We start from the raw sequence: 72,089 nt of genomic DNA on the forward strand, positions 1-72,089 counted from the left end.
TTCGGCTTGGTGTTTTGCATCTTTGGTGGAAAATATCACATCCTCTTCAGGAAACTATTCTTGTGAAGTGTGAGCTTGATGGGGGTATGGATCCGGTTGATCTTGCTATATGTAATCGCCTCAATTTTCATCTGTAGGATGGGGCTACATCTCATAGGTTTCCTTCTATGTCCAGGTAGCTTCACCATCAGAGGAAGGGTCGGGTTAATCGGGATGGGCACTAGACTCCTCCTCCTTGTGGAGTTCTAAAAATTAACACTGATGGTTCTTCCCGTGGGAATCTTGGTTCGGCTGGTATTGGCGGAGTGGCTCGTTGTAGTTTTGGGGATGTTAAATTTTTCTTCTGAGTTCATAAGGGTGATTATACTAACAATCTCATGGAAGCTCAGGCTATTTTATATGCTGTGGAACAGTGTTGCTTATGGGGATGGAGTAAGATTATCTGTGAGTCTGATTCCCAGGTGGTGGTGAACATGCTTTCTTCACAAGAGCTTGAGGATGTTAGTTGGCAGCTGGCCACTATTGTTAAGTAGATTTTTTTCTTCTCTTCCTCTTTTCAGTTCATTAGGTTCACGTATATTCCTCGTGAATGGAATAGAATTGCTGATTGTTTAGCCAAATGGGCATCTAGTCATGATCCGGGTTGGAATATTAGGGATAGGAGGCAACTGTCCTTTGAGATGGTGCAAGAATTTGATGATCTTGTTGCTCAGGATCGAGCTCCTTGTTGAGCTCCCCTTGTTGTATTTATTTCCGTCTTAATAAATTTTTACCCCTCTTTTTGCAAAAAATTCTTTTGAAGATCTAAGGTCCTTCCTAGACAAGACATTCACTATTGAGGAACCTTGTATATATGCATGTGTTAACATTTAGGGTCTTTACAATCATATTAAGATCACTCTCTTCCTATGGACTCTATTGATCTTAAGGTAATAAGGTATTAAGATCACTCTCTTCCTAAAAGACTATCTTGATTTTAACAATTAATCATTTTCTTAGTATACCATATTTATATATTCACTTTACCTATAAGTAAAAGTCATTCACAAACTAAACACCCAAGCCTTCTTAAAATAAAATATCCATACCTTCCTTAATAAAACATTTATATCTTAATTCTTGCGAGTACCAGTACCAGTACCCCTTTGAATGACATTTGTAATTTTCTTTTTATAATAAGATAAAAAACCATTTATATCTTAAATATAATATCCATTTGCCATTTTCTTGCAAACCTTGTCCCATATAATTTTGGTGTTTTTCCTCTTTAAGTTAATCTTTATTATTTTTTTGTCTGGCAAGTCTTCTTATTTTACCTTATCATGAATGACCATATATACTGGCATATAGAGAGAGAGATCCTAGCGTAATAGATTCATTTGACATTAAAGCAATTTTTATCTTGTATATAGGATAAATAATTTAAAATATCATGCAATGGAAAATTTTAGAAATACCTTATTTTCCTATAGGATTTTTTAGATCTTCTATAAACATTTTAAAAATAAGATATTGAAAAATAATAAAGTTGTTGTATTTTTTTATTTACGTATTTACTAAAAGATTTTTTTTCTAATATTCTCATTAGAAAAAGAGAAATTTTTTTACTACTTTAGAAACATCTTCACTTTCAATTTAAAAAGTAAGAAGTTTCTTTATCTATGAATCTTTCTTTATTTACACAATTAAATGGAAGGAACATCCTTCTTTATAATTGTATGGACTATAAATTATTGCTAAGCATGACATAAATGTCAAATTTTATTAAAACAACCGAATGTTTACATTGATGAATGCTTTCACTATAGAAAGCCTCTCGGCTTAATTAATATTTCAATGCTTATTTATTATTGGCTAACTTGACAATTTCATCATTCATTTCTTTTATTTCCATTCGTGGGAGTCATTATCAATTCCATTTATATAGGAATCAATACTGGATAAGTGCATAATGATATTTGAAGACTTTATTCATATGCTTCATCTTTGTTATATATAGGTTTGTAGTTATTTATTTTCTTATATATTATTATTATAATTTATTTATTTGATTTTATTTCAAGGATAGGTAATAGAGTCTCACACACAAAATTAAAACCAAATTGAATATAGTCATATTATGATTGTGATTTAACAAGGATAAGTCAATTAATTCTTGAAGGAGTGTAACCATAAAGAATAAATTATTATACTTGAATGAGTGCCACCAAAATTAACTCTTTCATCAACATGTTGATGGAGTATTTTAACTTTTTTTTAGTCTTCTACCTAGTATTAATTTGGAAACTTCTTATTCACACTCAAATACTTTTCACCAATGATGAGAAGGTTGTTTTCATGTCCATAGTATATTGTTCACAATGAATGCATTTATTGAATTGCACAGTAAGATACGCTTAAACACTCACAATGCTAATTGAACATCATAAAAACAAGGAAGCATTCATGTCCAATTTTGACAACAAAAAACAAAATGATAGAATTCTCTTGTACATTCATTCAAAAATTATGACCATTCAGATTTATGATTCACAATAGACCTTATTAAAAAGTTATTGTTTTCATATACAAAAGCAGGAGTAATCTATCATACATTCTAACCTCTATTTCGAGTATTTGAATGTCCATTTTCTAGTCACTTGTGGTAGTCATTACCAAGTCATTATTAGGATTGCATGGGTCTTTACTATTTCCATATCCTATAACTATAAACTTAATGAACATCAATTAATATTGAGACATTTATATCTAGGACCTTATGTATTTAGTTAGGTCCCTTGGTAGTCCAGTAATGAGTTAACAATAATCTATTTAGGGGCAATAATATAGAAGGGGGTGCAAGAAAATAATAGGCCCCTAGCCCTATGATTTTTAGGTATGGATCTACTCCCATAAAATTATAGGATTCTAGGTAGGCCCTTCCCTTCCTTTCCCTTAAAATTGTGGGGTGGGGTGGGCTAGGGCTAGGGCTAGGCGTAGAGGTTCATAGATCGGTGAGTGGGGGAGCTATAGAGAAACTATAACCACCACCCCTCTTTTATCTCACTATGCTAGTCGAATTCCTAATTTGGTACATCAACATACCTAACTCCAAATTTGTTTAGGGATCACTCACGCCTACCTAATCAATTGGTTGGGCCCATGGTGCACTCGACCCAACATCTATCTCCCTCAATCCCTACTATCAGTGGTGCATTGGCATCTCATTTACTGATTGATCATCTCTACTAACTACAATAGAATAATGGTTGGGAGAAATCCCTTTAGAATAGTAGGGCTCTCCTACTTGATAATGGAAGGGGATCCCCTTTAGAATACTAGGGCGAATAATGACTATGGCAGGGGTCTTATATTATTGTCGATTCCCCTACCATTCTATAGGCAAATGGTGGTATTCACTTGGGGGTTTGCGAGAAGCTATTGTTTGGTCTATTGGGTGCCTTATAGGGACTTTTTATTGAGATGGCGCCTATTGTTTCTTTAGGGGTTGAGGAGGTAGAGGCTAAAGCTGGGAAAACCTCAATAGCCTTCAATGGGTAAGCAGGCTTGGGCCCCTAGTGTTAGGATTAAACCACTGACAGAAATAACAATTACATGCAAATATAAACAATATCAAAAAATAATAGATCACACAGGAAAGAACACAAGACACCAAGATTTAACATGGTTCACCCAAACCCTGGGCTACATCCACCAAATAGCAAGTCTAATATTTTTACGATCCAATGTTTACAACCTAATTACAATCTATAATCCTTTACAGCTGAATACTACTACAAGAACCAATTTTCACATCACCCTATGAAATAATTCCTAACCCTGAGCCCTTTTATATAAGTATTAAACTACTTTAGGGTTATAATTAATAATTACATGTCAGCCCAAAATCTTGATAAAATAAGGTCCAATTTTTTTTACCAAAGAATTTATGAAGTATGTATAGTACTTTCCTGATCAGTCGCCACAAACTAACAATCTCCCCACTTGGGGACTAATCAGACTCCACACTAGACAACAATCTCCCACTTGGAGACTAATCATGTAGCAATACTACTACCACATGGGGCTCCCACTAGATCAAACCACCCTGGACTATGTTGTTCTTTTATTCATGTTCAGTCTAGAAGACCAATTGAAGCTGAAGAGAAGTTGAACTTCTCCCTTGTTACTACCTTTGTAAACATATCTACTATATTGTCATCTGTATGTATGTTGTCCAACTTTAACTATCCATCCTCCAGAACTAACCGAATGAAATGGTACTGCAACTGAATGTGTTTGGTCTTTGAATGCAGAGTTGAATTCTTCACAAGATGAATGGTAGTCTAACTATCTATAAACAAATAATTATCCTTCTAAGGGTGTCCCAATTCTTCCAAGAAGAACTGAACCCATGTCATCTCCTTGGCTACCTCTATAGTAGCATCATACTCTATCTTTGTAGTGGATAAAGCATTAACCTTCTGTAACCAAGAAACCCAGCTCATGGTTGTCCCACCAATATTAAAGACATAACTTGTAGTACTCTACCTAGGATCAATATCCCTTACCAAATCTAAGTCAACATAGCCCTATAAACTAGTAGTAGAGCCCCCAAAGTGTAAACACTTATTGGATGTTCCTCTCAAATATCTGAGAATCCATTTGACTGCATTCCAATGCTCAATTCTTGGATGACTCATATACCTGCTAACAACTCCCACTGCATGTGCAATATTTGACCTTGTACATACCATAGAATACATCAAGTTTTCTACAGCTGAAGCATAGGGTACCTTGGACATCTTATCCTCCTCTTCTTGTGTCTTGGGACACATCTCCTTAGTCAACTTCAAATGACCAGCTAAAGGTGTGCTAACAGCTTTAGCATTCTCCATAGAGAAATGTTGCAACACCTTCTCAACATAATCAGTTTGAGATAGCATCAATTTTCTATTTTTCCTATCTCTGCAAATATGCATACTAAGGATTTGTTTTTCTACCCCCAAATCCTTCATAGAAAATGCATCTGCTAACTAGTGTTTTAGCCCTTTAATATGATCCATGTTAGACCCAGCTACAAGAATATCATCAACATATAAACATAAAATAATGTAGCTATCATCATCCAACCTCTTAAAGTAAACACAATGATCTGAATGACACCTATTGTATCCATGCTCATGCATAAACCTGTCAAATTTCAGATACCATTTCCGAGGTGCTTGCTTCAAGCCATATAAACTTTTATTCAATTTGCACATTAAGTTCTCCTTACCCTTGACCTCAAATCCCTATGTCTGAGCCATATATATCTCTTCATCCAAATCACTATGAAGGAAGGTTGTTTTAACATCAAGCTACTCTAAATACAAATCTTCAGTAGCCACAATACTTAAATCAGTATGAATAGAAGTCATTTTAACAATAAGAAAAAATATCTCATCAAAATTGATTCCTTTTTTCTGTGCAAATCCTCTTACAACTAACCTAGCTTTAAATCTTTTCTTACCTCCTTCTTCTTATTTCAACCTGTAAACCCACTTATTCTATAAAGCCTTTTTACCTATAGGAAATTTGCATAAATTTCATATCTTATTCTTCAACAAAGAGTCCATTTCATCTTTCATTGCAGACTCCCACTGAATCTTAGTATCCATCTGCACTGCTTTATCATAACATTCAGGTTCACTAGCATAAGTAAGTAAAATAGAATACAAAGACTTGGAGAAAATATTTTTGGAGGTCTAATTTCCCTTGTTGACCATCTAACATTCACTAGTGAGTGTGGTATTTGTTGTTGCGGTTGTTGCACATCATGAGCAATGGCTAGAACATCATCTTTTGGAGTATCATCCAGTAGTACATAATCATCTTCTTTCTTCTCATCATGTTGCAACAAATCTTTGTACAACACTCTCTCATTGAATATGACATCTTTGTATCTTACAATTTTATGATTTTCAAAATCCCAAAATCTATAACCAAATTCATTAATTCCATATCCAACAAATACACATTTCATTGACTTAGCTTCTAGCTTGGTTCTATTTTCAGAATCTATGTGAGAAAATGCTTCCCAACTTAAGGTATTGAGAAAAGAATAACTCACCTTCTTACCAGTCCATGCTTCCTCTGGAATACCACAACCCAAATAAGTAGAGGGACCTATATTAATCAAATATACAACAATATTGATAGCTTCTTCCCACATGTGTGAGGACAACCTAGCATGCAACCTCATGCTCCTTGCATGCTCCATTGCAGTCTTGTTCATGCATTTAGCCACTCCATTTTTTTTTGGAGTCCTTGGAACAGTTTTTTGTCTACAAATACCATTAGTGGAGCAATAATCTTCAAATTCATGACTACAATTCTCACCACCATTATTAGATTTAAGACATTTTAATTTCTTACCAGTCTCATTTTCAACCAAGCATTTCCATTTCTTAAAAGTTTGAAATACATTGAATTTCTATCTAAGGAAATAAACCCATACTTTTCTAGTTGCATCATCAATAAATATAACATAATAATGAGAGCCACCAAGGGAAGATACCTAAGCTATTCTCCATACATCTGTATGCACAAACTCTAATTTCTCTCTTTTATTTTCCTTCTTAGTCTTCACAAAACTCACTCTCTTTTGTTTTCCATACACACAACTTTCACATAAATCCATATTAACACATTTTAGACTTGGTAAAGCTTTCTTTGAATGAAGTACTTTCATACCTTTCTCACTCATGTGCCTAAGTCTGTTGTGCCACAACACTATATTAGAATCTACAATAGCTATTTGTTCTCCCTGCTCAACTACACTAATTGTTCCTAAACATTCATTTTTCTCTGAAACAATTAAAGTAGAAGGAACAATATGACTTGTACAAAGACATAAGGTTCCTACTTTCACACCTTGTGCTACTACAAGAGAACCTTTTGAAACCTTCCAATTTTTATCATTAAAAATAACTACACAACCCTCATCACCAAGTTTCCCTGCTAAAATTAAATTCCTACTTAGCCTTGGAACATGTCTAACCTTATGTAGTAGCCAATGATTCTCATTCTGCAACTTAATCTTAACTTTTTCCTTTCCAACAATCTGAAAGGGTTCATTATCCCCCAAATAAACAAGCCCAAAATCCCCTTAGACATAATCAATAAAATAACCTCTATGAGGTGTAGCATGAAATGAAGCACTAGAATCTAAAACCCATGAATCATCAACACTTTCTAAAGGTAGAAGCAAAGCATCCTCTTCGGATTTTTTACTTACCACATTTGCCTCCTTGTGTCCATCTAGTTTATCTCCTTCATTTTTCTTTCAAGTCCAACAATCTTTCTTTTTATGCCCTAGTTTTCTACAATACCAGTAGTCATTTGATCCTCTCGATTGAGACCTCCTCCCCTTTGACTTTCCTCTTGCTTTCCCACAATTTCAAGAATTACTTCCTCTCTCAGTCATTCTGCCTCTGCTCTATGCATTCAAAGTACTTCCTAATGTAAATCCACCTGAGGTTTTCCTATGAGTTTCCTCACTCAAAACAACACTGACCACATCATCATATTTTAGGGTACTAGATACAAGAACATAATTACTCATAGCCATTACCAAGCCATTCTAGCTTTCAGGCAAAGAACACAAAATCAAGAGAGCCCTAATTTCTTCATCAAAATTGATATCCACAAAAGATAATTGAATCATAATAGTATTAAACTCATTTAAATGATCCTCAACAAATCCACCTTCTTCCATTTTCATATTAAATAAATGCTTCATAAGAAATACCTTGTTTGAAGTGGAGGGCTTTTCATATAGTTTCGCTAGGCTTTGCATCAACTCTTCTTTTGTCTTCACTTTTGTAATATTAAATGCCACCAATGGTGCTAGGCATAATTGAATGCTTCCAAGTGTCTTTCTATCCAAAAGATCTCATTTGTCATTTGACATAGATCCTTGATTCTTTGTTTTTCCTTCCAACAGCTTCCATAAATCCTTCTAATAAAGATAGTCTTCCATTTGCATCTTCTATAACTAAAAGTTTTGCCCATTAAACCTATCAACCCTTAGCTTACCCTCGTCTGCCATCACTCCCACTTGATCGTGAGACTCCCACTCAACCGTGGGACTTTCCTATAGAAGATAACTTAAAAAATAACTAGCTCTGATACCACTTGTTAGGATTAAACCATAGACAGAAATAACAATTACATGAAAATATAAACAATATCAAAAAATAATAGATCACACATAAAAGAACACAATACACCAAGATTTAACGTGGTTCACCCAAACCCTAGGCTACATCCACCAAATTGCAAGTCCAATATTTTTATGATCTAATGATTACAACCTAATTAAAATAAATAATCCCTTATAGCTCAATACCACTGCACACATCACCTTATGAAATAATCCCTAACCCTAAGCCCTTTTATATAAGTATTAAACTACTTTAGGATTATAATTAATAATTACATGTTGGCCCAAAATCTCAATAACATAGGGCCCAATTTTTTTTTTGGGCTAATGCCCTAAACCCCAAAGAATTTATGAAGTATGTATAGTACTTTCTTGATCAGTTTCCACAAACTAACACCCAACACTATAGCTAGTTGTGATAGGGGGTGCCTTGCCATTACCTTCATCTTCTCATTTACCACTCCCTTAGCCCCCCTCTGCCCCCCCTCTCTATAACTGAGGAGATGTCACCCCATAGACTAGTAGGGCCTATAAAAATGGTGGGGTAGGGGGATGGGAATAATCTGATAATAGGGTCATCCCAAAACCAAAGTCTCCACTATGTCAGTTTTGTGAGACCTAAAATCAGGTGGTTTGTTAGTTAGTTGCATGATTGGGGCCGATAGCTCAAAAAATTGGAGTTGTATGAAATAGTAGCCTGAGCCTTAGAATAGTAGGGCAATAGGGGTAAAATGGGGTGGTAGGAAGAACTAGAGTTGTTTGGGCAACTGGTGAAGCTTTGGAAGGAACTATGCAACCCCTATATATTAATTGTCCTTGATCAACTTTCTTTCCAGGGGTAATGACCTTACCTTATAATAGTAGGAATAGGAGTTTAGTAGTTCGTACGTAGGCTGATACCATTAACCCCTACTATTTTAAGGACATCAACAATAGCTAATTTTGTTTTTAAACACTTCCATATCAAGTTTAGTTTCATGCCATTCAAGCCCCCCATTCCTACCATTCCCCTAGAATTTTATGGTGCCCTACCTGAGCTATGGTCCCAAAATTTTATAGGGACCCCTAAAATTTATAGGCCCACTCAATATAGGGTAGGGTGGAGGTAACATGTAGATAATCTAGGTGGGGTTGGGTCCCCATAGAATAGTAGGCACAGTCATGTCCGCAATCCCCTTAATGTTGTAGGGATCTGGTAGGGGTTTGATCTCAACTATCTTAAGTGTGATAACATACATATATAGATCTCAAGAATTAAACAAGTAGACATGATAGTGTATACATTTCCATCATAAGATAGGAAAAATAATCTATATATTAATTTAATTTTTAGAAATTTTTCTTCAATAATAAATATAATTACATTTTATAATAAATAATAATAACTATCACTTAAATATTATTTGTATTTATTACTATTCATCAAATTAATTTAAAACACATCCATTATAATTTATAAACATTCTATTACAAATTAGAAGTGTGATTGCTTTTGAATAAAGAAACAAGAAAACAAGTAACATGCTACTAGGGTAAATAAATATACAACATAGAGAAAAGATGTGACACAGGCAAAGGATGAAGATAAATAGGGCCAAAGGCTCACCCAGTTATCCAAACCACCCTACAAGAGTTAACAAAATGGAAGCAAACACAAAGAACATCAACCAAAAGGAGGAAAAAGAGTGAAATACTTTTATTGATTTATTAAAATATCTTCATACATGCCCAATTGTAAGGCCTTCTGGGTTACAACCAAATACAAATACATTCACCTTCAATGATCCAATAGCAAATTCACCCTTTTAGTTCTACTCTCCCATCCTCTTCCCAAAAAATTGCCTGACTCTAAGCCTAAATACTCTATATATACTTACCAAAATGGCTTACAGATCATTCTATAACATTACATAAGAGGAAGGCTGACCCAACAATGGTCTGGACACATCCCAAGAAAAGATCTTAATATAAATGTAGCGATTGAAATAAATATCGCAAGTCATTCCATAGAAATCACATCCAAATGCTGACACTAAGCATAAATAGGAAAAATTAGCACATGAAGAGTCACTCGACATACACTGGGTAACTTGACACATAAAGAGTCACTTGGCATACACTAGGTAACTCGGCACATCAACAGTCACTCAGCATACACTGGATAACTTAGCACCAACTAAGTGCTACAGTAACTCGGCACATGAAGGAGTGCTATAGTAGCTCAACACCAAGTGTTATAGTAACTCGGCACCAACTAAGTGCTATAGTAACTCCGAACCAACTTACAGAATGAACAAAAATGAGCAGGATAACAAGGCAACCTAGGATGCTCTTGCATCATACAATCAGGGTTGAAAGAAATGATTCTCCTGAATCATTGAGATGTCACAACTTGAGAAGAATCCAACTAAAATTGAGAAATACATGAAGCATCTTCAATAGGTCTGTTCTTCCACTTCACCAAATATTCATAGTAAACTTTTCCTCTTGTGCTCTTGCCAACTCTCTAATCCAATATCTATTCAACTTCTTCAATCTATTTCTTAGGATAATCATCTGATACAACAACTTCATCATCTGACTCATGATACTTATACAAATTAGAAATATTGAATATAGGAGATATATCCATGTCATCAAGTAACTCAACTTCATAAACATTACCACTATCAAACTTCTTCAAGATCTTACAAGGTCCAAATTTCTTCATCTTTAGCTTATTGTATGTTCCAACTGGAAATCTTCCTTTCTTCAGATGAACCATCACCTCATCACCAACTTGAAAATCATGGTATCTTCTAGACTAATCAGCATCCTCCTTATACTTCTAATTACTTTGTTCCAACCTCAACTTCACTTCTTGATGCAACGACTCCATAAAATTAGCAAATTCTTCTCCTGGAATGCTTCTCTTTTCTTCACCAGCAACATCTCTCAAATCTGATATACCTCGAGGATGCATTCCAATAACAATCTCAAAAGGTGTTTTTCCTATACTCCTATTCACATAATTATTATATGCAAATTTAGCTTATTCCAATACCATCTCCCAATTACTTGGCTTATTCCCAACTAAACATCTTAGCAAATTACCCAAGCTTCTATTCACAACCTCTATCTATCCATTTGTCTATGGATGGAATGTAGAACTAAAATTCAACTCAGTACCCATCTTCTTCCACAAAGTCTTTTAAAAATAACCAACAAACTTACTATCTCTATCAGAAATAATACTTCTTGGTAATCCATGCAATCTCACAATCTCTTTAAAGAAAAGTTCAACAATATGCTCTGCATCTAATGTCTTCTTACATGGTATCAAATGAGCCATCTTAGAAAATTTGTCCACTACAACAAATATGGAATCATACCCTTTCACTGTCTTAGGCAATTCAAGAACAAAATCCATACTGATGTCAGTCCAAGGTTTCTTAGGAATAGTAATAGGTGTAGACAAACTAGTATTTTGACTCACCCCTTTTGCAACTTGACAAACTCCACAACTCTTTACAAATTTCTAAACATCCTTATACATTTGTGGCCAATAATACTTCTCTTTCAGAAAATTCAATGTCTTATCAATTCCAAAATGTCCAACTAATCTCCAACTATGCTTTTCATTAATTAGATTCAACCTCATAGAACTTCTAGGAATACACAACTGAATACCTTTGAATAACATACCTTCTTGAATGAAATGCTCATCATACTTACTTATGTGATCTGTCATATTTGGTGCTCTGCACTCTCTCCATTGTTGGAATATTCAAATATGGAAAGAGTACTTATGAGAGGGGGGGTTGAATCATAAGTATCAAACTTTAGTCAATAATATTTTAACTGAAAGTAAGCTGCATACATGTAAACACATCAAATAAACATGTAACAAAACTCATGCATCAATAACTCATAACACCAGAATTTTGGTAACCCAGAAACCCTCCAAGAATAAGAAGGTAAAACTGGGGTGGGGATGATACCCACAAAAATTTACTGCAGCAATATTGTTCAACCACTTTTGATCGTTTGCCCTGTTAAAGGCTTTACACTATATTAATAGTGACCTGGTTAGAGGATTTACAAACACTTAACATGAAGTGTCACCCGATTAAAGGATTTTAATCACCTAATCATAAGGATCTTACAAAATAGCTGTAAAGCTAACCTATCACCATAGGATTTTTATTCTAATACAATTGCTAGAGAGTATTAGATACAATAAACCTGATAGATTACAATCCTTGATTGCTGAGTGCAGGCTCTTTTTTCGCCTTCTCCTAATCTTGATCCTTTGTGATCTGATAACTCTTGCTTCTAAAAATAGATTTTCTTATGCACCCTTGTATGTCCTTCCAAATGTATATTTACAATGAAATTTCATCTTCCTTATAAAGACTTCAAAGACTTAGGGTTTGATTTGGATCTACGATCCATATTGAATCTTCATTTTCTGCTCAATACTTATCTTTTTGCTGATTGGTTGCATGTCCTTAGCATTTTTCTTATTGGCTGCATGCAAATTACATAGGAAAAATAAAAGTTTTGATCTCATCATTAAATCCTTTGAGATTTACCTTCTGTCGGCTGCAAAAACTATTTGCATCATAGTTTGTGCAATTTTAAACTTTTATGCCGATCTACTGAGTTACTCGGCTCCTGAAGTATTCTTGATACTCAGCACATGTTGTTTCCTAGATAGCTCGGCACCTGAACAAAATTGTATCACTTGGCACATGTTGTACTCGGCACTTGTTGCACTCGGCACTTGTTATCACTCGGCACCTGTTGCACTCGGCACTTGTTATCACTCGGCACCTATTGCACTCGGCACTTTATCTTACTCGGCACTTACTTTTGATCTTGGTTAAGTGTATTGACACTCAGTTGTCAAATTTATTCTTTAAGCTAACAATCTCCCCCTTTGACATGAGTGGCAAAAACACTTAATTAAGATCCATGTGACTCAATAATTTATCCTTCATTCAAAATTTGCTCCCAAAATTTGCTATCTCAAAATTTGCTATCTCCCCCTTTTTATTATACTTATCATTTCATTCCTATACTTAACTCTTATTCTTATTACTTATTCTCCCCCTTTTTGACACTTATGTCAAGGGTCTTTACAATGAAATGCCATACTTGGCCAAAAAGTTGTTGTTTACTTCAAGGAGTACCTTCAGAGCTGCATCACAATTTGCTAATGCGACATCTAATGTCTTATGCTAGATGGCAATCTTTGCTGCTAGGTGTACAAGTCCATCAAATGAAGAAAGATTGGGGTCTTTCCTAAGGACTGTTTCTGCATTTATCTACTCCTTGTGAAGTAATTCCAAATGAGGAGTAATTGACGATTGAATTTGTATCAATTTGGCTTTTGTGGTTGCCTCCTCTACTGCTAAGACAACTAACTCTCTTTGTGTGTGAAGCGATTGGACAAAATGCTTCTCACTCTAAGCTAGATCTGTGAGGAGTTGCATGCTGGAAATTTTCAAATTGTTTTCCAAGCTCAGTATTTTCTGGCTAGTGTCCTGTGTGAATGTGGAAAAATCACACAACTTTTTGTACAGGGAAAAATGTTTCCTAGTACAATTTTAACTGTTTTAATTTTCTTTTCCATTTCTTCTTTAGATAGTGCTATATCACTGGATATTTTACTATTTACTTTACCTTGGAACTTCTTTTCTGACCATTCAAGCAATCTGGCATTTGTTTCCTGATCTTCATTAGTCACCTGGTCAACTATATCAGATAGTTGTTCCATGATTGGTCTTGACTCATCTAGAGATTGTAAGCAAAAAGCTTATGTGAATATATCTTTAATTTCATTCAATGTAAGCTTATGCTTGTATTCCTTTCTTGTGCTTCTTGTCTCCTTCTTTTGTCCAATGCACTCTGAATTTCATTAATATTTTCTTCAGTAAGAGTGCTAGATTCATAATATGAGATCTTTATTTCTTCATCAAGATCAGGAACTCCATAGTGAAGTTTCCTAACTGCCTTTGATGAGCTCGAGCCTAGTGTCCTGATTTGCAACTGTAATTCATCTATGCTCGGCTGCTGAAGAGTTTGTGTTGGAGTACCAGATTTTGGTAATGCAACCAATGTTTGTATTGCAGTCTCCTCCTTCTTCTTTGTCTCATCTTTTTCTTCAGCTTGAATATCCCTTTTATGAATGCTAGGTGGGGTTGAGCTTGTTGGTTGTTCATATGTTTCTTTTATTTCCCCTGCTACTGTACTCGGCACTTGGAGTGTATCAGTGACTATACTTTGTGGAGGTGGTGGTGGAAGGAATAGAATACCAGTAGTTTGTATGGTCAAAGGTGGCACTTGTGCTTTTACCTTGACTTTTGGATTCTGTAATTCATCAACACTGACCAATACAGGATTTGAACTTAATTTTGCTACAACTGATGATTGGTCAAGGATTTCCAAATCCTCTATAGTTAATGGATTGATGTTTAGATTTGAAGTATCTATAACATCCTTTATTTTTATGATATCTGCAGGTGTGATGGTGGCATGAGGAGGACTAGGAGGAGATACCTATATTTCTTGCATACTTTGATCTTGTGGCTTAGCTATATCTTTCTCTTCCTATTTTTCCTCATTGTGTGCCTCTTCTTCCTTTTCTTCTTTTCTTTCCTCCACTAGTTTCTTCTCTTTTTCTTTATTTTTTGTCACCTTCTTTTCCTTTGTCTTGGCAATTGCCTCTGCCTTATATTCTTCATTATATACATCTTCAATTTTCTTGTAAACTATTTTCCACAATCTTGTGGATTTGGTAACTACCTCTTCAATTTTATTCTGCAATATGCTAAATGCTCTATACTTGGGAGTGAATCTGTTATTATGCCTTTTTACGGTATTTATTATTTGATCTTTAGTCAAATCAGGCAACAATCTTGCTAATGTTGACTCCCTTATTTCTTTTTCCATTTGTAAACAAAAATGCCATTTGTCCTCTACAATTTTATACAATTCTCTTGGCATAGATTCATCTAATTCTAGAGGTGTGTGCTTATACTCAACCATCATAGCATACACAGATTCCTCTAATTTATTTTTCTCTTCTTTGGTGAGCTTAGAAAAATTCAAGTTCTTTAGACCTTTTAAATCATTATTTCTAATTTTTGAACATAATTTATCAACAACAATCTGGGGTTTGTGTCTTACCACTTGAAATTGACTATTTTCCTCTAACTCTATTTTCTCCTCATCTGTTTCAGGCTGGGGAATAAATTTCCTTTTCTTTGACTCAGCAACAGTCTTCTTTGAGTCTTTCTTCTTTCCTTTTGCCTCTTCTTGGGCTTTTTGTGTTGTAGCCCTTGTGGTAGGTCTCTTTGATGCAGGGGCAGCCACTTTCCTTCCCTTGGATTTAGGAACAGAAGGAGTTGTGATCTTTCTCTTAATTTGTGCTTCCTTGGCTTCTTCTAACTCAGCACTTTCCTCTTTGTCTTCTTCTAATCCTTGGGTATGACCTTGAAGTTTATCTCCTTCTTGTTCAATGTCTTCTCCTTCTTCTTCTGCTGTTCCTTCTTCTTCTTCCGTGCCAAAATTTTTTTTGAGTTGTCTCACTATTTTCTCTTTCTTCTTCACTGCTAAAGCAGTATTCAAATATGTTATTACCTTTGATTTGACAACATCATAGGTTCCAAAAAATTTTGCATTTTTATCAGCTTCTTCTGCAAGTAGAGCTGTTATTGCTACAGAGGCTTGATCAACATCAAGTTCATAACCTAGTGGCCTAAGCCATCTTATACTAGGTATAACTGCTTGTATGTAAGTATAATCTATATCTACAAGAAAACAAATATCTTTTTCATATTTCTCAGTCAATGAGACTGGAATTCTCATTCTTTGTTTCATGGACTTTTTGAAGTCTTCAAAATAACCAGTTATTTGGGCATCAAAATTTTCACCCATCTGTTCAATGTATCCATTAATTTGTTCAACAATTATTTTATCTGGATTCCATCTTACCTTACCCATAGAAGGAAATTCTTTCATCAGATAGAAAAACATACACATCAAAACTGATCCAAATTTGCATTGAGCTCCCTTGCTCTTCCTTATAGCTCCTAAATTTTCATTAATCTGTTGAAACATGAGCTCTGCCAGATCATAAGTGTGATCTCTTTTGATTATCTTGTATGCAACATCAACTACTATACAAGGTACACTGTTTAACCTGATTGATTGATAGAATTTGTGTGAAATGATTCTCACAGCAAAATCTAGTAGGGGATCTGTGATTGTGTCGATAGTCATTCCTCTATTGTTCCATTTGGCACCTATATTTTTCTCTATTATTTCCCTTTTGTCACTTCGCAGGGTCTTTGGCCAATCTAGGGTTGGAATACCAGTAACTCTATAAACAGTTTTCTTGGTGAATTTTACTGGCCTTGACTCTAACCAAAAAGCTCCATCATGTATTCGGCTCAAAACTATCCGTACCCATTCAGTTTTGAAAACAATCGGAAATGTTAGAGTTTTGGTCAATCCTTTTCATTCAACTATTGAAAACTCATTTTTCAGTACTTTGTTTTCACATAGTTTATCATATGCATTATGAATTTCTAAGTCTCCTATGGCACGAATTTTGCAATTGTAACATCTACGAACATCTTGGACCATAACAACTTTATCTAGAATAACTAATAATGCACTTGCAAGATCATTCTTGTATGCTACTTCTGGAATGGGCTTGAATTCAAGTTGTTTAACTTCATTGCTGACCAACTGAACTTCATGACTCTCTATACCCTTAGTGGTTCCTGACCCAGATGCCATTGTTTGTCAAACTAGGTTTTATAATTCAAACAAGTTTATCAGTCCTACGTAGCTCGGCACTTAAGTAAAATATATTAAATCGATGAAATTTGTCTTGAATCGCTATTGAAATCTTCGTGAATGGCTTCTGGTCTGATCTTGATCTTCTCCACTCTTTTTTGACTTTGCTTCTTGTTCGAATGGTGGGAAAATGATTGAAAATCAGATTTATGTACCCTTCAAAATAGAGTAATAAATGCTTAGTACGCTGCCAACTGTCTACTCGGCACTTTGAAAAGTTTCGTCATGACTCGGCTCCCATTATGTTTTACTTTACTCGGCTCCTATTGATATTTTATAGCTCAGCTTCAACTCGGCTTTTAAAGGCAACTTTGACATATCTTCAAAAAGTTCTCAATTTTGACTTGGCATCTTTGTTTATGCTGATTTCATTTTTGCAATTCTTATATGTCTTTGGACTGATTTATGATGTAACTTGGTTTATCAATCCCTTGCACTTGTTCTTTGCTTAATTTGATGAAGTGTGATCACTTGACCTATTAGGTGAAGTGATCTCTATATTTGATGTGCTAGACTCATCTTTCTTCCTCCATGTCTTATTCATTTCACTTCTGATATATCCAACATCTATCTTTGCCTTTCCATTGCTAAACTCAGAACTTAATGCCTTTGACCTTGTTGGGAAATTCCTTCTAATATGACCAGTTTTCAAGCAACTGAAACATATGGTTTGACTTAACCATCTTTTGTAGTTTCCTCTAAAATGTGTTCTTATGCAGTTCTATGGGATATGTCCATATTCTTGACAATAGTGACAGCTGTACCTAGTGTTGTAATCCCAAAATTCATGGTTTGATGTCTTAGGTTTTGATCTGCATTCAAATGCCCTATGTCCATACTTTTTGTAATTATAACAATGTCCATCAAATCTTTGAGTCCTTGTGACATTGGATTTGCAATTTTGTGTCTTATGTCCTTGCATGTTGCACTTGTGACAGAAACTGTTTGATTGATTGAATCTTCTACTCCTGCCAACATTAGCTGTATGTCCCTTCTTATTATAGAAATGACAAGTGGATTTTGAATTCTTACCTTTATCACTTCTTTGTTCAGCACTCTTTGATGATTCTCCAACTTCAGTGCTATTGTATCCTAGTCCTAATGTATCATGGGCAGATTTTGGTGATTTCAGTACCTGTTCAAAATACTTGATTGCTTCACTTGATTTGTTGAGATTCTCTGCTACCTATTTTTCTCTATTCAATTCATTCTACATTTTTTCATTCTACATCTTCAAGGTAGAGATCTCAATATCCTTTACATTGAGTTCATGATGAAGGTTCATCATTTGCGCAAGTGTATCCATCTGCATGTTTGAGATCCTTGTCAGTTCAGTACATTTTTCTTCAAGTCTGTTTGCATGATTCCTTTTGTCATTTTCCATCATGACCTTATCATAAACTACTCTTTTCTTTTGTTCAGTAATTTCACATATCATTATAGCCTGTGATTCATGTTCCATCTTGAGAGTTCTTATCTCATCTGCTTGAATTTTATTTTTCTCCATCAGTTCTACTATTGCTGCATCAAACTGTTTAGTGTCTCCACTGAAAAATATGTTGGTGGTATCAATCTCCTTGTAGTGTATATCATTTTTAGCTATGGCTAGATCCTTCCTCTTTTTTAATGAGTTTCTCAATTTGTTTCTGAATTCTTCCAAGCTATGCAGAGCAAGTTGCATATCTATCACCTGATTTTCAATGATCTTTCCAAGTTTGAAAGCTTCCATCTTTAGATCTTTTCCCTCCAAGTTGTTAGGCTTTTCCTTGTGAGAACCTGGCTAGCTCTGATACCAATTTTTGGAATATTCAAATATGGAAAGAGTACTTATGAGAGGGGGAAGGGGGGGGTGAATCATAAGTATCAAACTTTAGTCAATAATATTTTAACTGAAAGTAAGCTACATGCATGTAAACACATCAAATAAACATGTAACAAAACTCATGCATCAATAACTCATAACACCGAAATTTTGGTAACCCAGAAACCCTCCAAGAATAAGAAGGTCAAACTGGGGTGGGGATGATACCCACAAAAATTTACTACAGCAATATTGTTCAACCACTTTTGATGGTTTGCCCTGTTAAAGGCTTTACACTGTATTAATAGTGACCTGGTTAGAGGATTTACAAACACTTAACATGAAGTGTCACCCGGTTAAAGGATTTTAATCACCTAATCATAAGGATCTTACAAAATAGCTGTAAAGCTAACCTATCACCATAGGATTTTTATTCTAATACAATTGCTAGAGAGTATTAGATACAATAAACCTGATAGATTACAATCCTTGATTGCTGAATGCAGGCTCCTTTTCTGCCTTCTCCTGATCTTGATCCTTTGTGATCTGATAACTCTTACTTCTGAAAATAGATTTTCTTATGCATCCTTGTATGTCCTTCCATATGTATATTTACAATAAAATTTTATCTTCCTTATAAAGACTTCAAAGACTTAGGGTTTGATTTGGATCTACGATCCATATTGAATCTTCATTTTTCGCTCAATACTTATCTTTTTGCTGATTGGTTGTATGTCCTTAGCATTTTTCTTATTGGCTACATGCAAATTACATAGAAAAAATAAAAGTTTCGATCTCATCATTAAATCCTTCGAGATTTACCTTCTGTCAGCTGCAAAAACTATTTGCATCATAGTTTGTGCAATTTCAAACTTTTATGTTGATCGATTAAGTTACTCGGCTCCTAAAGTATTCCTAATACTCGGCACATGTTGTTTCCTGGATAGCTCAGCACCTGAACAAAATTGTATCACTTGACACATGTTGTACTCGGCACTTGTTGCACTCGACACTTGTTATCACTTGGCACCTATTGCACTCGGCACTTGTTATCACTCGGCACCTGTTGCACTCAGCACTTTATTTACTCGGCACTTACTTTTGATCTTGGTTAAGTGTATTGACACTCAGTTGTCAAATTTATTCATTAAGCTAACATCCATGCCTCAAAAAAATCAAGATCAGCATCATACAACTATTTCATTTCATCAAAACCAAGAACTTCAACCTTCATTTCAGTCAACAAAGAACGTCTTCTACTCAATGCATCAACAACTCTATTAGTAACTCCACTCTTATGCTTAATAATAAATGTAAAACTCTACAAGTACTCAACTCACTTGATATGTCTCTGATTTAATTTATGTTGACTTCCCAAGTATTGTAAAGCTTTATGATTAGTATACAACACAACCTCCTTAGGAATCAAATTATGTCTCCACTTCTTCAATTCTTGAACAATAGCATAAAACTCTTGATCATACATAGAATACTTCTTTTTAGCATCATTCAACTTTTCACTAAAGAAAGCAACAGGTTTACCTTCTTGAGTTAATACAGCTCCTATTGCATTACCACTCGCATCACATTCAACTTTAAATACTTTGTTCAAATTAAGCAAAGCCAATACAAGTAATTCAGCAACCTTTTGTTTCAAAGTCTAAAAATCTTATTAGCTCCATGTGTCCACTTGAATTCCTTTTTATCTCCCCTCATTGTTTCAGCCATAGTATTACAAACAACACTGAAATTCTTTATAAACTTTCTGTAGAAACTAGCCAAACCATGAAATGATCTCACCTCAACCACATTCTCAGGTGTAGGCCATTCTAAAATTGCTTTAACCTTCTCAGGATCTAGGGTATGTTCAGGATCATGGTGTGCCAAAAAGTGGCAATGTGAAAAAAATAGAGTTTGAACACGTCTAAAAGCACTTCAAAATCCGCTCTGACTTTTTTCACCTATCCAAGTACCAAACCTAGAAAGTAAGGCCCAAGCCTTATCGGATATCCGATTTGATATCGGATATCGGATCTCATATCCGATATTCGATATGAGATCCGATATCCGATATTGGCAACATAAAAATTGGAGGGAAAAGGCACAAAAATTAGAGAGAAAAATGAATTTGTAAGTGATATAAATAATTTGAGTTATGAAATATGTAAAAATATAATATATAATCTATAAATATATAATATAATAACATAAATATTATATATATAATCTATATATTATATAATAATATAATATTATATAATATTATATATATATATATATATATATATATAACGTAACATAAAGATATAATATATAATAATATATTATGTTATTATTATTATTATTATTATTAAATATAATAACGTAATATGCTATATATATGTTATTAATACATATTATTATTATTATCATATATAAATTATAATCTATAATATATTATTATTATTATCATATGTAAATTATAATCTATAATATATTATTAATATTATTACTTATGTTATTAATATATAATAATATATTATGTTATTATTATTATAATCTATACATATATATATATATATATATAAAATTATTATTTTTACTATATTATTTCTATTGGAGTCGTTTATATGGGTCAAAAGGGCTCACAGGATGACCTATGACCCCTTTCGACACATTCCATGATGACATACGTCCCTAAGGAATCCTATGACCCCTAGAGACATATTAGAAGAGTTTATATGGGTCGAAGGGCGTCAGAGCATGACCTATGAACCCTTTCGATATATTACAAGACGACATATGTCCCTAAGGGTCCTAGGACCCTTAGGGACATATTAGAATCATTCATATGCGTCGAAGGAGGTCATAGGGTGACCTATGATCACCTTCAACATATTCCACGATGACATATGTCCTTAGGGGTCCTAAGATCCATAGGGACATGTTGGAATCATTCATATGGGTCGAAGGGGATCGTAGGGTGACATATAACCCCCTTGACACATTCCATGATGACATATGACCCTAAGCGTCATAAGACCCCTAGGGACATATTAAAATCTTTCATATGGTTTGAAGGGGGTCATAGGGTGAACTATGACCCCCTTCGACACATTACATGATGAAATATGTCCCTAGGGGTCCTAGGACCCCTAGGGACATATAAGAATGCTTCATATGGGTCAAAGGGGGTCATAGGTTGACCTATGACCCCCTTTGACCCATTAAATGATGACATATTAGAATCATTCTTATCGGTCAAAGGGGCTCATAGGGTGACCTATGACCCCCTTCAAACCATTACATAACGACATATCTCCCTAGGGGTCCTAGGACCCCTAGGGACATATTAGAATCGTTCTTATGGGTCAAAGGGGGTCATAGGTTGACTTATGACCCACTTCGACACATTACATGATGACATATGCCCATAAAGGTCCTAGGACCCCTAGCAACATATAAGAATGCTTCATATGGGTCAAAGGGTGTCATACGTTGACCTATGCCCCCTTCGACCCATTAAATAATGACATATGTACCTAGAAATCCTAGAAATCTTAGGGACATATTAGAATCGTTCTTATGGGTCAAAGGGGGTCATAGGTTGAACTATAACCCCCTCTGACCCATTACATAATGACATATTAGAATACTACATATGGGTCAAAGGGGGTCATAGGTTGACCTATGACCCCCTTCAACTCATTAAATGATGACATATATCTCTAGGGGTCCTAGGACCCCTAGGGACATATTAGAATCATTCATATGGGTCAAAGGGGGTCATAGGTTGACCTACGACCCCTTTTGACCTATTACATGACGACATATGTCCCTAGGGGTCCTAAGATCCTTAGCGACATATTAGAATCATTCATATGGGTTAAACGGGGTCATAGGTTGACCTATGACTCCGTTTATCCTATTACATGATGACATATGTCTCCAGGGGTCCTAGGATCCCTAGGGACATATTAGAATCATTCATATGGGCCAAAGGGGGTCACAAGTTGACCAATGACCCCCTTTGACCCATTAAATGATGACATATGTCCCTACGGGTCCTAGGACACCTAGGGACATATTAGAATAGTTCTTATAGTTCAAAAGGGGTCATAGGTCAACCTATGACCCCCTTCAACCCATTAAATGATGACATATGTCCCTAGGGTTCCTAGGACCTCTAAGGACATATGAGAATTGTTCTTATGGGTGAAAGGGGGTCATAGGATGACCTATAACCCCTTTCGACCCATTAAATGATGACATATGTCCTTAGGGGTCTTAGGACCCCTAGGGACATATTAGAATCATTCATATGGGTTTTTGACCCATTAAATGACAACATCTATCCCTAGGGGTCCTAGGACCCCTAGAGACATATTAGAATTGTTTTTATGAGTCAAAGGGGGTCATAGGTTGACCTATGACCCCCTTCGACCAATTACATGATGACATATGTCCCTAGGGGTCCTAAGACTCCTAGGGACATATTAGAATTGTTCTTATGGGTCAAAGGGAGTTATAAGGTGACCTATGACCCCTTTTGACCCATTAAATGATGACATATGTCCCTAGGGGTCCTAGGACCCTTAGGAAAATATTAGAATTGTTCTTATGGGTCAAAGGGGGTCATAGGTTGACCTATGACCCCCTTTCACCCATTAAATGAAAATATATATCCCTACGGGTCCTACGACCCCTAGAGACATATTAGAATTGTTCATATAGGTCAAAAGGGGTAATAGGTTGACCTATGACCCTCTTTGACCCATTACATAATGACATATGTCCCTAGGACACCTAGGGACATATGAGAATCTTTCTTATGGGTCAAAGGGGGTCATAGGTTGACCTATGACCCCTTTCGACATATTACATGATGACATATGTCCCTAGAGGTCCTAGCACCCTTAGAAAAATATTAGAATCATTCTTATGTGTCAAAGATGGCTATAGGTTGACCTATGATCCGCTTCGACCCATTACATGATAACATATGTACCTAGTGGACGTTGAAACCCTAGGGACATATTAAAATCATTTTTATGTGTCAAAAGGGGTTATAGGTTGACCTATGACCCTCTTGGACCCATTACATGATGACATATGTCCCTAGGGGACCTAGAACTCCTAGGAATATATTAGAATTGTTCTTATAGGTCAAAGGAGGTCATTGGTTGACCTTTAACCCCCTTCGACCCATTACATGATGACATATGTCCCTAGGGGTCTTAAGACCCCTAAGAGCATATTAGAATCCTTCTAATGGGTCAAAGGGGATCATAGGGTAACTTATGACCCCCTTTGACCCATAAAAAAAAAATTAATATGTCCCTAGGTGTCTTATGACTCCTAGCGACATATTTTGTGATGTAATGGGTCGAAGCAAGTCATAGGTTGACCTATGACCCCCTTTGACCCATAAGAATGATTCTAATATGTCCCTAGGGGTCCTAATATCCCTAGGGACATATGTCATCATGTAATAGGTCTAAAGATGTCATAAGTCACCCTATGACCCCCTTTGACAAATAAGAATGACTCTAATATGTCCTTAGGGGTCTTAGCACCCCTAAGCACATATGTCGTCATATAAAGGGTCAAAGGGGGTCATAGGTCAACCTATGACCCCCTTTGACCCATAAGAACTATTCTAATATGTCCCTAGGGGTTCTAGGACCCCTTTTGACATATGTAATCATGTAATGGGTCAAAAGGGGTCATAGGTCAACCTATGACCCCCTTTAACCCATCAGAAGCATTCTACTATGTCATTAGCGGTCCTAAGACCCCTAAGGACATATGTCATCATGTAATGGGTCAAAGGGGGTCATAGTTCAACCTATGACCCCCTTAGACCCATAAGAATGATTCTAACATGACCCTAGGGTTTTAAGGACCCCTAGGGACATATGTCATCAGGTAATTGGTCAAAGCGGGTCATAGGTCAACCTATGACCACCTTTGACCCATAAGAACGACTCTAATATTTCCATAGCGGTCCTAGGACCCTTCAAGACATATGTGGTCATGTAATGTGTCAAAGGGGGTCATAGATTGACCTATGACCCCCTTTGACCCATAAGAACGATTCTCATATGTCCCTAGGGGTCCTAGGGACATATGTCATCATGTAATAGGTCAAAGGGGGTCATAGTTCAACCTATGACCCCCTTTGACCCATATGAACAATTCTAATAAGTCTCAAGGTGTCCTCTGACCCCTAGGGACATATGTCGTCATGTAATGGGTCGAAGGCAGTCATAGGTTGACCTATGACTCCTTTTGACCCATCAGAATGATTCTAATATGTCCCTAGGGGTCCTAGAACCCCTAGAAACATATGTCATCATGTAATGCGTTGAAGGTTCTAATAGGTCACCCTATGACCCCCTTTGACCCATAAGAACAATTCTAATATGTCCCTAGGGGTCCTAGGGACATATGTCATCATGTATTCAGTCAAAGGGGGTCATAGGTCAACCTATGGCCCCCTTTGACCCATATGAACAATTCTAATATGTGCCTAAGGGTCCTAGGAGCCCTAGGGACATATGTTCTCATTTGATGGGTCGAAGGGGGTCATAGGTCAACCTATGACCCCCTTTGACCCGTAAGAATGATTTTAATATTTTCTTAGGAGTCCTAGGACCCCTAGGGACATATATCATCATGTGATGTATCGAAGAATGATTCTCATATGTCTATAGGGGTTCTAGGGACATGTGTCATCATATAATGGGTCAAAGGGGGTCATAGGTCAACCTATGACCCCCTTTGACCCATATAAATAATTCTAATATGTTCCTAGTTGTCCTATGACCCCTAGGGACATATATCATCATGTAATGGGTTGAAGTGGGTCATAAGTCAACCTATGACTCCCTTAGACCAATAAGAACAATTCTAATATGTCCCTAGGGTTCCAAAGACCCGTAGGGTCATATGTCATCATGTAATGAGTTGAAGGTTGTCATAGGTCACCCTATGACCCCCTTTTACCCATAAGAACAATTCTAATATGTCCCTAGGGTTCTAAGAACCCCTAGGGACATATGTCATCATGTAATGAGTTGAAGTAGGTCATAGGTCAACCTATGACCACCTTTAACTCATAAGAATGATTCTAATATTTTCTTCGGGGTCTTAGGACCCCTAGGGACATATGTCATCATGTAATGCATCGAAGGGGGTCATAGGTAAACTTATGAGCCTCGTTGACCCATAAGAACGATTATCATATGTCCTTATGGGTCTTAGGGACATATGTGGTCATGTAAAGGGTCAAAAAGGATCATAAGTCAACCTATGACCCCCTTTAACCCATACGAACAATTTTAATATGTCCCTAGGTGTCCTATGACCACTAGGGACATATGTCATCATGTAATGGGTCAAAAGGGGTCATAGGTTGAGCTATGACTCTTTTTGACCCATAAGAATGATTTTAATATGTCCCTAGGGGTCCTAGGACCCCTAGGGACATATGTCATCATGTAATGGGTCGAAGGTTGTCTTAGGTCACCCTTTGACTCCCTTTGATGCATAAGAATGATTCTAATATGTCCTTAGGGGTCCTAGGACCCCTAGGATCATATGTCGTTATGTAAATTGTCAAAAGGGGTCATAAGTCAACCTATGATCTCCTTGGACCCATAAGAATGATTCTAATATGTTCCTAGGGCTCCTTTGGACATATGTCGTCATGTAATGGGTCGAAGGGGGTCATAGGTCAACCTATGACCCCCTTAGACCCATAAGAAGCATTCAAATATGTCCCTAGGGGTTCTAGGACTCCTATGGACATATGTCATCATGTGATGGGTCAAAGAGGGTCGTAGGTCAACCTCTTACCCCCTTAGACACATAAGAACGATTCTAATATGTCCCAAGGGTTCTGAGGACCACTAGGGACATATGTCATCATGTAATGGGTTGAATTAGGTGATAGGTCAACCTATGACCCCCTTGGACCCATGTGAACAATTCTAATATGTCCCTAAGTGTCCTATGACCCCTAGGGACATATGTCATCATGTAATGAGTCAAAGGGGGTCATTGTTCAACCTATGACCCCTTTAGATCCATAAGAACGATTCTAATATGTTCTTAGGGTTCTGAGGACCCCTAGGGACATATGTCATCATGTAATGGGTCGAAGCAGGTCATAGGTCAACCTATGACCACCTTTGACCCATAAGAATCATTCTAATATTTTTCTAGGGGTCCTAGGACCCTTAGGGACATATGTCATCATGTAATGCATCAAAGGGAGTCATAGGTCAACCTATGACCTCTTTGACCCATACAAACAATTATAATATGTCCCTAGGGGTCTTAGGGACATATGTCATCATATAATAGGTCAAAGGGGGTCATAAGTCAATCTATGACCCCCTTTGATGTATATGAGCAATTCTAATATATCCCTAGATGTCCTATGACTGCTAAGGACATATATCATCATGTAATGGGTTGAAGGGGGTCATAGGTTGACCTATGACTCCCTTTGATCCATAAGAATGATTCTAATACGTCCCTAGGGATCTTAGGACCCCTAGGGACATATGTCATCATGTAATGGGTCGAAGGTTGTCATAGGTCACCCTATGACCCCCTTTAACCCATAAGAATGATTCTCATATGTCCCTAGGGGTCCTAGGGACATATGTCATCATGTAATGACCTATATGAACTATTCTTATATGTCCCTAGGGGTCCTATGACCCTTAGGGACATATGTCATCATTTAATGGATTGAAGGGGGTCATATGTCAACCTATGACCCCATTTGACCCATATGAACAATTCTAATATGTCCCTAGGGACACATGTCATCATTTAATGGGTCGAAGGGGGTCATAAGTCAACCTATGACCCCCTTTGACCCATATGAACAATTCTAATATGTCCCTATGGGTCCTAGGACCCCTAGGGACATATGTCATCATTTAATGGGTTGAAAGGGATCATAGGTCACCCTATGATCCCCTTTGACCTAGATGAATGATTCTAATATGTCCCTAGGGGTCCTAGGACCCCTAGGGTAATATTTCTTTATGTAATGGGTCGTAGAGTGTCATAGGTCAACCTATGACCCCCATTGACCCATATAAATGATTCTAATATGTCCCTAGGGGTCTTAGGACCCCTAAGGATATATGTCATCATGTAATATGTCGAAGGGGGTCATAGGTCGACCTATGACCCCCTTCGACCCATAAGAACGATTCTAATATGTCCCTAGGGGTCCTAGGATCTCTAGGGACATATGTCATTATGTAATAGGTCGAAAGGAATCATAAGTCAACCTATGACCCCCTTCAACCCATATGAACGATTCTAATATGTCCCTAGGGGTGCTAGGACCCCTAAGGACATATGTCGTCATGTAATGGGTCGAAGGGGGTGATAGGTCAACATATGACACCCTTTGACCCATATGAATGATTCTAATATGTCCCTAGGGGTCCTAGGACCCCGAGGAACATATGCCATCATTTAATGGGTCAAAGGGGGTCGTAGGTCAACCTATGACCCCCTTTGACCCATAAGAACGATTATAATATGTCCCTAGGGGTCTTAGATGCTTAGGGACATATGTCATCATTTAATGGGTCGAAGGGGGTCGTAAGTCAACCTATGACCCCCTTTGACCCATAAGAATGATTCTAGGGACATATGTCATCATGTAATGTGTCGAAGGGGGTCATAGGTCAACCTATGACCCCCTTCAACCCATAAGAACCATTCTAATATATCACTACGGTTCCTAAGACCCTTATGGACATATGTCATTATGTAATGTGACCTATGACCCCCTTTGACTCATATATATTAGTAGTATACATATATATTTATATATATTAATAACATACATATTAATATAATTATATGTATATATATAACATTATTATATTTAATAAAAATATTACGTTATTATATATATTAATAACATATATACTACGTTATTATATTTAATAAAAATATTACATTATAATATATATTACGTTATTATATTTAGTAAAAATAATAATAATATAAATTATATTTATAGATTATAATAAGAATAACATAATATATTATTATATTTTAATATATTATATGTTATATGTTTGCATTACATTATTATATATATAATATATTATAATACATATTTACATAGTAATATAACAAAAGTAATTTATAAATCATATGCTATAACTCTTAAATGCGGTTTTCCCTCCAAAATGGGTTGGAATTTCAAATTTACCACCAAAATTCACCTAGCCATATCGGATATCCGATTTGAAATCAGATATCCAATTAGGCTTGGTATTTACCAAGCCTACCCGGTCAACCCAAAAGACATGTTTGAAGAGGGTTTTAGTGATACTCAGACTTCGAGTAGCCGTCTGACAATGTTATTTTGATCGAAATTGAATGAAATGAAAAGGGTTTTTAATATCGCTCTCAAGATTCCATCAATATAATTTCTATCAAATTTTGAGTTCGATAAGTATTTATTAGTTAATTATCAATGAAGATTATTGTAAAGTGTTGATTGACATACTGATTGAAAAATAGCTATAACTTTCAAATGGTATAACATTTTTTAAATCTAAAAGTTGCATCACATTTTATGCTTCACCTATTATAAGAAAAAAAAAATTTAATTTGGTAAAATTTTCTATTAGTTAAGGTGGTCAGACACAGGACTTTTTTTTTTTCGAAAAAGTTTTTGTAGAAAATTTATATTTAATTATTTATTTGGAATAAAAATACCAAAAAATATGCATCCCATCCAGGCATGAGTCTACTTTTCATATCTATAATTATATTAAAAAAATATTATCATTTGATTTTGATTAAGGTGGTCAAACATATACCTACTTTTTATTTTTGCCCTGAAATTTTTGTAGTACTGCATTAAAATCCAAACTTTTGACCAATCAATTATTTTTTTCTCCTATTAAGGCCTAGTAGTTTAGAAACTAGATTCAATTTCCTACAGATTATTTTCTTACAACTTTTTGATATAAAGTCCATAACCACTTTAAAATTATGTGTCAAGTTGACATAACCCTGATTTGCTAATTTTTCACTGCCACTTAAGGCCATAGTTTGGTACACCATGATCCTGCACATACCCTCCATCTTTAATCTATCAATTGAAATCACAAATCTCAAATATACAATCTCCTCTTGCATAAAAGAATTTTTTTTTAGATTAATCAGCAACTTTTCCTCTTTCAACCTCTACAATACTTGTCTAATATGCTCAAGATGTTCTTCCTTAGTCTTACTAAATATTAGAATATCATTCAAATAAACAATCAAAAACTTACCCAAAAATCTTTTCGGAACTTCATTCATCAACCTCATGAAAGTACTAAGTGCATTAGTCAAACTAAAAGGCATAACATTCATACAAACCATATTTTGTCTTGAAAGTAGTCTTCCATTCATCACCTTCTCTAATTCTAATCTAATGATAGCCACTCTTCAAATCAATCTTGGTAAAATACTTTGCTTCACTCAAACAATCCATTATGTCATCTATCCTTGATGTAGGAAACTTATATTTCACTGTTATCTTGTTAATGTCTCTAGAATCAATCACATTCTCCATTCACCATTCTTTTTAGGTGCTAATACAGTAGGTACAACACATGGACTTAAGATTTCTCTGATCAAACCTTTCTACAACAACTCATGCACTTGTTTGTTAAGCTCTTCATTCTCTGTAGGTGTCAATCTATATGGTGCTTTTTTTGAAAAACTAGCTTCAGAAATCAAATCCAAAAAATGACTTATACTTCTTACTCGAGGTAAACCATCAGGAATATCATCATCAATAATGTCCTTATACTCATTCAGCAATTCTGTAATTTCTACTGGTAGTCAGCTACCACTATCTGCTATCACTCAATCATTACTAGCTTTTGCTACTTGGTCATTACTACCAACACTTGGTCCTCTATGAACTATAGCAAAAAAAATTGATTCTTCTTTACTTCCTTTTCGAATTGCTTTCCATTAACCATGAAAACTTTTATTGTAGTACAACTAACCTCATCTAGACTTTCAATCAAAGGCAACAATGTTTTTTTCTTCCCATTTACCCAAAGAGTATATTGATTCAATCTTCTATCATGTACAACATATCTATCATATTGCCAAGGTCTATGCAACAAAATATGACAACAATCCATGGGCATAATATCACACAAAACTTCATCAAAGTAATGTCTGATTTTGAACTTCACAAGGCATTGCTCACTTACCAATATCTTATGCTCATCTTTGATCCATGAAACATGATAAGGTTTGGGATGTTTCAACCTCTGCAACTGCAACTTGGTAACCATCTCTTCTGATGCCAGATTTGTAGAACTTCCACTATCAATGATCACTTTGCAGCATTTTCCAACCATCTTACATCTTGTCTTGAAAAGACTTCTGCTTAAAATAGGTTCCTCATCACTTCCCTTATTACATAAGGTTCTTCTCACCATTAGATTTTCTCTAGCCTCAAGTCCACTTGGTGAACCCTCAATATCTTCTTGAATCATAGCATCTCTTTATTCTGCCCACTTTTAGAAGATCTATGTGCCTCTTTACCACATTTGAAATAATTATCATGAAATCCACCTCTAGAATAAGAATTACCTCTTCCTCGGTAAGAATTAGTACCTCCTTGGTAAGAATTACCACTTTTCCTTTTGATCTTGCCTTTTTCATCATTCTTCCATTTAGATTTTTCTTTATCCTACACAAAAATTTTAAATCAGCCACCTTCACCATAAGATCTACCTCTGCCTCTCTAGAATCTACAACCTCTACCTCTTTGTCTTTGATCATGCTTCTTTGTCAAGATCTCCTCAGCTTTCAAGGCATATTGATATGCTTCTTCTACACTTTCCAACTTCACAAAACTTATTTCATCTTGTATTCCAAATCTCAATCCATTAATGTACCTTGCAATTTTTTCAACATCATCATCCACTTATCCAGATCTAATGTCCAATCTATAGAATTCCTTGGTATATTATTTCACAGTCATGTCATTTTGTTTCAAATTTTGCATCTTTCTCAACAAGCTAACTTGGTAATCAGCAAGGAGGAATTTTTTCTTTACCTTGTTCACCATCTTTGGCCAATTTCTAATCTTCTCCTTTCCTCTCCTTTGTCAATCAGTTTGCAAGTGCTCCTACCATAGTGATGCATGACCTTTCAACCTAGTGGTTGTAGTCTTCACCTTTCTATTATCAGGAGTGTTTTCATACTCAAACAACTTCTCCATATCAAAGATCCAATCCAACACAACATTGACATCCAATTTTCCATCATAAAGAACAACTTCTATAGTAGGCTTTGAATTTTCCCTAGACAAAACTCACAACAATCTTTCCTCATCTTGATCTTCTTCAGATTCTAGATTATGGTTTGGTGTTGCTACTTCATCATCACTTACATCATCAAGATGTGCTTCTCTCCTCTGGGCTATCTTTATAGCATCTAATCTAGCTTCAATTTGTCTCAATTGATCTAGTATAGCATTATCAACATTATTTTCTCTACCATGAGACATCTTTACAAATTAGGTTCTTGCAAGATCGTAACTCTCTGCAAGTTATAGGTTAAATTTATAGATCTGCAACCCTACAACCAAATTTGAATCAGGGTTCTACATGATCCAATCTCCATAAGGATGAACCTTAAGCTTTGATACCAACTGATGCAGGAAAAGGATGAAGATAACTAGGGCCAAAGGCTCACCCAGCTATCCAAACCATCCTACAAGAGTTAACACAATGGAAGCAAACACAAAGAATAACAACCAAATAGAGGAAGAAGAGTGAAATACTTTTATTAATTTATTAAAATATCTTCATACATGCCTAGTTGTAAGGCCTTCTAGGTTATGGCCAAATACAAATACATTCACCTTCAATGATTCAATAGAAAATTTGCGCTTTTAGTTATGCTCTCCTGTCCTCTTCCCAAAAACTTGCCTAACTCTAAGCCTAAACACTCTATATATACTTGCCAAAATGACTTACAGATCATTCTAGAACATTACATAAGAGGAAGGCCAACCCAACAATAGTCTGTACACATTCCAAGAAAAGATTTTAACATAAATGTTGTAAATGAAATAAATCTTGCAAGTCAACCTACAGAAATCATGTACAAATGCTAACACTCGGCATAAAAAGGAAAACTTAGCACATGAAGGGTCACTCAGCATACACTAGGTAACTCAACACATGAAGAGTCACTTGGCATACACTAGGTAACTTGGCACATGAAGAGTCACTCAGCATACACTGGGTAACTCGACACATGAAGGAGTGCTACAATAACTCGGCACCAGCTAAGTGCTACAGTAACTCAACACCAAATAAGTGCTACAGTAACTCGACACCAAATAAGTGTTACAGTAACTCGGCACATGAAGGAGTTCTACAGTAACTCGACATCAACTAAGTGCTATAGTAACTTGGCACCAACTAAGTGCTATAGTAACTCGACACTAACTGAGTGCTACAATAACTTAGCACCAACTTGTAGAATGAACAAAAATGAGCAAGATAACAAGGCAACCTAGGATGCTCCTACATCAAGATGTCATATATGCTATCTTTATACATGGGAACTAGAACCATTGATGGTGGAGAGGGGTCTTATTAGGGATATAGTAGCTATGCCAACACTCCCTTACTATGTTGAAATGCGAACTTTGTAACAAGATATGGAAATCCATGAAAGCATTACAAAGGGAAATTTTTGTCAAATGTAATTGCAACTACCTTGGTAGACATGCATGCACAATGTGGGTTCCTTTTCTCCTAGCATTTTTTTTAAATCCTTGATTTTTACATCAAAATAAAATAAAGGATATAATTAAATAAGTTGCTAAGCCAAAGAATTGGTAAACATTTCGACCTGTATATAAAATTAGTTGGTATGTTAAATGATGCTAATCTTATGATTGTAAATCTTATTTTGTAGTCAAACATCATAGTTAGTTGTGCTTGATAGATATTCACTGACATGTTTCCATTGAATTTTCTTAAGATCTAACAAGATGCGATCATTTGACTCTAGTGTAGACAAGATTTAACCTTGATTTTTTTCCCCCTAATTACACTATTGAATACGAATTATTTTTTATTCTTATGACTAGCCTCATCACTGTGAAGGTCATCTTATCTTGCTCTATTATTGTATAATGCTAAGGTCATGCACATGTTTTACTTGTGATAGAGATTTATCATGCATATAACTCCGATCAATTCATTAAGAATACTTCATTAGATCTTGCTTTTCCTTGTAGGTTTCTTCCTCGACTTTTCATATTCCAACTTTTTATATCATTTCCTTCCATTTCTTAAAGGGTAAATCTAGTGTTAGCTCAAGGAATATTGTCAAACACTTGTATGTTACCTTTCTCTTTTCCAAATTTTTTGTGTTTTAGATTATTTGATATAGTTTGAAAGATGCTAAGAAAATTAGAATGTTCACAAATGATATTAAAATGCCTCTTACAATGAACTAATATGCAAGTATAGTTCTTTTTAGTATTTTTTTTAATGCATATACATGGAAACTAGATATGGAATGCATACCTATAGCCAACTGACATTTTGACAAACAATTGACATACAACTATTATACTGATCATATATGCTATTAGATGGACATTTCATCAAACAAATGGTATGCAACATATATCTCCTTTATTTAATTCATTCCCATGTAAAATGTTGCTATGAGTTTTCTAAGACAAATGGGCTTACAATAATTACTACAGTAATGCCAAATCTGATTTTGAATTATCACTTACAATAGCAAAAAAAAATTAAAATGCCAACTACTAATAGTTGCAAGAGGAACCTAATAATAGTGATGCCCAAGGATGGAGATTAAAGTTGCAATCATAATCAAGCATAAATATTGTAGCATGGGTACTGTAGCATGACACTATTCATGTGTACTGTAGCAGCCAACAATAAATGTATTCTCCAATTTAAGCACAAATAGAACTCTAGAATGAAGCTCTTTTGAATGCCAAATTCAGTGGATATTTCACCACCTCAAATGGTTGCAATGTTGAAGAATTGATGCTCTCCAATGGCTAACTGAAATTAGAAACCCTTAGTTTCTTCTACCAAGTTTATATCGAATGCAACTAACAATAATTAGATGCCTAGCAATGAAGCTATCACCTCTATTTATTCTTTTCCCTCACCCTTCTAAAAGGAAATAAAATATTATTTAATTGCACTCTCTAGAATCTTTCCCCTTTCCAAGGTAATAATTAGTTGTACTTCTAGAAAATGCACTCTTTAGAAGCTTCCCCCTTTCCAATACAATAATTAGTTATGCTTCTAGAAAATTAAATTAATTAAATATAAAGTCACCTTTTAATTTTAATTTATTTAATGATTTTATAAGAAATTAATTTAATCTATTTCTCCTTATTTCTCCACTTAGCCTTTGGAGAATGTAAAGGCTAAGAACTCCACTGAGATGCTAAAAAGATGGGGATATTACAATCTGCCCCTCTTGAAATTTCTTGTCCCCAAGTAATCTCAACTCTAGATGTTGCAAAATTTCTTCACTCTCCCAAGTGACATCCTCTACTAGTAAGTCCTCCCACTTCACCAAGTACTCCCTTATAGTATGTCTCCTCAAAATCCTCTCCCTGAACTCAATGATAGCCTCTAGTACTAAAACCAATTTCCCCTCATCGTCTAAGGGTGGAAGTACTGTAGATGAAACAATATGGTGTCCTAGTGCCTTTTTGAGATGTGACACATGAAAAATATTATGGACTCTTCTCTCTACTAGAAAATCTAACTCTTAAGCCAAATTTTCCAACTCTCTTGATCACCCTAAAAGACCCATAATAACGTGGCTTAAGTTTTTTGGTATCACTCTTCTTGAGAGTGCACTAGCGATAAGGCTACAACATCAAATACACCATATCACCTACCTCAAAATTTTTCTTAGTCCTCTTGTGATCAACATACTACTTCTACTGATTCTATGCCTTAGTGATATTATTCTTAAGAGCCTTCACAATGTCTTGGCTCTCTTGTAATAAGTCTCCAGCACTAGGCACTCTACTATCTAATAGCAACAAATCCATGAAACTAGGTGCCTCATATCCATATAATGCCATGAATGGTGAAATATGGATAGACATGTGATAAGTGTAATTATAGCAATGTTCAGATAGATATATCCACTTAACCCAAGCTTTTTGTTTCCCTACTATGTAATTCCTGAGGTATCCCTCCACCCATTTGTTCACTATCTCTATCTGACCATCTGTTGAGGACTGGTAGCTAGTACTCGGAGTGAGTTCTATCCCACACAATCTGAACACCTCCTACCAGAAGTGACTCATAAGCCTGCTATCCCTATCATTGACAATGCTCTGAGGTAAACCATGTAACCTAGATACCTCTTTGAAGAATGAATCTTCCCCCTATGTAGCAATGTACATAGCATTGATTGGGAAGAAGTGGGAAAATTTTGTAATCCAATCAACAACAACATATATACAGTCCCTACCTTAGGTTCTCAATAGTCCTATGATGAATTCCATGGATAAACACTCCCACTTCATGTGAGGAATTAGAAGTGGCTTAAGTAAGTCAACTAGATAAGAGTGTTCCTATTTATTTTGCTAGCAAGTAGGAAACTCTCTAACATATTGCAACACCTCATCTTTGAGCCCTTTCCAAGAAAAATGCTCACGAATCTGCTAGTAGGTTTTGTAAAAACCTAGATGTCCTACCATAGGTGAGTCATGATAAACTCTCAACACCACCCTCTTCACCTTTGACCCTGTCACCAAATAAATGTGCTCTTTGTAAATGATGATCTCATTCACAAGGGTGAAATCACTATTCTAGATCAATCATTCCATGAATCTTGAAGCCCATGTATCCTTTGCATACTCTGTAAGGATCAAATGTCTCCAATCCTTTGATATAACAATCATCAAGCTTAAGTGGGGTCTTCATGACAAGGCATCTGCTACTGCATTCTATGTCCCCTTGAAATAGGTAATATGAAAGTCATATGCCTATAATTTACTTATCCATTTCTATTGCCTATCATTAAGATCTCACTACTCTAGGAAATGTATCAAGCTATTATGGTCAGTTTTTATGTTGAATTTTCTGCCCACTAAATACTTCTTGAATTTGGCCAAAGCATGCATTATGACCAACATTTCCTTATCATAAATTTCGAAGCTCCTCTCAAGCCCCCTAAGCTTCCTACTCTCATAATAAATTGGGTGCTTTTCCTACATAAGCACCACTCCAACACCTTCGTCAGATGCATCATAGTGCAACTCAAAAGGTTTGTTAAAATCTAGTAATGCTACCACTAGATAAAAAATCATCAACTCCTTGAATTTATCAAAACACTTTTGTGCCTCAAGAGTCCATAAGAAAGCCCCTTTTCTCATCAAGTCCGTCAAGGGCATTGCATGTCTAGAATATCTACTAAGAAACCTCCTATAGAACCCTCACAATCCAAAAAATTCTCTCAACTATTTTAGGTTCACTGGACTAGGCCACTCAATAATAGCATGAATCTTTTAAGGATCCATGTGTACTCCCTGAGCATTGATAATGTTACCCTAATATAACAACTCTGATAATCTCAAATTACATTTGGATTCCTTTGCATACAAGGACTTCCTACTCAAAATGCTCAAGATAGTGTCTAGGTGTCACACATGCTCATCCCATGTCCTACTATACAATAGGATGTCATCAAAGAAAACTAACACAAATTTCCTCAACTGATGTTGAAAAACCCTATTCATTATGGATTGAAAAGTATTTGGAGCATTAGTTAGCCCAAATGGCATAACTAAAAACTCAAAATGGCCACAATGACATATAAATTCCATCATCTCTATATCCTACTCTTTGACTTTGATCTAATGATAGCCTAATCTCAAATCAATTTTGGAGAAGAAACATGCTCTATGTAACTCATCAATCCATGGGAAGGGGTACCTATTTTTTATAGTCTTCTTGTTAGGACCCTATAATCTATGCATTTCCTAAGATTTCCATCCTTCTTCTTCACCAAAACCACAGAAGAAGTGAAAGATGACTTACTTGGTCTAATGTGCCCCATACCTATTAGTTCTTTGATGGTTTTCTCGATCTCATCCTTCAATCTCTTTGGATTCTTTTAGGGTGTGATCATGATGGGTTTAGCACCCTCCTCTACCTCAATACCTCTATATGGAGGTCTACCTGGTGGTATTTCACTGAAAACCTTGTAGTTCTTGATTCTTAGTTCTTGTATGTCTGGGTGATATCTTGATTTTTGCTACCCCTATGATGTATTAAAGTGCAACGAGTTGCCCACTCAACCTGGTTATGTCTCCAAAAGTTCTCCATGTGTCTACAAGATATCATCCTAAGCCCACTATCATGACTAGCCTTAAGAATATAGGTCTTCCCCTCTGACTAAAACTTCATCTCCATATCTCTCAAATTGAGAGCAAACTCCCCTATGTCATGTAACCAAGTCATACCCAAGACCAAATCTGAATCACCCATGTTAACAACATAAAAATCTGCTTTGAAATCAAAACCATTGATCTTTAGGGATGGACTTGTAATATTCCTATCACATTTAAGGATGTAGCCATCAACCACCCTCACTCTCAAACCCTCAAATTACTCTATTTGTATCTCACACCTCCCAATCAATCTAGAATCAATAAAATTGTGAGTAGCACATGTATCAAGAAAGTAATAACTTGCTAACCAGCCAATACCCCTCTCATCTTGAATGATGCCTCTTGTTGTACATGAGTGAGATGAGCCTCCTCAAGTCTACCCTCAGTCTTCTTATTACATATATCATCTGTGCCTTCCTTTTCTTCAATTGATTCCTCATTTTTAGATTGATAGTCTGAATTTTCAAAATCAGAATCCTCATTATAAGCCCACATAACCCTGTTTGCTTTCCCCTTTGGCCTCAAAGGAAAATCATGGTTCATGTCATAGGGTCCTTTACAATAAAAGTAAAGTTTTTTCTTCCTTAAATCATTCAATGTCTATCTATCCATAGGAGCAAATGATTTATCTTTATTTTCAGCCTTAGTTTCATTCCTCTCAAGTTTCTTGAAGAATGGTTTGTCTTTGTTAGATGATGCACCCTTTGACTAAAATTTATTTATTGGGGCTTCTTGTTCCATACTTCTAGCCTTCTTAATTGCTTCTTGAAAATTGAATGGATCAAAGGCTTTTACCCAACCCTTCATTGGTTCGAATAATCCCTTTGTGAATATAACAACCAATCTCATATCTGATATATCTGGCACCATAATGGATAGCCTCTGAAAGTCGCTAATGAAATACTCCAATTCTCCTATCTATTTCAATTGTACCAACTCCTTGAAGTAGACTTCTAGATCCTTCTTATGAAACCTCTCTACCAACATGTCCATGAAGTCCTAATATGAAGTCACTTGGTTATGCTAAAGGGTAACCATCCCATGTTACCACCAATCATGTGCAACTCCCTCTAAATGTAGTATGACATATTTTATTGCCTCCACTTTTTTCATAGGTCTTAGTGCTAAGAAGGTATCAAGCTTTTGAATCCAAGCTTGCGTTGTCATTCTGCTACTCCCATCAAATGTAGTCAAGGAAAGCTTCCCTATAGCCCGCTTTAATTCATTATCCTTACCACAAGGTATCCTATTATGTTTGACTACACAGTAGTGGTCTCTTCTTTGGTTGAAAAACCTCTCCAAAGTCATTCTCTCCTGTCCTTGTGGTGCTAATAATTCTCATTCATCATTAGCATCCATAAGGATATCTACAAATGTCTCATCCTCAGCTTCCTCTATTGGCTCCTGTATTAGTTCCTCTCTAACAAAGGTAGGATGTGTGGGCCTATCTACTATTCTAGAAAGAGTTTTATGAGCTCTAGGTGATTCCACTACATGCCTATTATCCCCTTGTTCCTGATTTCTTCTATCTTGTGGGTTCATGCACTCAACCATGGTGATGAGTGCTTGCAAAGCCTAAGCCATCCTCTCTTGTCCTGTAGCCATTACTCTAAAAAATTCTCTTTTTTTTTATCATCATTCCTATTATCTTTTGGCGGGCTACACTCTTACCTGTCACCCATGGTGTCTGGTTTCTTGTCAAAATCTTGTTCCCTATCAAACAAAGCTTGCCTACGAGTGTAAAATCTATTAGAGCCAACCATAGGTGGCTACATGTGATTTCTAAACCCTCAGGATGGTAGGATTTAGCTCTGACACCACTATAATAACCCCAATCAGTTATAACTTCATCAAATGCCAAATTTTTCTTTAATTTAGTTGTTTGACATTTTGTCAAACACTTTGCAAGAAAACTCTGATACCAATGTAATATTCCTTGCCCAAATTGACTAATTTTAGCTCAAGGAATATTGTTAAACACTTGTATGTTGCCTTTCTCTTTTTTGATTTTTTTGTGTTTTTAGATTGTTTGATATAGTTTGAATGATGCTAAGAAAATTAGAATTTTCACAAATGATATTACAATGCCTCTTAGAATGAACTAATATGCAAGTGTAGTTCTTTATGGTATTTTTCTAATGCATATACATGAAACTAGATATGAAATACATACCTACAACCAATTGACATTTTGACAAACAATTAGCATACAACTATTAGGCTAGTCATATATGCTATTAGATGGACATTTCATCAAACAAATGATATGCAAGATATATCTCCTTTATTGAATTCATTCCCATGTATAATGTTGCTATGACTTTGCCAAGACAAATGGGCTTACAATAATGACTATATAGTAATGCCAAATCTAATTCTAAATTATCATTACAACAGTAAAAAATTACAATGCTAACTACTAATAATTACAAGAGGAACTTGATAATAGTGATGCCCAAGGATGGAGATGAAAGTTGCAATTAGAATAAAGCATAAATGCTTTAGTGTGGCACTATTCACATGTACTGTAGCAGCCAACAATAAATGTATTCTCCAATCTAAGCACAAATAGAACTCCAGAATGAAGCTCTCCTGAATGCCAAATTTAGTGGATATTTCATCACTTCAGATGGTTGCAACAATGAAGAATTGATGCTCTCCAATGGTTAACTAAAATTAGAAACCCTTAGTTTCTTCTCCCAAGTTTATATCGAATGCAATTGGCAATAATCAAATGCCTAGTAATGAAACTTTCATCTCTATTTATTCTTTTCCCTCACCCTTCTAGAAGGAAATAAAATATTATTTAATTGCACTATCTAGAAGCTTCCCCCTTTCCAAGGCAATAATTAGTTGTACTTCTAGAAAATGCACTTTGTAGAAGCTTCCCCCTTTCCAATACAATAATTAGTTGTGCTTCTAGAAAATTAAATTAGTTAAATATAAAATCAACTTTTAATTTTAATTCATTTTATGACTTTATAAGAAATTAATTTAATCAATTTCTCCTTATTTCTCCACTTAGCCTTTAGAGAATGTAAAGGCTAAGAACTCCATTGAGATGCTAAAAAGATGGGGATATTACACATTAGAAAGTATATACTGAAAAGTTGCTTCAACTTTGACCAAGAATAATAGGCTCCTTGAATAAATATAGTGTACTAGGAAACATTAATCTTTTTGGACTGTGTCTATACTCTTTAAAGTTACAGTTATAATCTCTAAAATAAACCATTGAACTGGGAAAATGAAAATGAAAAAAATAATAAAATACCAAAAATATTCAGCTTTGATGAATTATAGACTCAAGATTAAATAGAGAAAAATTGGTTTTGCCCCAATTAGAAAAATGCAATTTTAGGGCATTTAATATCACCAACCTATGAATCCATATTTATATACTTTCATCGGATGTAGATGCTAAAATCCTTTAAACTCAATAGTGCTTATGTATTCTGTAGTTTCAGACATGACCTATAATCCTCTTCAGATGATTCAGGTGTGCAATCTCTAGACATGTGAGAATGTCCAAATTTATAAAATTATGCATCAGTGATACAAAATTCTAGTTTAGACTACTAAAGAAAGGATTTGGATGCATTTCAATGGTTTTGATTGAATTCATTGATTAGATACTCATACTTATTGATTTACTATTATACTTACTGACTTAATGTCCAATTGTTTTGTCAACATTGCACCAATAGATGTAACTTTAAAGTCATTTTTAAAATGATGACTACCCATAATTGAATGAATTGTATCCTTAGTTGTAAAAAGAAACTAATTATGTGTAAAAAACAACCAATGATGTGATGCCACATCAACTTTGAAAGTATGGGTACCTTTTTTGCATGATCATTGGTCTCATTTTTTGTTTGGCCTATTTTGGACATCTTGGAAAAAGAACATGTTGTTGTGTCATGATAATTAATAATGTGGACTTGAAACCTTTGTTATAAATTGACAACTTGCCAAGTAAGCTATTGTCAAAAAATTGGGAGAGATTTGAAGATTCCACATAGCAATGCAAGAGCATCCTGGGTGTAAGAGAAATCTTGCATCACCCAAAAACATTTTTTTTTTTAGTCTTTTCTATTATAACAAGGACTAGTAGACAGGGTGGTTACTATTTATGAGAACTTTTTATTTTTAGTAAGTTTTTCATAAAAGCTTGGAATGTTCTCATTTTCTACATGAAGGTTCATTTTAGACTTATAAGCCTACCATAAAAATTGCATTACTCCAACTTAAGTATCAGAGAAGTTATTACAGATTTTTGGTTAAAAAATTTGCAGAAAAAATTTTAGGCTCACTGTTGGGGGCCTTAGATTGCCTAGATGAGGTCCGAATTCGATGGAAGAGCACTTGCACTATTTTAATCCTATAGGTCAAGAGCTGGCATTTTCAAAAAGTGGTTATAATAGCCAAGTGAAGCAACAATTTGTGAGTTATGGCCTTTCAAAGTTGGGCTACCTAAAATATCTAAAATAATTATCAAAGATGTATTTAGTCGACTCTATATGTATTGTTAGGGTCTATCGGCCCTAGGTATTAAGTTTGAGCATTTAGAACCTTCTCAGGTAGCATAAAATTGCCTATTTAAGAAAGGCCCAAACATTGTCTAGGACAACTCTAGGTGGTAGTTCGTAGCTTAGTCTTGTAGATTACTATAATGAAGGCATCCATGTGGGTTAGCATATTGTACTTATAAATTCTATAATTCTACATTTACAATGCAAATAAGAAGTCCATATTTTGTTCTCACATTTGCTATTGTTTCTTTGTTTATGTTATGTGTTTATGGTATTAAGGGGAGTACCCTTCATCAAGTGGTATTAGAGCTAGAGTTCTTGAGTGTATGGATAGATCACCGACTATGAGGCAATTTGCACCAAGATCATGGTTTGGACTGAATGTGTAGACAAATCACTGATTATGAGGTAGTTTCCACTAGGGTTTCAACGGAAGCGTGAAAATGCCTCCATAAAGATAGCATAGCAGAAGAGCTATAGGTGTTACACCTGAGGGTTTTTGAGCCCTCAAGAATTAGAGGAACAAATGCACTGTGGAATAAATCTTCCTGTAAGAGATGAAAGTGAGGATGACAAAAAAGTAGATGAATATGTCGAAGGAGAGGAAATTCTAAACCCAGAGGAATAAAGGTTTTTTAGGGCCATCTCCAAGATTGAAAAAAGACCTAAGTTTGAAGTTCCCAAATTATTGGGAAATGTTAACCCAAAGGAGCTAATCTATTGGATCAATAAACTGAAGGAGCACTTTGAGTATGAAGATATTGATGATCCTGAAAGCATCAAGTTTGCAAAGGCAAAACTGAAGGGACATGTAAAGATCTAGTGGTAGGAGGTTCAGCTGGAGCGAAATAGAAAGAGAAAGGACAAAATCACCAGATTGGAATGAATGATAGCTAAACTAAAGAAACAATTCATTCCTATGGATTATGAGCTTTGATCTATTGAAAAAAATGCAAGGGTTGAAGTAAGCAGAAAAATTTGTTCAAGAGTATACTGAGGAGTTCTACTAAGTTCTTAGTAGTACCGGCCACGTAGAAGTTGATAAGGAGAAAGTGGCTCATTATCTTAATGGGTTAAGACCAAGTATTCAAGACGAGTTGAGTTTGGTTTGAATGAATGGTGGAAGAGGTCACAACACAAGATTTGGTAGACAATCTTATGTAGCTCTAATGATGATTAGAAGAATAAGGATGAGGCTGGAAGTAGTAGTTAGAATCAAAGGGGAAACAATTCCAATTGTTTCCATGATTAGAACAATAGAGATCAGAGAGGAAGAGACTAAGGACAAGGATATGGAAGAGGAGGCTTCTATGGGAAATGTTTTCACTATGGAGAAGAAGGCCATAAAGCATTTGAATGTACCCAGTGCCAAGGAAGGATAGATAGAATAATAGAAGGCTAGGCCAAAGTTGCACATGTTGATGAAGATGTCAAATAATCACATTCTAAAGATGTTGAAAGAGGAGAAGTCTTAGTTAATAGAAGAGTCTTGTTGAGTGGTGAGAATGAATCTGATCAAAGAAGGAGCTCGTTTTGCACAAGGTGCAAATGTGAAGATAAGTGTTGTGATATGATCATTGATGGTGGAAGTATTGATAATCTTGTGTCAGAAATGATGGTCACAAAGTTGAAACTGAAGAGACAGAAACACTTGCATCCATATCGTATTGCTTGGGTGCAAGATGACCACATAGTCATGGTCAATGAGTAGTGCTCAGTGAAGTTCAAGATTGGAAGCTACGAAGATAAGGTACATTGTGATATAATACCTATAGACATCTATCATATGTTGTTGGGTAGGCCATGGCATTTTGACAAGCATGTTGTACATGATGTGCGAGAAAATACCTACACTCTGACCAAGGATGGAGTGAAACATAAGTTGAAGCTGTTGAAGAATAAAGAAGAAAAGGTATGTAGTGCTACCAAAATATGTTTTTTTGATGGAAATGAGTTTCTCAAATGTATGAAGCTTGAGCATATGTGTTTTGCTATAACTCCAAAAGAAAGCAAAGAAGAAGTAGAGGAAGTGCTTGTAGAAGTTGTAGATATGTTGGGAGAGTTTTCTAATATTGTATCAAATAATGTACCTGATGGATTGCCCCTAATGAGGAAGATTAGTCACCAAATGGATTTGATTTCAGGAGCTAATTTTCCAAACAAGGCAGCACATAGAATGACACCAATAGAAAGTGAAGAGTTGAACAAACAAGTTCATGAGTTGTTGCAAAAGGGGTTGATTTGAGAGTCTGAGTCCATGTGTTGTACCAACCACACTAGCACCAAAGAAGAATGGAGAATTAAGGATGTGCACAGATTCTTGCACTATCAACAAGATCATAATCAAGTATAGATTTCCATTGCCAAGGATGAATGATATTATGGATTGTTTAAGTGGGGCTAAGTATTTCACAAAGATGGATCTGAAGAGTGGGTACCATCATATTTGTATTAGAGAAGGTGATGAATGGAAGACTACTTTCAAGGCCAAAGAAGGATTATATGAGTGGTTAGTGATGACTTTTGGGGTAACCAATAGACCGAGCACTTTCATGCAGCTCATGAATGAGGTATTGAAAGATTTTTTGGGTAAATTTTTCATTGTTTACCTAGATGATATTTTGATCTTTAGTAAGACATTGGAGGAGCATTTGATCCATATTCGCAAGGTGTTTGATAAGTTGAGGGAAGAAAAGTTGTTGATAAACCTGAAGAACTGTAATTTTTTAAAAAAGGAGTTGGTGTACTTGGGATTTATAGTCTCAACAGAAGGTCTGAAAATGGACTCAAAGAAAGTGAAGGCTATCATTGAGTGGCCTAGTCCAAACAGTGCAACAGAGGAAAGATCTTTTCATGGACTAGCTAGTTTTTACATAAAGTTCATAAGAAGTTTTAGCAGTATTTGTGGACCCCCGACTAAAACAATGAGAGGGGATAGGAAAGAATTTAAGTGGATTGTAAGAGTAGATAAGAGTTTTAATCTGTTGAAATAGAAACTTATTGAGCAACCTATTTTAGCACTTCTTTATTTTAACAAGGTGTTTCAAGTACACTATGATGCTAGTGGTACTACAATAGGAGCTATTATGAGCCAAGAAGGTAGAGTTGTTGCTTATTTTAGTGAGAAGTCAAATGATGAAAAAAAAAAATATTATGTTTATGATCAAGAATTTTATGCTATAGTTCAAGCATTGAAGAAGTGGAGACACTATCTTCTTCCTAAGGATTTTTTTTTGTATACTTATCATCAAGCTTTGCAATATTTGAATAATAACAAAAAATTGAACCAAAGGCAATTGAGGTGGGTTGAGTTTTTACAGAGTTATACATTTGTTTTGAAACATGAGAGTGAGAAGTCTAACAAAGTTGTAGATGTTCTTAGTAGAAGACAACTTTTGCTAACATAAATGTAGATAGAAGTGGTTGGGTTCAAGGAACTCAGTAGTCTATATCCAGATGATCCTGATTTTGGTGAAACATGGAAGGTTTGTACAAAACCTATTACATTTGACAAGACAAAGTGGTTGGATTTTATGATCCAGGATAATATGTTGTTCAAAGGAAGCTAGTTGTGCATTCCTAGAAGTTCAATGAGAGAGAATCTCATGAAGGAGAAGAATAGTGGAGGATCGGCTAGACATTTTGGCAGAGATAAAATAATAGCTTTGGTTACTGAGAATTATTACTAGCCATAGTTGGAACAAGATGTGAAGATGTTTGTATAGAGTTGCAGAGTATGTCAGATGGTGAAAGGAGTGAAGCAAAATATATGGTTGTATCAGCCATTACCTGTAGTAGAGAAGCCATGGAGGATGTCATCATAGATTTTGTTCTTGGGTTATTGAGGACTCAATGTGGGCATGATTCCATTTTTGTGGTGGTTGAAAAGTTTTTTAAAATGACACGTTTTATTCCTTGCAAGAAGATTAGTGATGTTGTTCATGTGGCAAAGTTGTTTTTTAGAGAAGTGGTGAGACTACATGGTCTGCCAAAGAGTATTGTTTTAGATCAAGATACCAAATTTTTTGGGTATTTCTAGTGTACATTGTGGAAGAAGTTGAAAACAAATTTGAAGTTCAGTTCATCCATCATCCATAGACTAATGGATGGACAGAAGTTGTGAATCGCAATTTGGAAAACTTGCTGAGATATTTGGTTAGAGACAAGCCAAAAGAATGGGATATGATTCTACCACAAGAGAAATTTTCATATAATAATTCTATCAACTAGAGTACTGGTAAATCACCATTCCAGATTGTATATGGGAGTAGTCCTAGAATGCTTTTGAATTAAGGCAGTTGGATAAAGGAGAGATCAGTAGTGCTGAAGCAAAAGAATTCGCTGAACATTTGAAGAACATCTATGAGGAAGTGAGGAAGCACATTATGAAAATGAATACATGGTACAAGGCTAAGGGAGATGTGAAATGGAGGTATAAGAAATTTTAAATTAGAGATGAAGTCATGGTTTATTTAAGAAAGGAGCATTTTCCAGTGGGTACATATAATAAGCTAAAGATGAAGAAGTTTGGACCGTGCTTGAGATAGTGAAGAGGTATGATTTTGGAAATGTTTATAAAATGGAGTTGTCTACTAAATTGAATATTTCACTAGTATTTAATATTTTAGATTTGACAAATTATTATGAAGGAAGTGTTGAAGATGAAGTTGGAGAAGTGCAGTGCAGTATTCCAGTAGCTAGCTTAGCTACAAAGGAGATTAAGGAGATACTGGATAGTCATGTTGGCAAAAGTACAAGGAACAAAATTTATGAGGAATATCTGCTCAAATGGAAAGAGAGGCTAGTAGAGGATTCATCATGGCTAGTAAGGGATAAGGTTAACTGTCTTGGTTTTCCTCTAAACACCTGAGATGAGATGGAGTCAGTTCTCAAATTACCCTGGGTGTTTGATGCAAGAACATCTTGGGTGTAAGAGCAATCTTACGTCACCCAAAAATATTTTCTTATTAGTCTTTTTTATGTTAATAAGGACTAGTAGACAGGGTGGTTACTATTTATAAAAACTTGTTATTTTTAGTAAGTTTATCATACGAGCTCGAAATGTTCTTATTTTTGACATGAAGGTTCATTTTACACTTATAAGCCTACGATAAAAATCTCTTTCCTCTAGCTTAAGTATCAAAGAAGTTATTGTGGATTTTCAGTGAATTTTTTTATAGAAAAATCGTTAGGCTCACCGTTGGAGGCCTCAGAGTGCTTGGATGGGGTCTAAAAACTTAACGGAAGACACTTCTGTTGTTTGGAGCCTGTAGAGTAGAAGCTAGCATTTCTGAAAAGTGGTTATAATAGTCAATCAGAGCAATGGTTTGTAAGTTATGGCCTTTCAAAGTTGGGCTACCTGAAATATCTAAAATAATTGTCAAAGATGTATTTCACTAACTTTATATGTATTGTTAGGGTCTGTCGGCCCTAGATATTAAGTTTGAGCATCTAGAACCTTCCTAGGTGGTATAAAATTTCCTATTTAAGAAATACACGAACATTGTCTAGGACAACTCTAGATGATGGTTCACAGTTTAGTCTTGTAGATTATTGTAATGAAGGTGCCCATGTGGGTTAACATATTGTACTTATGAATTTAATAATTTCGCATTTACGACACAAATAAGAAATCCATATTTTGCTCTCGCATTTGCTATTATTGCTTTGTTTTTGTTATGTGTTTATAGTATTAAGGGGAGCACCCTTCATCACATAGACTTTGATAAACATGAAGTTAGAGTGTTGTTACCAATGCTAAAACCACTTCACTTACATATTTAATGTGCTACAAATTGGTGGGAAGATTGAAAGCTAAGACAGTGCTTTTACTAATTGAGATCTTATTTGCAAGGTTAATATCATCTCTGTGGTCTCAACTATGCTGCAAGCTAAAAACAATTTCTCTCTACCATTATAATTATTGTTCAAAGCCATTCACTTAACATGAAAATCTTCAATGATAGGTAAGTTTTTCACTACCATTAATTGCCAAGCCAATGAGTATTTCATTTGGTACTAGATGTTCAAATACTTAGATATTTGTAATAATTTTGTGGTGCTAATATATATGTCTTTTGGTATGCAATTTTCAAACAATTTAATATTTGTAATAATTTTGTAATCTTTTACAATTACATTATATGAAGTACTAGTTTGTAATTGGAATTAAGCTTGAAAGCTATAGATGTATTTTTTATTTTAACTACATTACAATGATAAAAATTCTTAATAAAAATCATATACCAAAATGCATAATTTAACATCCTTCCTATAGAGGACACATATTTTTACAAAACATTTCAAAAATTTAAACCTTCCAAATTTTGCAGATTTCTATAAAGATGCTTATCTGTTGACAACCATTCTCTTCTCTATAATCTACTCATAAAATTATTTGTTTTTTCTGTTGTTAGAAGTACATACATATTATTAAATATCTAATAAAGAACCCAACTTACACGATTTCAATATTTATAACTTAATTACAGAACAAATCACCACACATTCGATTCACTAGAAGTTCAGTTTACACAATTTATTATATGTGCTCTTTGATATATTAACTTATATTTTATTATCTGCATTAACATTGCACCTCCTTTTTGATACAGCTATTAGTTTTTTTTGTAGTTTTTTTTTTTTTTAAACAGGAAATGTGGATTTTTAAGTTCCTTTCTATATTTTAGATAATGATTGCACCAGTTAAACCATCTACAATCTCATACCCTTAGCAAATTTCTAACAGAAAATTTAGGTTTTCCTTCTTATTGCAATTTAGGATTCCCTCATTATAGCGTAATATGAACAGAGTACATTATCTATTTTTATCATACATATCCTCCATACAAGTGATAATAACCAGAGTCCTTAACTTGTTCTTCCAAGCCATTGTGTGTTGAAGCAATTCATATGCCAGCAAAACACTGGTGGGGGAACTGGGTACCTGGATTTATCAGTACAGTAGTCATATACCATGTGGCACAGCCTCACCCACCTGTAATTCCTTGCTTGTACAGCATTCAGACTCCTGTAGTTCAAACCCTCCCATCAATTGGTGGTGTTAGAGAGACAGCTAATCCCTCCTGGAAATGAACATGCTTCTATATCAAATTCTTTGTAATATGCATTGAATGGTGATTTACTCCAGTCTATCTTCTCTAACCCTCCTCGTGTAGCCCAATTGTCTGCATTCCACAGAGTGGAATATATACCCATTGGCTGAGCCTTTGGATAAAGGATCCCTTTTGCTTCATTTTTTTTATATACCCTAATTGGTATATTGTCTACTGAGAATCTGCACATATGGAAATTAATGTCCTCGTTTCAGCATAATGGCTCAAAAAGTACAAGAAAAAATAATTGGGTTAGTGAAGGCTTTACTTACACTATATGATAATGGTTCCATAGAATAGAGTAGGTGTGAAATTCTGCAGAAGGATCAAACCAGAGGTTTACTCTCTGTTCTCTGTCACCCTTTCCATGGGCGAAAACATTTGTTTGGACAGTATATGGCTGTCCTCATCTGTTCCCCAAAAACTCAAAGTCCACTTCATCCCTCAAGTTTTCTGTGTCCGAATTCATCTGCTCATACAATCATAAGTTACCAAATAGGAAGGGCATACTTAGATCTTAATATAGTTAACCCTGAAGAAAGGTCCAAAGAAACTGAAAAGTTGGGTTAGTTAGAAAGAATGATACAATGAAAGCCCAAAATCCAAGAAAGTAATCAGAAAAGCATTGCTACTTTTGTTAGTATTCATTTGGTACTGAATAGTGAAGCTGATCAAGTGCAAAGGAGTAGAACACAAAGAGATTTGATAGTGGATTTCCATATCCAATATTATACTTCCTATACAAGGATGAGTACTGGCCAACTACAAGTAGTAGAAGAGAATGCCAATTGTATAATGGAGGAGATGGATGAAGGTATGAAGCCTGGCAAACCTTTTATAACTTCAGTGTACAGTGACTTATGAATGATTGAAACAAATCATACACAATGGCATTCGGAAACTACATACAAACACACCAACACTACTAAAATGTTCAGGGGCCAACATTAATATGATCCACTTTAAAAAAACATTAAAAAACAGAGATTAGAAATCATGCCCTAAATAAACATTATCTCATTGATAGAGAAGTAAGGTGAAGTCAAACTCTGTATGTTTCAAACCGGCAATGTTGTTAGCATGAACAACGAAGCATTATTTAGAAAACAAAGAAATCCAAACTAGTTAACATTATCACATTGTAAGAGCGGTAAAGTCTATTAATAGAACTTTGTATCTTTCAACGTGGCAAAGATGTCAGCATGTACATTGAAACAAAGTCATCCAAACGAGTAAAGAATCTGACATAGAAAGCAGTGACTGTTCCAGCAAAATCACCAGGAACAAGTTTGATTTTCATGTTAATTCGACCAAAAAGATACCTTTTCTTTGAAGCAAATACCGAGCCTGGAATAAAACCCAGTTACAAGAATAAGCCTTATTGTGTCTCAACTTCAGATATTTGTAGACAGTGCGTATTTACTTGATTAATATGTTTAATATAGAGTGTGATAACTTTGTATATATTATAAAAATGAGATCACATTCTATATCCTACCATCGAGGTTGTTACAAATATCCAAGTAATTTTCAACAAGACATATAACTTTATAATTAGCCCCCAAAAGCCAAATAACTATTAGGTCAAGCCAAGAGATCTTTCAAAAGTAGCCCATAAAGCATAAATGTACCTGAGATTTGATCCAAACGAAGCTGAATGGCATTGCCATCTAATTCACTGGTCTGCTTGATGTGATCATCTCCCTACGTTATGTGAAAATCCTCCCAAAAGACTGCAGGGGATGCCAAGACAGACATTACTAAAAGCCCATTTAAAACAATAAGCAAAAGGAAACTTTTCTCTGTCTCCATTACAACTTCTCTTACTGCAATGCAAAGTTCAGCAGAAGCAATTATACCCATCCTATGAGGCACCAATTCTCTATTTATATGTGCAATTGAAGCTCCAAATCATCCTAGGTGTCTCTAAAATTATTACCAGAGCCATCAATCTAGATCACCACAGCTACTGTGATGAGATGTTTTGGCTCAACTCTTGCAATTATCATACTCTGTCCTAAAAACCCCTGCCCCACAACTGCCATGGCAAGATTCCTAAATTTTCCTCGGCCGAAATGCAGAGAAAAGCTATGGACAGTACATTCTATTATGTCACTATGTCATTGATTTGTGTATTTTGTTGTATATATGATAAACTATGGGCTAAAACTTTTGTTTCAATTGTGTCATTGAATCAATTTTTTGTATCTTGGAATAAAACCTTCCTATACATACATTACTCAGTGCAAATCCAACAGTAGCCTATAAAAGTCATATCTGTATGCTATGTTTATGACCGCATGATTTTAATGCCTTATTTGTTTTTCTCCACAGAAAAAAACATGATTTTGCTATTGCCCAGCGCCGACAGCATGCCTTATAATTCTAATGGAGATTTATCCTATTTATAGATGTGTCTACTTTTGGACTGTGTTATTAATGGGATCACATCATCACAGCCTTCTTTCGAAGGAGGAAGATCCATTTTAAAACCAGTCATACCTGGGCCCTGGTTTTCAAAAATTGTTAAGATTTATCGTCTTACGAGAACCTCCATAGTAGGGACTATAGAAACCATGCGGTCAAATTTAGATGGTATATTTATCTACTCAAAGCCCTACACACAAAAATTAAAACAAAAGTTAATATAGTCGTATCATGATTGGGATTTAACAAGGATGAGTCAAATTATACTTGAATGAGTGCAGCCGTAAAAGAGTTATCATTGCAGATAATTTAAATGAAAATTAATTTTAAATTAAAATAGACTGTCTTTTTAGATAGGTATATGAGTTCTCTCTCACCAATCTTATGTAATGACAAAAGAAGTATACTAGCAATTGCATCTTGGTGCACAATAGATACACTCAAGATATATCAAAGATCAATTTTTGAAAGTATATAAAGAGTAGGAGTTGATAAAGGAAATGACCCAGTTACCGTTGGGGATTCTAATAATCATGACCTTTTTTTCATGTTTATCCTCCAATTACTACTATTTAAAGAGCCCCAAAAATGAAAACACATGTACTAATAATTGTTGATCAGTTTTTAGTTTTTTGGTAGGTGAAGGGCCATTTGTACTGACATGTTTGAGTGAATGACTATTGGTGCAAGAAAATAGCGGGCATTGGGCAACACTTTTGAAATCTCTATTTTAGACCACTTTGCACTTGATGATCTCTATACCCAAAAGTGAAAACCTCAGTCTTCAGCTCTTAACTCACCTACCAAGATACACCGGAAAAATCAGCGAGATCTAACTTACAATTTAGGAGTTCTGTGTGTGAAGTTAGCTTGGGTGGCTATTGGGGTCATCTCCCCTATATCTAAGCACATTTTTATGATGTTGTAGGGTGTATGCTGATCAAATTAACTTTCATATACATACTAGTTTGGGATGATCTTGTTTGCACTACGTCAATACAACAAGCTCTTAATTTCATTAGGTGACATCTCTTTCGTAATCCAAAATTACTCTTTCATAATCCACAACTTTTTCCTTAACCTTACAAAAACTTGAGTTCAAATCCTCTACATGTTAATATATTATCTCATTTCCAAATAATATAGAAATGGTTATATCAAATTTAAGCATCACAAAGAAGAAAAGTTGCTTGCCCTTGCTAAAACTAATGGTCACCTTTCTTGTAAGGTGCAATTACATCAAACAAAGTTTAATAAATTTGAAGTCCCTAGAACAACACTTTATGGAGTTTGTTTATAGACAATACAATGATATTGTTTTGTCATATTTTCTATTCTAAACACCTCACCAATTTTCATCCCAACACAATGACATTGAATTCAAACATGTAGACATAGGAGAGAGTGTCTAATACATATGTAGCACGCAAAAAATGATAAGCAAATAGGAGTTTGCATACTTTTAGTTTAATGCAACATTATCATATTTCATTGTGGGCATGCATATGTAGTTGGTAATTTGTTGAAGCTTGGCACACTCAATAACGAAATGTGCAATAAACTTATTTTTTTCATTGAGTATGCACATAGCTTCATGAGGGCTAGCATGCTTCTAATTTTCCACTACTTATCATTCTAGGAGAGCTTAAAACATGTTGATCTTTTGACCACTTTTCACTTTTATGTGGAAAGTCAAACTTAGAGTTGTAGTCAAATCTAGTAGAAAACTTTACAAGACATGAATGCTTATGACTATTTGAGGCAAATAAGGGTCTAATGGGGATTTTGTCCATATCTCTAGTTTTGTTTACCTATTTACTTTGTAATTTAATTTGATTTTTTCCTTAAAGTTTCTAGTTTCAAAAGAAATGGAGATTCATGGATTTTGATGTATTTTATTCTAGTCTTATTTGCAAGATTTCTCATTCTCCATTTTTAGGTATTATAATGAGTGGTCAAGAACTTGTTCTAGACAAGGATGGCCATGGAATAAAAGTATTAGAAGAAGTGAAGGATGTTTTACTTCTATACTTCCATGAAGCTACCACAAAAAATATTAATCAATTTTGGGGAAGAGTTGGACCTATTTATATTGGGCAAAGAGGGACTACTAGACTAAAGTTATTATCTAGCACATGTATGTAATATCTTATTGTTGGAGGTGGTTTGATTCTCCTTTTTTATTTGGATCGATGTTCTTTAAGAAAATCCAAGAACTACAATCAAATTTTTGTTTATAAAATGGTATATTCATCCAACTAAGTTGTTTTATTAGGTATATATATATATATATATAAACTAGATACAGGATTGGAAAAAACACATGGAAAGGTGAAGAAAAATAATGAAAGTTTGGAGTATGGGGAATTTTTTATTTTCCTTTTATTGTGAGCGGGGTGATTCTATTGGAGATTTCTATAGAGCTTTTTGAGATGGACTACATTGTTGTGCCACATAATAATCTCAGGGGTAAATTCCCAAATCACTTGGAAATTGGTTGAGGATTTCTATTTTTGATTTGGCATGGACTGAATTGAGTAGTGTGATAGTTGAGGAATTGGGTAATTTTCACTATTCCCAATTCCTCAGCTATTTGACCAACCTTAATCAATTTTATTATCATTTCATGAGTGGAAGTGGAAGTACACATATTATTTGAATATTGAGTGCACTTACCAATTTCTCCCTTTTAATTTGGCTTAATTTGACAGATATTCATCTTGAAGGTAGATTTCCCCCTTTATTGGGTCCTCTTTCTCTAGTTCATTCCATTTTCTCATTATAGAGTAATGTCATAAGAGTCAATAGATTGACAATCTCATAGGACTCACGAAAGTGTATTTAAGTGAGAATTCCTAAGACATAGCTACTCCTTTTGCAATTACAAACCATACGAATTTAGGGGTGTTAAATCTTGCTCATAACCAACTGGCGAGATATTTCTAGTAATTATCACATCTCCACATCCTTCATTAGCATGACAATGAATGCTCTAGAGTAGGGTGAGTTATTTTACACTCAAATAAATATGAGTTAATTATATTCTTTTGCATCCATACAACCACACTTGTAGTAGATATGTATTCCATGTGGGTGAGAATGGAGCTCAAAAGAGCCTTAGTACCTACTTTGGGGTGGTTGATAAATGGATCCATTTGAAAGACCATCATAGCAAATATTTTCCATGTTCCCTTTTCTAAGAGACTTGAATGGTAGCTTGGTAGCCACTAAATCCAAGCATATTGGTGTCCATAATTTGATAAGTAAATATGAGTGGTTACTCTCGTCCAAAGAAATGAACTTTCCTACCCCAAAGAATTGATTGCCTCTTGATTTGATTTGACACCATTTGTGTATGAAGGGAGTCAAAGTGTATAATGCATAAGGTTGTCCGAGTAACCAAGATGGTGTCTTTGCATAGAACATCAGTAATGTCCTAGGTACCTTTTGAATCTACAATAGAGGATAAAATACTCTAGTGCTAGAAAAAGGGAGGAGTGTACGTGTAAAGACTACCCCTATAAAACTAATGCCACAACAGAAATCCCCATAAAATGCGAAAGTTAGAGACAGTCAAGATCATTTGAATATTAAGTAGTCAATATTAATTGATTAATTGTTGTTTAATTTAAAAGAAATACATATACCAGATACCATATACCAAAATATCAAGATGGCATGACTAGGACAATCAATCTGAAATGAGCTCTAAAACCTGCTTAAGAAACTTGAAGGCAAGTATGTTGTAGAAGTGCTTTACCACCCTACCATAGAGCTTTAAAGCCTCCCCTAAATCTTTCCTAACATGAAAGACACCCAACCTAACATCGAGGGAGACTAACCAAGAAAAGCTAAAAGAAGTAATGAAATTGTGTAACATGTGTCTACAATATAGTTAGAATTTACTATATAACCATGATTTCCTTTATTTGTATAACAAATATCATCTTTACCACTTTCTATCATTTTGTTAAATCCACTCGACATCAATACTTTTATAATTGATTGGTGATTATTTCAATAAAAGACATCATAGTGCAATCAATCTGCAATAGTTTGTGATTTATTAACATGGAATGAGTCAAATGGGATTAAACATGTATATCTATCTAGCATATGGCTCTTTCAATCTAACACAAGCTCTTAAGCTATTCTAATCATGAATTTAGCAATTAAGTCATCACTAAATTCACAAGATGTCATTTCACAAGGGAAAAATAATATCATGTTTTCAAACACAACACCTCTATGGAATAAACATTATTTTAAACAAAGAAATATTTGCCTTTAATTAGTATAGTTTGAAAAAAAATACCCCACTTGAAACTTACTCATGCAAGAAGAGAACTTAAAGAATATTTTTATTAATGTTCTATCAAAACACATAATCAATCGCAATAGAACACAGTCTCTTTGAGTCATCTTTAAGAATCATAAAAATAGTTCATAAACACTTATTACTTTTGTGTCATTGATTTGATGTTCTACTTTTACTACCAGATAAAAATTAGTCATACTTGCTTGTGCTTCAATTAAGACATGCTAATTATACGTTTTTGTTAACGTTTCCTTTGAAATGCATTTAGATAGTCATCCATTTTTAACTCATGAGTACAAAATGTGTGTCTTATTTTAGAAAGATATTTTGGAAACCTGATGTGAAATGTTAGTAATATTTTCCATGCACTTTTTTTGCAATTTACTAGTTTTTTTTTATTGAATGTTCCTCATTGTCTTTTAGAGAAAAAAAATTAGTGCCCCGTAGAAATAATAAACTCTATAATATTGCTAAATTTACTCAAAATTTTCTTTAAGGTCCTAATTGTGAAACCAATAGACTAATGTTTGATAGTTAAATAGACATTTAGTTCCCCACAAAATTGAATAAACACAATTCTAAACAAGCAAAATAGAATGAAAATCTTGAAGCCATGTTCTAAGGACAAAAATCAAAGGTCCAAAAGCATGTTTCAAAATATCTGAGTAGAAATATTTATAAAGCCCAGTCCCTAGTGATGAAAATGTTAGTTTACCATCAAAGAATCAATGTAAATAGAATCTAGTGTAGTACTAAATCTGAATGCTCTTTTGAATAACCTACATATAAGATGATGTCATTATAATAGTGTACCCAATAGGATAGATATTGTTAGAGAAAAAGGTTAATTTGATTTCATTAATTAAATTACCTTTTCTCCCTTCTTAAGATTTCACTTTATGCACTTTTACATTCTCATTTAATAATTATTTAGTAATTATTAAATAGCATTTACCTTTTAGGTTACCCTTTGTAGCTTTTAGATTACCCTTTTCGAGTTTTGATCTCCTACTATAAGGATAGATCGTTTGTAAGTATCTTGCATCTTTTCTTTATCTAAGAATACATTTTCATATTTTTTAGAGAAAACCCTTGCCTCTCCTTGTCTTTTTCTTCTATGTGATAGGTTTTTTACATATAGGTATTCGAGGACTTCGTGGATTTGTTTTGTGTATTGCTCAAAGCCTTAATGGTATCAGAGTTAAATCTGTTGTAGCTTGTTTGGTATTTGGAGAAAAAGGAGAACAAGGGTTTGACAGATGAGATCTGGAGTTTTTCTAGGTATTTCTTGTGAAAATAGGGGGGTCTGTAAAATTTAGAGCACTTTGAGGCCAAACCAACCTCACGATTGGATTAAGAAGGTGTCAAAACCTCCATTTTGATATAAGTTTTTCCATTTTGGACAACATTGATTTGAGAGGCAAAACAATTTTACCTAGAAGATCATACAACTTTCTACATACATTTTGATGCAATTTTTTCAAAAAAATAAAAAATGGTTGCAGACCATTTTCGAGCCCACGGCCCCCTTTTTTGGTGCCAGGTAGTGCTTTCTACCACCACCAAAGTTATACTGGCCTACAAAAAGTTATCGATCACCGCTTGAAGATTTTTGGTTGCCACCTAAAGATTCTTGATCATCGCTTGCAAATTCCTAGCTCATCGCCACTAGCTTCCAATGCACCAACATGACCTCAGCTCCACCAACAATGCCACCATAGGACTTCACCTCCACTCTTCCTCCACTCCACTCTAGGGTGTTGGCATTTGGGCCCACTACCATGTGGGTGCCACATGGCACATTCTTTTTTTGTTGTGATGGCCCCCTAGCCATCAAATTTAATCTAGAAATGTGTTGACATTAGCATGACATCAACACTGCATCATAGCCCCTACATGCCCTTCAAGTCCCTTTTCAAACCAACTACTAGTTTTTTGGTCATATCTTGAGCATACAGAGGGTTTTTTTTTATCTGAGAGAAACGTCAGAAAGCTAGTTCCAAGATGGAGACAATGGTGTAGGAACTATCTGGTTTTGATGTAGTTTGGTTTTCTTTTTGGGCAAGGTAAAAGTACAAAGTTGTGTCACCTTTTAGGCTGACTTATTAGAATGACTGGATTTGAGTATTTCTATCTAAAACTCAATTTTGTTCGAACATATGATCTTGATAAATTTATTCTAGCAAGTTATATATGGTCTCACACTTTTCCAATTGGAAATGTCTATTAAAAGCATGTTTTATACTAGTTCATATTTAATTACTAAAAAAATACAATTATTTTAGAAAACTGATGTTTTAATAACTCTTACTATTTTTTATGATTTTTTTTTATTACATATAAACACCATTTTATAGAGCTCAAAGTCAAGAATATTCACATATAGATTTCATAGTGTTTTAATTAGATATAGTATTTTGTAATTAAAAAATTCTACAAGTACGTATTTTAACACTCAGGAAGATGTTGATTTTGAGAAAGAAAATAACACTAAATCAAATTAATAAAAATTAAAAATTATATGACATTCTAGAGGAGAGAGTCCTCTTTCAAAACCTATAAGTTTTCTTTTGGTTGGAATAGAATTATTTTGAAAAATGTGGTGGGAGATGAAAACTATCAATTTGAATAAAGTAGAAAGTCAAACTTTTAGTTCTAGTCTAATCTAGTAGAAAACTTTACAAGACATGAATGCTTATGACTATTTGAGGTAAAGAAGGGTCTAATGGGGATTTTGTCCATACCTCTAGTTTTGTTTACCTATTTACTTTGTAATTTTATTTTTATTTTTTCCTTAAAGTTTATAGTTTCAAAAGAAATGGAGATTCTTATTAATGTTCTATCCAAACACATAATCGATCGCAATAGAACATAAGCTCTTTGAGTCATCTCTAAGAATCATAAGAATAGTTCATAAAAACTTATTGTTCTTGTGTCACTGATTTGATTTTCCACTTTTACTACCAAATAAACATCAATCATACTTACTCGTGCTTCAATTAAGACATGCTAATTGTACATTTTTGCTAACTTTTTCTTTGAAATTCATTTAGATAGTCATTCATTTTTAACTCATGAGTACAGAATGCGTGTCTTCTTTCAAAAAGACATTTTGGAAACCTAATGTGAAATGTTAGTAATGTTTTCCATGCATCTTTTCTACAATTTATTAGTGTTGTTTATTGAGTGCTCCTCATTGTTTTTTAGAGCAAAAAATTCAATGCCCCGCAAAAATAATAAACTCTAGAATATTGCTAAATTTACTCAAACTTTTCATTAAGTTCCTAATCGTGAGACCAATAGACTAATCTTTGACAGTTAAATAGACATTTTTTTCACCACAAAACTAAAGAAACACAATTCTAAACAATAAAAACAACATGAAAAGCTTGAAGCCATGTTCTAAGGACAAAAATCAAAGGTTCAAAAGCATGTTTCAAAATATATGAGTAGAAATATTTATAAATCCCATTCCCTAGTGATGGAAATGGTTAGTTTTCCATCAAAGAATTCAATTAAATAGAATCTAGTGCAATGCTAATTTGAATGCTCTTTTGAATAACCTACATATAAGATGATGTCATTATCATGTTTTCTTGTGGTCATTTGTATTTGATCTTGTTAATATTAAACCTCAGATAGAAATAACAATTACATGCAAATATAAACAATATCAAAAAATAATAGATCACATAGAAAAGAACACAAGACACCAAGATTTAATGTGGTTCACCCAATCCCTGGGCTACGTCCACTAAATAGCAAGTCCAATATTATTGTGATATAGTGATTACAACTTGATTACAATCTGTAATCCCTTACAACTCAATACCGCCACAAGAACCAATTTTTGCATCAATCCTTATGAAACAATCCCTAACCCTAAGTTATACAAGTATTTTTGCTACTTTAGGGTTAAAACTAGTTACAACATGTCAGCCATAAATTGGTGAATATAAGAAATAGCCAATTGATGAATATTAGCCATTGGTGAATAGTAGCCCATCATTGGTGAATAATAGCTATAAAAAAAATTTAGGCCAATGCCCCAAACCCCAAAGAATTTATGAAGTATGTACAATACTTCCCTGATCAGTCACCACAAACTTACATATCTCATTTGATTGTTGTTCTTATTTTAGTTCCAATTTTCGTACTGCAATAGATATTCTTTTATATATCTAATTTTCAGCTCCAATCAATTGAAAATAAAACCTACTCATATCTCAGCACTTTTTTTGAAAGGTAGTCAATCGAAAGAAAAATCAAACTACATATAGCATATGTTTAAATGTTTTCTCACTTCGATCTTGTCACACTTAGGGTTCATTTGTTGACACATAGTTATAAAATAAATTAATGGAATTCAAATTCGACAGTGGACAAAAAATCCTAATAGGACTAGTCTAGGGTATGTAGTTAGTAGATCAACACTCCTATCAATCTCCTACTTACACAAGTTACCTTTAATCAATTAAGAACAACTTTTCTCTTTGACCATTCCATCCATTTAGGCTTGCTCATTAGCTTTAAACTTCATTCTAAGCCTCCCTAATGGTTAACTTGATCTTGCAAGGGTTGGAGGCTCCTTCTAGGATGTACTAGACTTCTTCATGACTATTTCCCATAATCTAAACATTTGGTTTCTATACGATCCCCTCAAACTCATGCGAATCCTCTATTAGGCCTATTAGCCCTCAATTAGCCCTCTTAATGGGATAAATTAGGATTTGTGAAAAAAATTCTTCAAGGAGGCTCCAAAAGGATTCCAAAAAGTAACACCCTTTTCCAAGGTCTTCAAGATTCTCAGGGTCTTGGGTTCCCAACTTCTCCTAGATGTCGTAACCCTATTTTTAAGGGTTTGCTAAGGTTTAATGGCCTTTTAGACTAGTCAACAGTAAAAAAACTCTTGCTCCTTTTCTATGGATCTTGGAGGCTTTTCCTTCCACATGTAGTGACTCCATTTAATGCTCTACTAGGTCATAATACCCATTCAATCCAAATAGCTCTTCCCTTGCAAGTATATCTCTTTCCTTGGCTCAATTTCTAGCCAAGTACACCATTGTCTCGCCTAGGGCTTCCAAGGAATTGGCTTGGCCCATCACTTCTAACTCCATCCTTTTTACCACATAATATATAGGATATCTACTAGAATTCCTCAAGGTTTCATGAGGTTTTAACCATGGGGAATGCTGGTAGACATCATTTTGCCAAGTCTACCCAGTACAAGCTAGTAAGCAAATTGTTTAACAAACAATTTATTGCACACCAATGTATTGTTTACACCTTCTAACCAAAAAAAAAAATTAGCAAAACCAATTTAGAAACCATATTGAAAACAAAAAACTAATTCAAATCATATAATAACACAAAACTCAAAGTTCCATTCCATCTACCATTAACTTGCTGATTTGTTGTAGGATGACATACAATCCCAAAATTTTGAACTATACAAAAATGACCTCTAGTGACTTACACACCCATTCCACACCTAAATCAACCAAATTTCATGCTTTGGTAACCTCCTAGTAACTATTAACAAACTTTTCAACTTTTCTTGTCAAAGTTGCACTTTTTGCAAAATTGTCAATATGCAATTTTTGCATCTTAGACTTGGTAGGACTATGCCTTATGACTCCAAAACATACATGAAAGGAACTTAGGCCATATTTAGACCATTCCCATGTCTACCTACCCTACCTTTCTTATTGGACCCCTAAATCAACCTTTTGCACTTTTCTCCTAAATAACAACAAATGCAACATTGCACCTAATTTTCTCATCTCATGGATACATTAGTATTTGGTGTTTTAAATGCATTACTTAGGACTCTTTATTTCTATCTACTAGGTCTTATGTCTTATCCAAACTCCTAGAAACTTATTTTCTTCTTAGTGACCAAACCTAGGTGCTCTTGTACCATACTCCCCCAATGAGCTAAAATGTCCTTCTAGGACTTTAAGAGGGAATGAGAGAAAGGTCAATACCCTTCTTCTTTAAATTTTCTTCTACAACCCAAGTGGTCTCACTATCTATTTTACCTTGCCACTTTACAAGATGTTTTATGTAGGTCTTGTTCCTAGTCACCTTGGGTACTTTGGAAGTCAAAATCTTTTCATCTTGCAACTTGTGTGTAGATGGCTTGGGTAGGGTTGCTACAATGTCCTATAGCTTTGCATCCTTTGTGGAAGATGTAGTGAGACCCTTGTATATTACTAGATCTACATTATTAAAAGTAGTGGAGATGCCCATATCTACTGGTAGATCAACTTAGTGGGCATTGGCCCCATACTTGGCCAGAATTTTATGTGACCCCACCTTTCTCATCTATAGTTTATGTGATTCTCCCTTGGATATTCTATGCTTACTGAGATGGGCCATGACATAATCCCCAACTTTAAATTACACATCCCTCTTCTTTGCATCTACCATTTGCTTCATGTTTGTTATATTCTTCTCCAAGTTTTGTTTGACTATGTCATAAACCTCTTTCATGGAAAGAGAAAAGTCTTTAGCCACTCCACTAACTTCTTCATGTACCTTCATATCCCTTAACTCAAGAATACCTCTAGGATGCACTCCATAGACCACTTCAAAAGGACTTTTCCTAGTGGATCTATTGATAGCATCATTGTAATCATACTTTGCTTGTGTAATAATGTGGTCCCAACTCTTACCATACTCTTTGGTCAAACACCTGAAGAGGTTGCCTAAGCTCCTTTTGACCACTTTTGTCTACCCATCTGTTTGAGGATGATGTACGGAGGGATGAGATAACTAGGGCCAAAGCCACACCCAACTATTCCAAACCACCTACAAGAGTAAACACAATGAAAAACAACACAATAATAGTAAGCACATGATAGAGGTACAAATGCTTTTATAGATTCATCGAAATGTCAAATACATTCCCAACTGTAAGGCCTTCTAGGTTACAAAAAACATTACAATTCAAACTCATTACACAATGTTAAACTTTGCATTCCCTTTCTTTTTCTCTTCCTATGCTACTTTGATACCCTAAGACTCTACCCAAAACTTTATTAAATACATGAATAGCCACAAGTTGGCCTATTGCAGATATAAAAAAATAAACCATTATATTAAATGCTAAAGAAAATTAAATTCAAAGGTCGGCTCTAACTCAAAACTGCACATAGACAACTTGGCACATGAAGGACCAAACAAAATATTTTAACTCAGCAAACTCGGTAACACTCGGCAACTGAAGAAATTTAGCAACACTTGACAACCAAAGGAACTCGAAAATACTTGAAAACCAATGGAACTTGGCAACAACTATGAACTTGACAAAAACTAAAAACTCAGTAACTACTATGAACTCAACAACGACTATGAACTTGGCAAGCATAAAGAACTTGACAACAACTAAGAAACTTGACAAACATAAAGGATAGAAATGCAACCTAGGATTCTCCTGCATCAGACAATTGTGGTTGAAAGAAATGATTCTACTAAATCATTGAGATGTCACAACCTGAGTTGAGTCCAACTCAGATTGGGAAATCCATGTCGCATCTTCAACTGGTCTATTTTTCCACTTTACCAAATACTCATAGTAATCTTTTCCTCTTGTGTTGTTACTAACATTTTGATCCAATATATGTTAAATCTCTTCAATCTACTTCTTAGGATAATTATCCGATAGACCAATCTCATCATCTGACTCATGATATTTGTACAAATCAGCAATATTGAATATAGGAGATATATCCATGTCATTAGCTAACTCAACTTCATAAGCATTACCATTGTCAAACTTCTTCAAGATCTTACAAGGTCCAAACTTCTTCATCTTCATCTTACTATATGTTCCAAGAGGAAATCTTCCTTTCTTCAAATGAACCATCACCTCATCACAACCTTCAAAAATATGATGTCTTCTAGACTTGTCAACATTCTCCTTATACTTCAAATTACTTTGTTCCAATCTTAACTTTATTTCCTCATGTAAAGACTTCATAAAATCAGCAAACTCTTCTCTTGTAACACTTATTTTCTCTTCACCAGCAATATCTCTTAAGTCGGATATCTCCCTAGGATGTATTCTAGTGACAATCTCAAAAGGTATTTTCCCTTTACTCCTATTCATGTAATTATTGTATGCAAACTTAGCTTGTGCTAATACCAGCTCCCAATTACTTGTCTTATCTCCAAGTAAACATCTTAGAAAATTACCCAAGCTTCTATTCACAACCATTATCTGTCTATATGTCTATGGATGGAAAGCAGAACTAAACTTCAACTTAGTACCCATCTTCTTCCACAAAGTCTTCCAAAAGTAGGCAATGAACTTATTGTCTCTATCAGAAATAATACTTCTTGGTAATCCGTGCAATCTAACAATCTCTTTAAACATAATCTCAACAACATGATTGACATCTAATGTCTTCTTACAAGGTATGAAATGTGCCATCTTAGAAAATCTATCAACAACAACAAATATAGAGTCATGCCCTTTTACTATCTTAGGTAATCCAAGAACAAAATCCATACTGATGTCACTCCAAGGTTTCTTAGGAATAGAAATAGGTGTATACAATCTAGTATTCTAACTTAATCCTTTTACAACTTGACAAACTATACAACTCTTTAAAAACTTCTGAACATCCTTGTAGATTTGATGCAAATAATACTTATCTTTCAACAAACTTAATGTCTTATCAATTCTAAAATGTCCAGCCAATCAACCACTATGCTTTTCCTTAATTAAATTCAATCTCATAGAACTCTTAGGAATACACTACTGAATGCCCTTCAACAACATACCTTCTTGAATAAAATATTCATCTCAAACTTACTTGGTCGTTCTATCAAACTAGGTGCTTTGTAGTCCCTCCACATCTCAGAAAAATTAGGGCCAGTATCATACAACTCCTTCATCTCATCAAAACCAAGAACTTCAACTTTCATCTCAGTTAGCAAAGAACGTCTTCTACTCAATGCGTCAACTACTTGATTAGTGACTCCACTATTATGTTTAATCACAAATGTAAAACTCAGCAAATACTCATACCACTTCATATGTCTTTGATTCAACTTGTGTTGACTTCCCAAGTACTATAAGGCTTTATGATCAATATACAACACAAACTCCTTAGGAATCAAATAATGTATCCACTTCTTTAATGCTTGAAAAATAGCATAAAACTCTTGATCATACACATAATACTTCCTTTTAGCATCATTCAACTTCTCACTAATGAAAACAATATGTTTACCTTCTTAACTTAATATAGCTCCTATTGCACTACCACTTGCATCACATTCAACTTGAAATACCTTATTGAAATCAGGAAAAACTAATATAGGTAACTAAACAACCTTTTGTTTCAAAGTCTTAAAATTGTTATTAGCTCCATGTGTCCACTTGAATTCCTTTTTATCTCCTCCCATTGTCTTAGTCATAGCATTACAAAAAAAAACTGAAATCCCTTATAAACTTCCTCTCAAAACTAGCCAAACAATTAAATGTTCTTACCTCACCCACATTCTCAGGTGTAGGCCACTCCAAAATTGATTTAACCTTCTTAGGTTCCATCTTCAAACCATTAGCTAAAATCAAAAATCCCAAATACAAAATCTCCTCTTGCATAAAAGAAAACTTCTTTAGATTAATTATCAACTTTTCTTCTTTCAATATTTGCAATACTTTTCTAACATGCTCAAGATGTTCTTCCTTAGTCTTACTGAATATCAAAATATCATCCAAATAAATAATCACAAACTTACCCAAAAATCTCTTGAGAACTTCATTCATTAACCTCATCAAAGTACTAGGTGCATTAGTCAAACCAAGATGCATTACCAAAACTATTCATACAAACCATCTTTTTTCTTGAAAGTAGTCTTCCATTCATCACCTTCTCTAATTTTGATCTGATGATAACCACTCTTCAAATCAATATTGGTACAATACTTTTCTCCACTCAAACAGTCCTTTATGTCATCCATCCTTGGCATAGGAAACTTATATTCCAGTGTGATCTTGTTAATAGCTCTAGAATCAATATACATTCTCCATTCTCCATTCTTCTTAGGTGCTAATATGGCAGGTACAACACATTGACTCAAAATTTATCTGATCAAACCTTTCTACAACAACTCATGCACTTGTTTATTAAGTTCTTCATTTTTAGTAGGTGTCAATCTATATGGTACTTTATTCGGCAAACTAGCTCTAGGAATTAGATCCATGCAATGACTTATACTTCTTATTGGAGGTAAATCATCATGTATGTCTTCTGTAACAATATCCTTATACACATTCAACAATTTTTAAATTTCCATTGGCACTCAGTCAACACTATAGTTTTTGTTGTCACTCGGTTACCAGTAGCTTCTGTCACTTGGTCACTACTAACTAGCACTCAATTAGCATTGTTTTATGATACTTAGCTTCTACTAGCACAAGTTGGTCTCCTAAGAATTATGGCAAAACATACTTGATTCTTCTTCATTTCCTTTTCAAATTATTTCCATTAACCATGCAAATTCTTATAGTAGTACATTTAACCTCATCTAGACTTTCAATTAAATGCAGCAATATTTTCTTTTTCACATTCACCCAAAGAGTATATTGATTCAATCTTCCATCATGTATAACATATCTATCATATTGCAAAGGTCTACCCAATAGAATATAGCAATAATACATATGCATAATATCGCATAGAACTTCATCAAAATAATGTCCAATCTTGAACTTCACAGTACATTGTTTACCTACTAATATCTTATGCCCATCCTTGATCCATGAAACATCATAAGTTTTAGGATGCTCCAACCTCTACAACTACAACTTTGTAACCAATTCTTCTGATGCCAAATTTATAGAACTTCCACTATTTCATGTCATCTTACATCTAATATTGAAAAGACTTCTTCTTAGGATAGGTTCCTCTTCACTTCCCTTATTGCAGAAGGTTCTTCTCACCATTAGATTTTCTCTAGCCTCAGGTCCACTTGGTGAACCCTCAATGTCTCCTTGAACTACAACATTTCAATTACCTTGCCCACTTTTAGAGGATCTAAACTCAAAGGATCTATGCCCTTCTTTACCACATCTAAAATAATTACCACAAAAATGACCTCTAGAATAAGAATTACCTCTTCCTTGGTAAGAAATAGTACCTCCTCGATAAGAATCACCACTTTCCACTCAATCTTGCTCTTATCATCATTCTTTGATTCAAATTTTCCCTTATCTTGCACAAAACTATTAGATTTTCCACCTTCTCCATAAGATCTACCTCTACCTCTCTAGAATCTACCACCTCTACCTCTGTGTCTTTGTTCTTACTTCTTTGTCAAGATCTCCTTAGCTTTCAAGGCATATTGGTATGCTTCTTCCACACTTTCAAATTTCAAAAAACTTATCTCATCTTGAATTATAGATCTCAATCCATTTAGATATCTAACCATTTTCTCAACATCATCATCCCACTAGTGCATTTGAGGTCATTTTGCGACCCAAAATTGCGACCAAGTTTTTTAAATGGGTTGCTTGGTCGCGTTATAAAGCAAATTTTTGTTTTTTTTTAATAACTAGCCCATGTTGGTCGCAATTGCGACCAATTATTTTGGTCGAAATTACGACACATAGGGAAGCATAAGACAAAAGAAAAAGGGGAAAAACATTTCATTTGGCTTTTGTGCGAGGTTCATTTGGCTTTGGCCCGAGCGAGGGTCTCCATCAACATTGGCTCTGCTACAGATCCTTTTCATCTAACTTTAGCGCGAGGGTCTCCATCAACATTGGTGCGAGGGTCATCAACATTGGTGTGAGGGTCTCCATCAACATTGGCGTGAGGGCACATCTTGGCACGAGGGCACGTCTGATCTGGTGCGTTTGATTGTAGAAATTTTGAGGGCACGTCTAAAATTTTGAGGAGTTCCATGTGATTCCATTAGACTGATTTATGAAAACCATTGCAATGTGCCTTTAAAATAATGTATTGGGTGCATTTTATTTCTATTTCCATTTGAAATTTCTTTCAAACAGTCTATTGCATTATGCTTTGACATCAATTGATGGGTTTATGATAGTTTGCATTCATATTAATTGGTTATTGTATAAAATTAAAGTTGGCTCAATGTTTTGATTTGTATAGGCATAACATTCCACTTATTCTCATTTGTGAAGGAACTCCAACCGATCATAGTACCATTTTTATCACTAACCATTTATATTAGATAGTGATAAAAATGGTCAGTGGGTCATTCAGAACAGCGGCTTTTCAAAGAAACAACTTTTATCTCTGAATTTCTGATATTTTACTTGAATTAGATGGTTTCATAGGCATTTATAGGAAGCCAAAAAACATTACATAAATCTTTGAAGAGATTGCTTCTCATAGTATTGGGGAACAAATGAGTTGGGTGGCAGGCCACAACACTCATAGTTGAATGCCATTTACACCGCACATCTTTTTCCAAATCTTTTATTCAACAAGACCACATCACACACCATAATAAAAATGGACCTTCTTGAAACTTATTCAATATCTCAATTATATAGCCCATGCAAAACATCGTTTAACATCACAGTCAAAATGGTCATCATGTGGTCAATCTTTCAACTTATTACTATATACTACGGGTATGTCTATTGAGGGAATGATTGGAAAATTGCACAAAAAAATGTAAAAAATTGTATAAAACATGGGTGAATACATAAATCTTAAAATGGTGAAACTAAGGGTAGAGATTTTAGGGAGTCAAAGAGATGTTTAGTGACATGATTAGCTTCTGTCATAGATCAGATTACATAATTAGGGATAAGGATTGTAGCCTGTAACTCTTTTTTGGGGCATCCTTTTTATGATATGCAGTGTATCATCTCATTAGATTCTTCACTCATACTATGCGACTTTCCACGAACTACCTATTTGGATTATGTTCGTGATCTCAACTATTAGGGGAAACTCTACACACTCTGTCTTCTCTCGACTGTGTAGGGTTCTAGAATTTTGAACACTTTTGATCTCCTTACGGCTTGAAGAGCCTTATCTTTATCAGGTCTTCTTCCTCTGAAATGGATGTCGTCTGAATTGACACTGAGTTTCTTATCAAATGCAATTGGCTACTTTGCATAATTCACACTAATAGAAACAGCAACACCAACTACTTGTTACTCTGCAAGGAAAAAGTGAGCATCTTCTGCACCCCTTTCACAACTTTCATGCAATCTTTTGTGTCTGTTACAAAGTGCACTCCACATTTAATGATTCGTCTTGATAGAAGTCCTCTCCTTGGAAAATAACAAGCTTTTTCATTCTTGAATAGGGCTTGACTACTATTCTATTTATCCCAGGAATGCCATGTAAAACTCTCTACCATATACTAACATATTCAAGTTGTATTGTGTTTTTTAATGGACACTTTTAATGGATTTCTACCAAGTCACTACTTTAATAATATGCTCTCTTTCGTCAAGATTACTTTCTAGGATAGTTACTAAACTTTTTATGTCAATACTTCAGTTAGAAATGTGCTTTCTTGTTCAGCAACACAAAATCTGCCTTGTCTTCATAATTTTTATTATAGTAATATTTACTTTAATATATTTTTATTAATATTTACCACAATGTCAATTAATATTTACTTTAATATATTTTTATTATAGTAATATATTATAAGAAAAAATTAAATCTTTACAAAAAAAAATTAATACCAAAATATTTCTTATGAAAAAGATATAGGCTAGTGTAAATGTAAAAAAAATTAACTAAATTTTTCAGATGTTAAAACTAGCACATATGTGAATTTAAAAGATTTATTTATATAATCTATTAATATTTTCTTTAAAATTTATCTCGACTCCAAGGAAAAAGCTAAGGAGTGAGCAAACATAAATTTGAGTGGTAAATGGATCCACCTAGGATTCTATTGGAAGCCAAAGTGGATGCTCGTATTGCTGTTCTTTTTACTAAAATAGATTCAAAATTCATAAGCTTGTATTAGATAAAAGGGAAAACTTTATACAAATTGTCCATAAGTTTTGGCTTCCTCACACTTACAGACACCTCAATTCTAATTTATATATCTGAATTAAGAATCATGAAAATTAATTATAGTTCATAATTTTTTTCTACTTTCTGAGATCTATATAATTCTGATGATGGGTGTGATTTCAAAAATTGATAAAAGCAATTTGAGACAATCAAATTAAATTGTAAATTTTTCATCTTGGAAATCTTAGATTTGAATCTATTGAAACTTAATACATAATAAAAAAAACATTTATAACAAAATCTACTTGAGCTTTGAAGACAAGTGGTTCATAGTAAACCGACAAATCCTTAAAATTGAGTATAGAAAGACTTTTAGGCCACTCTCCAAACAGAATCTCTTCCACAATCTCAATCCTCTCCTCTCTTTCCACTTCCACACTTTTACTTGAACTCACATTGAATGCATACCTCACCTGACCTCTTGATTTCCTTCTCTTCCTTTCACACTGAGATACTTGTGTTGGTAATAATGGCAGTGCAGCAAATGCTACACACTTCAATTTCACTGCATTTACCAAAGACATTGGTTGTTCCTATCTACTTTATTATACTCAATTCAATATTTCTTGCATTTTGACATTTATATAGCAAATTGAATGGGCCATACTAAAATAAATGAAAGCTAAATGGTTTCAAAATTCAGCTTCATTTCGTGCAGATATACATTGAATCTTATCTTATATGTGGGTCCGTTTTAAGACACATGTCTATACATTGGCAAAGATTTGGAATGCCTTGGCACATTCCTCTGAATTGTTGTGCAGTGGATAAGATGGACTAAGCTATTGAAAGAGATTGATGGTAAATTCTATGGACTCTGATTTGCATGAAACAACTGCGTATTACAAGTGGCTTCTACAATGGAGGACAAACTGTTTTTGACTCTTGTAAAACAACTGGCTTCTATCATGGAAAGTGGGGAAGCTAAATTTTAGGGGCTTCAAATGAAGCCAAATCTTTGAATGAAGGTCCCAAGGGGCTTCACTCGAAGCCTCCATGCCGATATTGGTGTGGGGGCTTTGAATGAATATTAGGGCTTCATTCGAATCTGACATGCAGACCTCATTCATACTCCTAATAACCGATCGAAAAAGCTTTTAAATCCAACATTTTTTCTTTTTTATCCCATGGTTTCATGTATGAGTTGGTGGACTAGGGCACTAAGAGGGAAGTCAGTAACATCATACCTTGCATCAGCATCTCCATCTATGGTGCAGGAGCACCTAACTCTTATGAAGTACAACTCAGCAACTGTTTGACAAGCTTTAATAGTTGACATGTAATGGGTGATTGGTTTCAGGCTACTGTGTATGCATTAATCCTGGTCTTGAATGCAAAAGAAACT

At 34.8% G+C, this 72,089-nt stretch overlaps 1 pseudogene across 1 annotated transcript; it reads right to left on the reverse strand.

The window, feature by feature from the left end:
• Positions 1 to 49,586: 49,586 nt before the first annotated feature.
• Positions 49,587 to 51,826, reverse strand: LOC149557803 (putative xyloglucan endotransglucosylase/hydrolase protein 6; annotated as a pseudogene). The gene is made up of 4 exons (XR_016364920.1): positions 51,595 to 51,826; positions 51,210 to 51,310; positions 50,236 to 50,432; positions 49,587 to 50,145 (listed from the first exon to the last, which is right to left on the reverse strand). The product of XR_016364920.1 is annotated as a putative xyloglucan endotransglucosylase/hydrolase protein 6 (transcript).
• Positions 51,827 to 72,089: the final 20,263 nt, after the last annotated feature.

This window comes from Cupressus sempervirens, chromosome 5 (assembly GCF_028749045.1).
Source record: "Cupressus sempervirens isolate cs-2001-9-10 chromosome 5, ASM2874904v1, whole genome shotgun sequence".
NCBI classification, from domain to species: domain Eukaryota; kingdom Viridiplantae; phylum Streptophyta; class Pinopsida; order Cupressales; family Cupressaceae; genus Cupressus; species Cupressus sempervirens.